The sequence below is a fragment of the Pseudochaenichthys georgianus genome, chromosome 16 (assembly GCF_902827115.2).
Source record: "Pseudochaenichthys georgianus chromosome 16, fPseGeo1.2, whole genome shotgun sequence".
Classification (NCBI taxonomy): Eukaryota; Metazoa; Chordata; class Actinopteri; order Perciformes; family Channichthyidae; genus Pseudochaenichthys; species Pseudochaenichthys georgianus.
Genome location: NC_047518.2, coordinates 29078151 through 29144448, shown reverse-complemented (window position 1 = coordinate 29144448; position 66298 = coordinate 29078151). Strand labels below are relative to the sequence as shown.

The 66298-nt window shown below is 43.5% G+C and overlaps 3 protein-coding genes and 1 long non-coding RNA gene across 10 annotated transcripts; all 4 read left to right on the top strand.

Annotated features, from left to right (window-relative positions):
- Positions 1-6070: 6070 nt before the first annotated feature.
- ca14 (carbonic anhydrase XIV) lies at positions 6071-17873 on the top strand. Of its 4 annotated transcripts, none has more exons than XM_034101705.2 (13): positions 6071-6512; positions 6813-6836; positions 10252-10431; positions 10681-10826; positions 12008-12103; positions 12192-12258; positions 12426-12583; positions 13308-13434; positions 14410-14433; positions 14514-14598; positions 14684-14717; positions 16209-16262; positions 17025-17114. In XM_034101705.2, the coding sequence occupies exons 1-12, from the start codon at positions 6275-6277 to the stop codon at positions 16218-16220; spliced, it is 1191 nt and encodes a 396-aa protein (XP_033957596.1). In that variant the 5' UTR covers positions 6071-6274; the 3' UTR covers positions 16221-16262; positions 17025-17114. The 4 variants fall into 4 exon arrangements, with proteins under 4 accessions (XP_033957596.1, XP_033957595.1, XP_033957594.1 ...); XM_034101701.2 differs by having other exon boundaries at positions 6080-6512; positions 14684-14725; positions 17025-17873; XM_034101704.2 differs by lacking the exon at positions 16209-16262 and having other exon boundaries at positions 6076-6512; positions 14684-14725; positions 17025-17873.
- A 7559-nt stretch (positions 17874-25432) lies between these two features.
- LOC139435497 (uncharacterized) lies at positions 25433-27308 on the top strand. Of its 2 annotated transcripts, XR_011644742.1 has the most exons (4): positions 25433-25628; positions 26517-26623; positions 27004-27064; positions 27177-27308. It is a non-coding gene; the product is annotated as an uncharacterized lncRNA (long non-coding RNA). The 2 variants fall into 2 exon arrangements; XR_011644741.1 differs by lacking the exon at positions 25433-25628 and having other exon boundaries at positions 26324-26623.
- A 4215-nt stretch (positions 27309-31523) lies between these two features.
- On the top strand, positions 31524-48372 carry LOC117460933 (uncharacterized). 3 transcript variants are annotated; one of them, XM_071205895.1, is made up of 11 exons: positions 31524-34376; positions 34942-35073; positions 35178-35317; positions 35630-35720; positions 35948-36113; positions 36198-36306; positions 36833-36911; positions 37017-37158; positions 37264-37390; positions 37754-37924; positions 47242-48372. In XM_071205895.1, the coding sequence occupies exons 1-11, from the start codon at positions 34323-34325 to the stop codon at positions 47252-47254; spliced, it is 1224 nt and encodes a 407-aa protein (XP_071061996.1). In that variant the 5' UTR covers positions 31524-34322; the 3' UTR covers positions 47255-48372. The 3 variants fall into 3 exon arrangements, with proteins under 3 accessions (XP_071061996.1, XP_071061995.1, XP_033958455.2); XM_071205894.1 differs by lacking the exon at positions 47242-48372 and having other exon boundaries at positions 31524-31629; positions 34266-34376; positions 37754-38194; XM_034102564.2 differs by lacking the exon at positions 47242-48372 and having other exon boundaries at positions 37754-38194.
- Positions 48373-56016: 7644 nt separating this feature from the next.
- crabp2a (cellular retinoic acid binding protein 2, a) lies at positions 56017-62770 on the top strand. The gene is made up of 4 exons (XM_034102820.2): positions 56017-56395; positions 60189-60367; positions 60910-61026; positions 62098-62770. The coding sequence occupies exons 1-4, from the start codon at positions 56314-56316 to the stop codon at positions 62146-62148; spliced, it is 429 nt and encodes a 142-aa protein (XP_033958711.1). The 5' UTR covers positions 56017-56313; the 3' UTR covers positions 62149-62770.
- The last annotated feature ends 3528 nt before the right edge of the window (positions 62771-66298 follow it).

Genomic DNA, 66298 nt, shown 5'->3' with positions numbered 1-66298 from the left:
AGCATGCCAATTTTGTCACACAAATGTGCCTTTTTATTTCATACAGTTCCATTTGGATTGAGACAGGGAAATAATCCAAACCTCATGCGTGGCGTTTCACCGTCAAGGGGGCGATATAGCCATCTGTATGTCAAATATGTCTTATATGTCTTAAATGACATGATGAATTGGAAATGGGGGACCCTGATGTAAACAAGACGAAAGTCTTTCTCTGGTCTGCATCCCCTTGACAATTGTATTTTTTGAGCTGTACTGTACCCAATATACAAGCTGTTAATAAACTTTTCAATCAATCAATCAATATGTAATTACATTTCAAATACTGATTTGAGCCCCACCACTGTATGAGTTAGCCCTACCATAGATTACCCAACAAAAAATACTCAGGAGCTGATACGTCAATTAATTGCTTATCATGACAGGCACACAATAAAACAGTGGAAACAAACATGTGTTTGACTTTCATTAGTGAATGACACTGTGTGCCCTTTTATAGTCTGAGTCCAATATTGTGCATTTATATATATATATTATATACATATCCTACATATATGCTAAGGTCCCGCTACTGACACGATAGCAGTCATTTCGTGCGCATGTGTGTAATTAAACCCATGATATCGAAATCTCAATCCAGCCAGGTACCCAGAGTTGGCAACCTTGCCCATGCCCCAAATAATATTTGTATTGCAGATCTACATGAATCACACAAACGACCTAGTTTGGATTCAAAAGGTGACAAGTTTGCATACCTGCTTGTCATCCATTTCATTACAGAGCTGGGAAAATGGTGTATTGATTAGATTCTGATCCGTGCAAGTCCTATTTTAACTGACTTTAGTTTCTAATATTAATGATAATTTGATTTCATCCCATAAATAATTATTTAAATTAACTCAACATTTCACATGATGGATTAGTGTTCCACATTTCCCCACTAATTTTTTTATGATTGAGCCACTGGTAAAGAGAGACATTGATGATCCTGTGTTCCGTTTGTTGTCTATGGCTTCGGACGGCTTCACTAAAAGTCACCCAGCTCTGCCCTACTACAGACCGGCTGAGTGCAGTCACAGAGATGCTATGGCTGCGCTACATGACATTAATGGTCTGGTCCGAGAATGGACACCATTCCCTGCTCACAGAGAGAATGACATTCCTCAAACTGAACTTTACAGCCGTTGATACTGTCTCACGTGGGTCTGCTCCCCCCCACCGAGCCATGAACTGAAAGCTTGACGTCTGCTCTGAACACTTGGAAGCCTCCCTGTCACACCAGCTCCAAACCCTTGGGTCAGTCAGATGAGTCAAACGGCTTCACTTGGGCACAGGGGTCAGAAATATGACTCTCGTTACCACAGAGTGGGTTTGTTTGTTTTTTAAGGCTATCCATACTGCTATGCAGAGGATGCCTGCAGGTTGGCAAGCTGTGAAAAGCCCCTACCATTTTTAGTATAGGCCTGTTGTCAGGGGCCTGTTACTGTCTACTACATATATTCACATTATATAGACCATGAGGCTGCACGGAGCTTAGGCTAAAATACAACCATTCTGTTCTGCTCTAAAGATTCAATTTATAGATTCTATATCAAAATAGTTTGTTCTTATTGTTTCCAATGATAACGTCACCTTAAGTGGAGGAATGCAAACCTGTTTTCAAATGTAAGGTTTTGAATTTGTTTGACATTTCTCAGTAAAGACACCCTCAGACGCCCACTATCATTCATGCTCCTTCAGTGGTGACTCAGATGTTTAGGGGGTTGAAGCTGTTCCTCCCAAATCAGAGATGCTTTGTTTTTTTGTTTTGTTTTTTCAACAAAGGTGTGCATTTCCTGCATAATATATGGTTCTCACAATTGTTTTGTTAGTTGCGCACAGCTGATACTGAGTTTTCTCGACTGATGGATTATGACCTCTACCATGCTTACATGGACTTCTATGTTTTATTTCATATCTAACTGAAGTAAGAGACAATAGAGAGAGCTGTGGACGAGAGAATAGAGAGAGAGAATAGAGAGAGATGTGGAAGAAAGAATAGAGAGATGAGGATAAGAGAGAGAATAGAAAGAGAGAATAGAGAGAGAGAATAGAGAGAGATGTGGAAGAAAGAATAGAGAGATGAGGATAAGAGAGAGAATAGAAAGAGAGAATAGAGAGAGAGAATAGAGAGAGATGTGGAAGAAAGAATAGAGAGATGAGGATAAGAGAGAGAATAGAAAGAGAGAATAGAGAGAGAGAATAGAGAGAGATGTGGAGGAGAGAATAGAGAGATGAGGATAAGGAAAGAGAGAAGAGTTATTTGCAAGTTGCGTGCTGATACTGAGTTTTCTCGATTAATAGCTTATAGACGATACCATGTTTAAATAGACTCCTACGTTGTTATTACATTATGTGACATATGTAAGAAAAGGGAGGGGAGAGTCAATTATATTTGAGTAATTGATCTCATATTGAAACATTCATTTCTCAAACCTATGTTTATGGAAGAGGAAATGTACTTCTGATAAACTAATCTTTTATCAAACGGTAAATGGTGAATTAATATAATATTTAGAATAATTGAGAACGGGTTATATCCACAGGGACTAGCTCACATTTAACTTAAAATAACATTTCTCTGCTTTGGACTGATGAGTATATGATTCTTGCATGTTAAATGACTAACACAAACCTTACATGTATGCATGTGCATGTGTCAGGAAGGCTCCCAAATAATTCTGAGGGGCCTATCCTATTTTTGTAATTGAATGATAATGTGCTAATCCATTACTTTGAGTTGTCTGCACCCAGGAAAACATCTCTATGAAGTGTTAACCCAATCACTAGGACAGCTCTGAAGGTCAAGGGTCAGAGAGAGAGGGTCACACCCTCTGGCTGCAGAGAGCACCCCCAGCCACGGGCAAGGAGGCACGAGGTCGTTCGAGATGAGAGGATTCTAATCTTCAACTTTCTGATGGGATGGGATGCTTCTTCATCTTACTGCTCGGGGGGGGCCAAACAGACAACTCTGCAGGACGAGCGATGGCTTCAGAGGCTCCATGGTTCTTGGAAGGGCAGATTTCTTCCTAACCTCTCCCATCACGGGGGGTGGCATCTGGATGTGCCACTTGGAATAGGCTCTGCTCTCAAGCAGATAGCAGAAGGAATGCAGGCAGATGAGCCTCTGTTTCACTGGGAGATCATAAAGTGCTCACTGAATGAGCCACAAAAAGCAGAGCAATTGGGGGGTTTGAAATATGGTGCTCTGGGGAAGAAGAGTTTTGAGCCAATCAGCACTCAGTGCTAATCTACAGTATCGGGATGCCTTCACACACCAGACATTCTGTGTCATAAAGAGAGGAGGAGAACGAGTCAGGAGGACATGTTCTTCGAGCTCTTGTACAAAGATAACATTTGAATTGAATGACCAGATGATTACAGATGTACAATTAATGATTGTTTTTATATTTCCGATGAACAGATATGTGTTACATAGTGGTGACAAATATATTTTGTCAGATCAGATTACACTTTCACACTAAACAAATAAATTAATTGTCAGATCAGATTACACTTTCACACTAAACAAAATAAATTAATTGATATTTTCAGATTGATAATGTATTGAACAATAAGATATTTCTAATATTATAACAGACAATGTTACTATCCTTAATCATTAACAGGTAAAATGTACAACGAGGAAACCAGATTACCAGGTTCCCAATCCAGGTGCTACTGCATGCTACATTTAGATAGAAAAACAAATGTTCTATCCACTCCACTTAAATACTCAGCAGGTGATGTAGATTTTTCAAAAAGGCCTTAAATCACTCCTTTTAAACGAACTAAAACTAATTCTGCAGCAAGTTTAATGTTAGACTACGCACATGAACACAATATTAGCAACTGTTTGCTGTGCCAAAATATGCCAGAATCTATGCATTCTCCCATGTTTAGCCCAATTCCTTTCACGAAAGCTGGTTTAGTGAGCTGAACATAGCATCCAGAATTAGCGAGGAGGCTGAGGATTGGTACAACTTTTCCCCACAGACTCTGAGCAATCTTAACAGTACGAGGGCCTAGTCTCTCTCATTGTTGATACAGTAAATACAATTACCTGCCTGACGGTTTCAAACGAATAGATATTTTGACTTTTCTTTCCTCAGGTTGTTGAAATAAAATGCCTAACTTTTCCTTTTCAGATGTTAAACAAATGTATTTGAATAAAATGTATGTAGTAAAGTGCCTTACTCTTGAATAAGTGTATTGAAGTAAACGAAAAGTAATGCTAAAGATTGAGGACACTGTACCTTTACAGATTACAGATTGATCGATTCATCACTGTGAATTTATACCTTAACTGTGCATTTTTAACTCAATCCCTATTGATTCTGATTTTATACCTCAATTGGATTTCTTATAATCCTACATTCTAATTGTGTTTTAATAAGTAATTACCTTAAAGTAAATCTTTAAAGATGTAAGCTGAATTTGAATTTGTGTTTGATGAATGAGATTAACTGAGGGATAAATGATAAAAGATCTTGTTTTTGAAACATATATTTTACTATTATATTTTTGTATTGCACATGTGTTATTATTGTGCTTTTTGACAAAAGAAATCAAACACTGAAGAAAGATGATTTTTCTATTATGGTTGTCTGTATCAACCATTGTGATTGGCTGTTCCAATCTTATTCTGCTTTTGATGTGATTAATGTAATGAGGAATCCACCCAACTCTGAGGACGTTTTATTTGATTCAAGTAGTGACTGAAAATATTCTTAGACTAATGTTAATTGGTTATCAATGAATTGATAAAAGCGTGGATCTGTGAGGGAAATATTTTGTTGTGTGTTTGTACCAAAAAGCATTTTGTGTTTCACATAGGTCTGCCATAACTTAGAGCAGGGGGTTAAAGGTTTAAAGGGTTAAAGGTTCCGCTTTCCTGTTGGGGGACTGTGACTAACTGCCAGAGGACTTTAACAGACTGTCTTTGTCTCTGAATCCATGTGTTTTGTGATTATCGATCAGAAGACGCGCGAAATAGAGGCTCCTCCTTGATTATCTGTGTAGATTTGCGCTGTGTTTCTGTGTAATCTTCAGTGTTGGCTGGGGAATCACATGATGAAGTCGTGTGAGAACCCTGCCAATGCTCCCGGCCGTGGCTCTCAATAAACTCAGGTGTTTGATATAAAGCGGACTCCAGCCTCCATTCCTTCCATCAACATTGCTGAAAAGAAAATCTCTCTCACAATACAGACAGGTAATAATCAACATAATCACAAGGACACAATATGGCTCTGCTAAAAACATTCACTCTTACACGCACCAAAGTTATATTTATCTAATATTTAACTCCCTCCACCCCCGCATACAATCCCGTTTAGAAGCCCCTCTTCTCTAATTCAACAACGTTGGACGAAATGACATTAAGAGAACGGAATTTACAATTGAAAGGCTGTTCAACGTGTGTTGCTAACTTGTTCGGTATCCTAGCTTAATCTGTTATCTGTGAACGTTCCATAAATCTACTAATTTAGGGATAATCCACTGACATCCTTTAATACACATGTTAATTTGAATCAGATGTACTGATAATATCCGCAATATCAATCTTTAAACTTCTTCTTACCTTTAAAAGTCCGTCACGAACGGTGTATTATGCTGCAACTCTATAGCTCTGCTAGCCTTGGCGCTAACTTCCGGGGAACGATTGAGAGGCTCCACGATCCGCCATTGTTGTAAAAAAATGGTCCATTGGAGTGAACGGAGATGACGTAACTCTCAGTCTATATGGCGCTGGTTGTTGTGTTATTTAAGTTTGCTCAATCTTTGTTTTTTGTTGTTTAGAAATATGTCAATTGTCCCTTTTAGAATGTCTTTGTATAAAAGGTAATACTTTTTTTTAAATGCTCTGATGATGCAAATGTATGTTCATAAAACCCAATTAAAAAACACCTAGCAAGAATTCAGAAACATGTTTTGCCCGACGAACGCCTTCTCACACATTCCTCTCCTGTCATCCATGCAATTTCTGCCTCATATGACCTCCATCCCCATCTTTTGTACCCCATTTTGCAGTAGCCTCTTTTTCCCAGCACTATATTCTCTCCCTCTCTCTGTCCAGTTCCCCTCAGTTTCCCAGCAGCTCACAGTGAATTAGATCTCACCCACTGCTCCCTCTTTGTGTCCATGATTTCTCTCCATGTTCGTCCCTTCAAACCTTTCTGCCCATCTCTCTCTTGCTGAGAACTGATCTGATGCCTCATGTGTTAGAGTGGAGCCAGCAATGCAACATCCAATCTCTCGCTGTTTAGCAGAGCTGTGGACGGTGGGATCACTGGACCTAGGTTTCCCCCCCTACCCTCTCTTTTTCTCTCCCTCTCTCTCCCTCTCACTTGCTCCTCATCTCCCTGTTCACTTTCATTCATTTCTGTGTATGGGCAAGAAGGGCAACATGGACTCTTTGGGTCTTTGTATCCTTCTTATGCTTCTGTGTTTCCAGTGGACGACGGCCCCGGCTGCTGGTAAGCTGGTTAGAAAGTTTTGTTTTGATTTTGTGGATTTGTTTGGGTGTTACGATGTGAGTACTAGTCGTTGGACTTGAGTTCTTGAGCACTTTGATTGAACTGTAATGATGTTAGGAGCAGCAGTAGATCAGAAGTGATGAAAGTCTCACATATTATAGAGTGATTTGAAACATATAATATTTGTTGTGATGCTTTAACATGTTCTTTGTTGAAAATCTATTTTGAATCACAGTGAACTTTAAATGGCTGAAAGATAAACGCTTTTTTGACGTTTTTTCTCTTTTTGTTCTTTTTCAGAGGAAATTACCTGGACCTACACTGGTGAGTTCAAGCTTATTTGTAGCACTCGTGCAAAGGAACTTCAAAGGTGCAGCAGAGAGCGATACAAAAATAAATAGACTGTGGAAGATGATCTGGGTACATTTGACATATCTCAGATATAATTAATCATTTAGGACTGGACTATTAAGAGCAGAGCAGGAGCAAAATCCAAACGTCATGGATAGTATTTTATACGATTTCTGTGTCTCCTAATTCAGGATGATTTGCGGTAATGTAGTCTGCTAATAACAAAGACTTGCACACGTTCACTTAAACATAAGTGCTGCTATCCAATGAGTAAGGAGTCTTTGCAAACATTAAAATGTGCATCAAATCTTCTGTAAGTTGGGTAGGATTTGTGTTTTCCCCCTCATATCTCCCAACCCATGCCCCTCTGTTTTCCTCTACTTCTCTCTCTGTCTGTATTAGTTACAGTTCAACAAGCTGGCATGAGAAAATCAGCCACAGAGAGATGATGAAGGGGAGGAGGGAGATAGAGAGGAAGAAAGCGAGGAAAAGGCAGGGTGTGAGAAAGGCGGAGGGAGGCAGGTGCACGAGGATGAGGGTGTTGCACAGAGAGAGGGAGATGGGACGGGATGAAGCTAAAGCATAGCAAATCGTGGCCTTGTATTGTTGCAGGGCACAATAACCTATGTGTTTATTGTGTTGTGGAAACACACTGGCTGCCTATGCCGTGGACAATGACATTGTGGGGATGAATGGGGCACACAGACCGTCACTCTCTGCATGTATTCAGGGGAGCAACACCGGCGTACAGTATACAGAATACACAGCAAACTGTGACTGGTGCACACTGGTATCTATACATAGTAGGCCATTTAGGCTTTATAATGATCAATATAAAAGGCACGTTTGTTGTGCAGAAAGGTGGTGAAATCGTAGACTGGTAGTGGACATGTTTAGTGACATGTGTCTTGGTTCAGATGGTTTGTTTTCGTCAAGAATCTTCAATATAAAAGTCCCTGGGATTCAATGTGAATGAGTGAGGGTGTTCGTGTTTAAGGCGTGTTGTGTGATGCAGCATTGCATGATGGGGCCGTAGCTGCGCTGTCAGCTGATGTGGAAATTCAGTTTTGTTAGGCACAAAACATTTTGTCACACGAAAGAGCACAATTACACCGTTTCTTTCCACGAGAGACGGACAGTTATGTAAAGTAATCAAAGGAGAGTCAGTCTCACATTCCATCATTTCCTCATCATGTGTGTGTGTGTGCGTGTGCGTGTGCGTGTGTGTGTGTGTGTGTGTGTGTGTGTGTGTGTGTGTGTGTGTGTGTGTGACCTCCAGTTACCATGGAGACCCCATGGTGACCTGTGGCAGGGCCGCGGGACTCACTCTTGTAGTCGGGGGTCGGGGCTTTGCTGTGGAGAGCAGTGAGGGGCAGGGGGGAGAGGCGAGATTAGAGGGGCAAGGTGGGGGGAGAGCAGTGGGGAGGAGATGTGGTATGTGTTCATATTGCTCATGTAAAGTCCCTTCCTCACATTGTGTGTGTGCAAACAATGAGCCATGGCTTTCAAACACTGTATAGTCCATATGCATTGTGGGGTCAAATCCATGCCTGTTATGAACTCTAAACTATGCAAAATCTGCGATCACTAATATATGTTTTGAGATGTATCTCAAAACATATATTAGTGATCGCAGATTTTGCACACCACTGAAATGTTTTTGTGTCGTCTGTTTTCTAAAGCATTCCTCTCCTTGCCATTGAAATTCACCTTCTTTGATTCATATGTCACTCTTTTTCTTTCAGACTCTTTTTTAAACCTTCTTTTATCATGCAATTGGGGAGACTAGTTCCTCTTTTTATTCCGTGAATAAAAGGACCTGAATATCTTCTCTCCCTCATTCACCCCCTATAACACTTCTCTGCAATTAAATTAATATTAATCTTCACCACGCCAATTGGTGCACGATAATTAATACAGCATATTTTGCTATATAAGTAGACAGAAGTATGCAGTATACACTAGTACATTAGACATTAGTGTTATATAGCAGAGGACCTTATATGCTGTTGATTCTTAACCATTCAATCTGTATATTGATTCATATTTTGAATCTTGACATTTTGTTGTGCCGTCTACTTTCAACATTTAAAATGTTTTACTTTGATTTTCAGCAGACTTTTAAGATGGTTGAGAACCAAAATAATTCATATTTGTTTGTGTTTATACATGAAATTGGAAAAATACATTTTTAAAAGGTCAACATTAATTAGAAATCTTAAAAATGTGGGATTTAATTTGCAGTACATCATTTGGAGATTTTTTTAAATAAATGTAAAATTAAACAAATATTCAATGAAAGAAGGAACCTTATTAAAATAATATAATATATTAGTAATACACAATAATAACATATTAAAAAGGAAATACATTTTCTGACTTCAATGTCATTTTACTCAATAAAAGATTGAATTATTTTTTTATTCAAAATATCTTTTGATTTACCTTTGCAACTTTAACATGTCGTCATTTAGCTAAACAACATTTTAGAATCATATTTTTCATGCACTTATTTAAGGCTCAAATATAATTCAGTATTGATTGATAGCGTATTTTTAAATGTATTATCAGATGAACCTCAGTTAGTTTATGAAGTGCCACGACCATCTGCTTTTCTTGGTAGCCGTTCATACGTATTAGTTTCTTTGTTCAAAGGGTGGTTCACCTGCATTTTAATTGTATTTCATTTGTTAGCTGTGGAGAGGAAGGATTGAGACAGAGGTTATACACACACACACACACACACACACACACACACACACACACACACACACACACACACACACACACACACACACACACACACACACAAGCAGGAGTGTGTCAGGGTAAGAATCCGTACAATTCCTATCCTGACACAGGGGTTACGATTTAATGCGTGGAGATATATCGTGATTCAAACACACCACTATAGGCCACCAGTTTTTCAATCCGAGCCAATCTTGCTTGTAATCTATTATTAATAGTGTTTTTGAGAATCAAAATAGCATTAGAACAAATTATAATGCGATAATCAAGTGTATTGATTTAGTGTTACACTCCTAATAATGAAAGCAGCGTCCCCAATTTATTATTTAAAAAATCAGTTATAATTCTTATAGCAACAACATAAAAAGTTGCCTTGTGTATTCAGAGATAGGCTATGTTTATGGTATACTCTCGATGCCTTTTATATTGTCGGCTACTTTTGCTTTTTATTATTCTATTTTTTTAATGTTTTATATTGAACCGTATGAGGCTGTTTACCTAAGGACAACAACAATAGTGGGAGCAGGAGTAATCGTCTCGTCTAATTAGGGACTGATCAATGGAGGCTTTTCACTGAAGGACAGTGAGCCAGCAGGCTGTGTGATTTGATGACCTCACTGCCTCTTCTGTCTCTTCAAAGGCTTGGTGGGTCAGACCGAGTGGTCGGAGTACTTCCCAGACTGCGCTAGTAATGCACAGTCCCCCGTTGAAGTGGTGACCACACAGACGAAATATGATCCCAGTTTGTTACCTCTGACCCCTCTGGGCTACAGCCAGCACGGCAACAAGCCCTTCGCTATGTACAACAATGGACACACAGGTAACTATGGCAGCCATCTCCTAACATCACCCTCTCAGAATTATCCCAGCAGCCTCCATCTGTTTATACTGCACCATCGCCCATGGCAACATGGCAGCAAACATTTCACTCCCAATATGTAAATTCACGACTAAATCTAACATTTAAGATTTGTTTTAATAAATAATCCTCCATGCACTTTCCCATCATACACCTAGTTCTCCTGTACAGTTATCGTTCCTCTGACAGCTCTTGTTTTCTCTCCACCAGCGGTCATTGAGCTGCCAGAGTGGATGGGGCTGGGGGGGCTGCCCTGGCTCTACACAGCCGTGCAGATGCACCTCCACTGGGGCAGCGGCGGCCCGAGTCACGGGGGCGGGGAACACACCGTCAACGGGATGAGCGCAGATGCAGAGGTGCGTTCAAACACAGTTTACTGTCAACAGTTAAATCCAGTTAGATTAAAGGGGGGTCATGGTCAAGTAGTGAGGCAATTCTAGTTTTCTAAGGATGAATTGAGAGTCTTGTAATTAAATTGAAGAGATTTTACTGCAATGGCCAGGAAAAATAAAGAAGGTTAAATTATCAATTGACACACGGTAATGATTCTCACTGATCAAAAGACAAGTACAGTCAGAGAGACAAAGGGGAGGGTTATGATTCCAATTGCAACTTGCTAACCTTTGGAGATAAGTGTATAATTACAACATTTCAATCGAATCACAAAGATTTCATTGCAGATAAAAAGTGGATTACACTGCAGATTTGTAATAGTGCGTGATTATATTTTGTCAGGACACACACATCTATATATGAGGGTGGGTGTAACTGTCTATAGGAAGCTTTCATTGTTTTCACTGAAATGTCAGTGAGTCGTATTGTATTTCTTCTAGCAAAAATGACAACATTTCCCTCGTTGTAGCTTTTTTGTTTGTTTTTTATATATGACTGTAAAGGGTCTGCAGGGCTTGGCCTGGTGCACGCCATTAGTTCACCATTCAAATAAAAGCAATCCATTGATCGTGAGAATATTCAAATCAAAATGATGCGTTCATTAGGAACAAACAGTCTCTCTACAGACAGGGTGGAATTAAATTAGAACTATTTTCTGTTGGTTTGTGTCTTTAAACCTGAGAAACGCGGAGAAAGAGTATAATAGTGAGGAAAGTAAAGCCCCTCTGCACCTCGGTTCCTCTCCGTCTATCACTCTCAAGGTTTTCCAACACAAAGCTTTCTTCAGGGGTGAGTGGCTGGAGAGGAACAGGCGTGGGGGAATTTAAGCAGATTAAAAAGACCAAAACCATGCAGACTCAGGGAAAATGACCAACAAAATGAAAGAGATAAATAGTATTAGTTAAAAAAAAGAAGAAATGGAACCTCTCATGCATAAGTAGTATATTTACCTAATGAGACAATTAAGCTTGGACTCAGTGTCCTCGTCCCTTTTTTGTTTTTGGAATGGGTTTAAAAGAAAACAGTTTGCACGCAACCTTGCCTTTTTGTGTCTTCTATTAACTCAGAGCTGTACCCAGAATACACCAGGACATCTTTCTCTTTCTCATGAGTGTGAATAAAAGCAGTCTATTCCCCTCCGCAGCTCCATGTGGTGCACTACAACTCTGAGCTCTACCCAAACATGTCTAAAGCGATGACGCAGAGCGACGGCCTGGCTGTTTTAGGGATTCTCATTGTGGTAATAAAACCGATGCAAATAAACAGTAGCATTAGTAGTATTTTGTGAAATGTAAAAACACATTTAAGCCTGAGTTTTGGTTTCCTAGACAGGTGAGGAGACAAACCTGGCATTTAACAACATCCTCAACTACCTGGGTCGCATCAGACACGCTGGTAGGTCTATTTGAAATGTATTAAAACATGTATTGTTTTTATTTACATGTGTTTTTAGGAAAAACATGAAATGTAACCAATTTTTTGGGCCATTGATTTTATATTTGGCTTTGGCAGTAGTGTCTATATGACCCCACAAACTCTCTCTTCCTCTCACCCATTGGCAGATCAGAAGGTGTTCATCCCAGCCTTTGACGTGCAGACCCTCCTCCCTGAGGATCTTGGGAGATACTTTCGCTACAACGGCTCCCTAACAACACCGCCATGCCACCAGAGTGTGACCTGGACTCTGTTCAATGAGAGGATTCAAATCTCTCCGGCACAGGTAAAGCTGAGACACAGAGACTCATCTAAAGCATACAGAATCCTTCTGTAGTCAAACAAGCCTCAACTCAGTGTTCACCTTCATGCAGGCACTGATTGCACTGTTGATAATGTATCCTCTCTAACATAAACTGATCCAACATGCAGGAAAACATTTTCTAATGCCTGAATAGAAGATAAACCCTTTTTTGTATTGGCTGAACAAAAACTCTCTGCCCAACCAATATATATAGAAGTTTTATCATTAACATATTTGTTTGTTTATTGCATCTGATTATTGGCCTTATACAATTATATGTTGCGAGTTATTATGCTGCATTATCAAATCCCCATAGAACATTTAATAACAATAAAAAACAAACGTGTTTTCTCATCGACTAATTGCATCATTTAGTTGAAATACTGCACATAAATCTGCATTGTTGTGGATGATGGTGAAAAGAAACTGAAAATAGTCTTCTTCTATTCCTTACATTGATTAAATTGGTGGATTTGCTGCAATACTTGATACCAAGATGATTTAGTCCAGTCATTTTACATTTTCTTTTTTATACATATACGTTATAAATAAACTCTGCTCATTTGAGGAACATCCCAATAAGTTAAATTATTTGTATGTCCCTCTATTGCCAAGATAACATTATGATATTACTGGAAAGTGGTGAAAGTAATCAATCTACTCAGTTACGTACGTTTTCATCCCTCTCCTCTTCACCTCTCCACAGCTGCTGAAGCTGGAGACGATACTTTACTCGAGTAAAGCTGAGGATCCAGACAGGATGCTGCTGCAGGACAACTACCGCACGACACAGCCGCTCAACCACAGGGTCGTCTTCGCCTCCTTCTCTGCAGGTCAGACAGACAGAGCATGTAGGAGAAGATAATTCATCATTATGTTGACTGCAGACATACAGAACACATACTCTGTTGGGAATCAGACAATTGCTGAACTGTTTTCCCTCTCCAAGAGTACATACTTATACTATTTATACTATACTATAATTATAATTTGAGATTGCATAAATGTGCAGTTGCAAAATGTCAAAGCCAATCTGCTATAAACTCATGTGCTTTGGTCTAACAGCCTTTCTAAATCGGTGGATTATAATGCAGCATGCTGCTTTTAATGCAAACCCCAATAACAAGCCAGCGGGAGGCCGGGTGGACCAAAGCTAGCAATTAGCACAATCCATGCAGAGAGGGAAAAGTGGAATGTGGAGAGAAATGTGGGAATATTAGGGATTACCGGTGACTGTGTGCGAGTGAAAGAGACTTTGGACGGCAGGACTAGAAAGAGAGAGGGACAGGACTAAAGGAGAAAGGGGTGGAAACTATTTATTTGTGTTTATCTGTTTTATTGTGTTGCACTGTTGGAGGAGCCTGTGACCTAATATTTTCATCGTCATAACTGCACTGTAGCTATGCACGTATGACAAATAAAAGCCTTGAAACTTGAAAGCGAGGGGCAGCAGTGTTTTTGCTAGCTGATTAGAGAAAAGGATTTGTAAAAACTAAACAGTGACTCCATTGTTGTCACGGGAGTCTAACTGAGAAAAAAAGGGAGTGAAAAGAGACACAGAGAAGTGAAAGAGGGAGAAAGAGTGGTAAGCAAAGACAAAGGAGAAAGAATTTGTGTAAAGTGCTCATTGTGGTGAGTGACTGAACTGGAAGGTCTGTGATATCAGCACGGCTGTTAAAGGCAACACAACTGAATAAGAATAAGATTGTCATGCAGACTAACCAGCTGAGATAAACCAATATATAAATGTGTACGGACTAAAACTCTACTGTGATCTAATGATGTGTCCAATCTTTTATCTGTTGTAGAATCAGGGAGGGAGCTCACTTCTGGTAAGACTACACCTGATTATGATGTTTTAATGATAAAATCAATACTTCAAATAATACTTCAACTTGTATTCCCTGTGCAGGTGAAGTCACAGCTATAGTGATAGGAGTGATGTGTGGCTGTGTCGGTCTGGCAGTGATCATCCGCTTCATCGTAAAGACGATACGGTAAGTCATTTCTGTCTTTCTGGACACCACTCGGCCATCTTAGTATCCCATCTCTTCTTACTCTACATCTCCTATCTCTTGGCAGATTTTTTACCCTCCTCCACCGTGAATCAGTTGTGGTAAACAGGTGGTTTACCTGCTCTTAATACTGACAAGGAAGCACAACTTGCACTGACACTGTGACAAATTCTTCTTGTGCTTGAAAGATATCCTTAAGCGCTGATCTTAGATCAATACCATGATAAACAATGGGTTATTAAAGAAAACTAGATATAAATGTAGCCTTTTAAAATCCTTACAACATTTGATTTTAGGGGAAATTAAAGACTTATGCGTAACACATGATATAAATGATAGTCTGATGGGCTTGGCTGATATTGGCTCATCAAATATTGACTAAAATTGAAATATGTAAAAAGAAATGCAAAAAGACATTTACAAAAGCATGCAGAAACTGTGCATATTATATCCACCTGCCAATCTTCTATTTGTTTGGTCACAGTTCCTTAATAACTCATTCTAAATATTAATTTAACAAGATAATTATTCTCTTATTAAGTATCCCCTTTTGATATCAATTGATTTTTATATGAAACTTTGGGTCGGGTAACCTCTTCAAGAATCAACAGGAACCAGTGAGTAAACCCAGTCACTTGATGAGTCCTGATTCAAAACACCACCAGCTTTCGGTCAAATAACAATATAAGCATTGGTGTCGAAACAGCGTTGGTTGGCCTGTATAGAAAAAGTCAGTAAATCCTCTTTGTAAGGGTCACTAAAAAGTTAAAAGCAACCCTAAAATCAGCGCTAAGGATAATCTGATTCCCTGACCTCTGCTGCAATAACATGGCTGTTTTCCAGAATGTTCTTTCATAACCACCACTCATTAATGAAAGCATGGTGGGTCCCATCGTCAGTGATTTAACCTTTCCACTCTTTGATCAGGGTTCACAAAGCTCCCATATATGTGCTATTTCAGTTTTGAGTCTTTCACAACAAAATAACACATATTTTTTTCTTACTTCATTCATCAGTCTAGATTGTTTTGGTGTGAGGTTTCAAGTATTGGACATTTTGGCCGTGGAGATATCTGCCTTTTTTTTAGATTATATTCGAACAAGATGGCCCTTAGATTGCATCGCTCAGGGCGCAAAAAATTACATTTGAAAAAAACTTAACAGCAATGTCTCTGGGTTACTCCAAATAATCATTTAAATATGATATAGCAAATTTGATATAGCAAATATTTTCTTTCTGCAGATATCTCAAACAAATCACACCAAAACGATCTAGATGATAGATAGCACTGAAGAACATGTAAGATGAAAAATGTACAGAAATTAATTATTATTTGAACTGAAGATATAGTAAGACTTCTGATCAGAGATTGGATCTTTAAATGCTTACAGTGAAATTATCATACCCTTCTTTATCTCGGAGTCCCCTGGATTCTACGACTGAACCATCGGCTTTCATAATGTCCATCAACCGTGTGCATTTACTTTAAACTTCTATAGAGGAGGGTGTTTTGCACACTGTCTCTTTGAAATGTTAAACCCAAGATGTTCTCTGTGTTTGGTCATGTGATTCTGTCTTTTGATCTGTGACAGCTCTACCTCTAGCTGGGACGTCCTTCCCAGTAGCCGGCCTGCTCCCACGTCAAGGTCAACGCTCAAAATTATAACTTTTGACCTTAAAACCATAACTTCTAAAAGTTAGATTCCAGCTTTAATCATCCATTCATAGTGGCTTATTCTCTAGACTTTAACCCCTCTCATTAGAGTTTCAGTGCACAAAGATATTCCGCAGTCTTTAAGGAAAATATTATTTTATATATTTATATTGTAAACTTTCGGGGAAGTTCAAGGGCACACAGTGTTGTCTGTGTTTTAGATCAGTCAATACTAAGAAGAGGAATCCTATAGTCCTGCAGTTTTAGGTGTAAGAGTTTTGTCAGCTGGCTAAGGATGCAGTGCACCTTTAGCTGAACATCCTGGATGTTCACCGGATTCTGACGTTCTGGTTCTTTGCAGCTTGAAACGTGTCAACAAAAATACTTTTTATTTAAATAAGTCTCCAGGAGACGTTGACACCGTGACTCATTCGAGATGTAGACCCATCCAGCATACATCCACATGAATGCATTTCTTCCCTCTTTGTGTATCATAACATGACTGATCTGAACTTAAGTATCCATTCAACTATCCTATAACATATCTCAATCTTGGAGGACTAAAAACAACTCATAATGGACTTCAATTCAACATAATTTAAGACTCTGCTTGTGGTTCTAAGCTTGAGCGCCAAACTCATTTCATCCTTCTGGTTATCTTTTAACAAATGGGGACCTCTGCTGGACAACAGAACAAACTACACTGATGGCATTTAAGCGGCAGTGGAAATTACTCTTCCCTTTCATGTTTCAGGATGAAGGAGCCAGAGGAGGAGAAAAAACAAGACATGGCTCTGAACTCGACCTGTGAAGCAGGAAAGAAAGAAGAACCCTCACCTTCTCCACAGACGGATCCATAGCTCCACTTCAGGACTTCAGGCCAGATACACGCACAACATACTTTCATCTTCCCTCTTGCCAATGTTGTTATCACTGATCCATGTTTGTTCTGGGGACAGAAAGCAGAATCAGTCACGAAAGGCAATAGGGAAACCTTTATATAGTAAACTGGACACAGGACTAATCACCTGCTGCCCTGATCACTTTTTTCCCCATCTAAATTTAGTGATGTTGGCAGTTTTGGTATCAGACTTTTTTTCCGTTTGCATGTAAATACAGTTTGCTAGCTCTCGGGAGTCTGTTTGCTCTTGCAATGTCTGGGATGCATGATTGGTTCATGTATATACTGTAATATATATTTTGTTTTGTTGTGTTTGTTTCACGTTTGGCCGTTATTTCATTTGTCCTGCCTTGAAACACAAGCACACTGCACTGAAAGACATGTAGTAGACTTATTGAATATTTACCTGTGCTATCATACCCTATATTATTGTTTTATTTTGCCCCTGGACTTGACACTATCAAAAGGTATGATGAAGGTTTTAAGGGATTTTTAAAGTGCGTTTTTAAGTATAAGATAATGTTGTCCAAACATTACGTCTCTGAACTCAACTGAGGGCATTATATTGAAAATGAATAAGTTATATTTATGTGTTGAGTCTATTAGAAAGTGTTTTTTTGAGCCATTTATTATCTTTTTTTCTTCTCTTTTGTGTATATAACTGGTCAACGTGGGCACCTCATTAAAATACTTGAACGGGAACCACACCTGCTTTGGTTTTGTCATTACGTGTGTTGTTATGATCATATTTTCAAACAGTAATATTACATTGGTGAAATATTGTACAGGAAGTCTACAATGCAATCTTAAAGAAAGACAGTAATACAAAAATAACCCCATAAGTACTTGCCTTACCAACATTGTTTAGAGAACCCCAATTTGTGAACCTATTAAACAAACTATAAATTGGCATTATACTTTATGTTCCTGCCTTCTTGCTGTTCATGGCAGCAAGAATGTCTTAAGAACTTTTTCTAAATAGCTGTCTATTTAGACAGACAGAAATGTGTCATTGGTTGTGCAAATATGATTCATAAAAACACATCACCCAGATAGGAAGCATTAAAAGTTAAAACACTTTTACATAAAAACACAGTACACCATAGGAGCCACATTAAAGCAGCAGTAGGTACTGGATGGTGAGGTCTGGGTCAATGTTAAATTAAAGTGGCTTTTTCACTTATTAAGATACTTAATAGCGACAAACAAGAATCATTTCCTTGAAAGAAGCTCTTCAAATTTGGGAACACATAAAAGCACAAGTGCGCATATACTTGAATCCTGTAAGATGTCGTTTTGACCAGGTAAAATAATAATAGAGAAACAATTTGACAGTAATGTAGATAAAGCCCCTTTTACAGGATTCACACAGCTGGCCTGTCGTGCCAGGAAACACAAAACGTATGCCACTAAATCTATTCTTTGAGGATTTCGGCAAGCTGTGATTACACAAATACTCCTGTACATACATAGGTATATCGGTCTCCATTCTTGTTCTCATTTTCTTATCTTTTTACTCAGTTCCCTGTGGTCTCCCTCCCTCTTTAAACCATACCATGTTTTCTGCTCTAATCAAACAATGATGGTTTTGGTGGGTCAGCATGCCCACACTTTTGTCTGTGAATGTGTGTGTTACACTGTTTGTTTGTTTGTTTGTTTGTTTGTTTGTTTGTTTGTTTGTTTGTTTGTTGTGTTGTGTTATCAGGGGCCTATACTGCGAACCTGGTTCAACCTAACCTGGATATGTTTGAGTTAGCCGGTTGGCTTAATCCAAAACATACGCGCTCTCGCTAAACTGTACTACGACGCTGGTTATCAAGTGGATCGCTCAAGCCAACCGTGTCCTATCTAGTGAGGTGCGCGTTCACATGAAAGGGGTGGTATTTGGATCATTCGACCAATCACAAACATGGAGAAGCGCACTGACAGCGCAGCGTCATACTTCCTGAATGAAAAGTGAACTTTAATACTAGTCAAAAATGAAGAAGTTAAACTTTAAACATCCATGACTTAAACACTTTATCCAGGATAAAAGCCACAGAGCTGCACCTGCAAGGTGAATACAGCTGGTAAAAGAAAAAGTGTTTGAATGCGTACATTAACAGGTTTATGATATCACTGCCCCGTCTAAAACACGATCTGACTTCAATTACATTTGTCTCGAGTGTTTCGTCAACTTATGTGTTGCTTAAAATAATACTTCTGCATACAGTATGTGACACTGTGAGTGTTGCACGGCCAGATACGGCTCAGCTGACTCAGATAAGGAGATATATGATGAAGATGATTATGAAGTGATATGCCGCGGACTGTACTTAATGTCAGCGGCGTAGCTGTGGGTGGGCCCGGGTGGGCCTGGGCCCACCCACATGCACGTCTGGCCCACCCACAGCCAATCAGCGCTTCATAGCGCAGAGCCGGGAAGCCCAGAAGGAAGTGCCACAAACTGCAGTTCATCTAGTGGCCGACAGGGGATGGATGCAAAAAGGAGCAATTCCCATAGACCCCCATGTTAAAATGCCCAACTTTACAGCAGAAATAAACATGTTTCTAGCCTGGATCCAATAAAACGTATTCTGGATATAGTTAGATTCCACCTTCATGACAATGGAATAGGGAGTGCATTTTTTTACCGTGAGTTTTTATAGTAAGTAAAGTAACTTTTGCCGTGAGTGAATGAAAGTATTATTTCATCTTGAGGTCTGCAGTTTAGCTTGTACACATTTGCTGAATATGAAAACACTCAGTGTGTGCCCATTGTGCGACTGTCAAGGATAAACAACCTGTGCCCCCGATATATGTTGTATGTATTATTGCTACACAAACATTACATTGCAGTTTAAGTGTCGCCAACTCCGTTTAAGAGATCTCGCCCCCGTCTGTGTGAGAGGGGGCGGGGCAGTTTACACACACGCAGCTGCTACAACATGCAGCAACACACACACACGGAGGAGATGGCGGAGAGAACGCGCTCCGAGGTGTGGTTAAACTATAGCCGTGTCGATGTGGACAATACTCGTTATCAAAAGTGGAATAAGAGTTTAGCATGTAAGGGCGGTAACACGAGCAATTTGTCTAAACATTTATCAAAAGTGCTCCACATCCAGACGGAGGAATGCACCGGGTTCCACTGTCTCTCCAGCAGCTCTGTAGCCCCATCCACGAGGAACGTTTCCACGTCAGGTGTTCTGTTTGCTAGCAGCAACACACCGAGTTAACTACATTATACAAACATGGGTTAATGATTAGAGGAAACTGAGTTATTTATTTTGTTAAAGTTTCAGCTATTCTGTTTACAGTTCTGTCATCACATTATTTAATATGATTTGTTAAAACATTGTTGTTTCTTTTGATGTGAAATATTATGTATTTAATTTAAATAAAAAGCAATGTTAGTTTTGTTCACAATTTGTTTAGTTAGTTTACCTTCTTTTTTTCTCCAAAAGAACCGATAAAAGTAATGTTAAAGGACCGGATCGATAAGACATAGACATACTTTATTGTCATTTCAACAAGACACAGAGTGTACTATTAAAACGAAATTTCGTTGTACTGGCTTACAGGAACAGGACAATATAAAAACTTGCTAAAATTGTACATATAAATAAATAATAGTGACGTGGTGCTGATACAATTAAAGATAAAGTGTGCATTTAAAATATAAAGACTTACTATACATATAAATAAAATAGACATACTATATAACAAATATGTGCCCTTTACACAGCGTAATGTAATATTTATGTTACTGGTCTGCTTGCTGTTCAGCAGTCTGATGGCTTGGGGAAAAAGGTATTGCAGAATCTGGCTGTTCTGCTCTTAATGCTGCAGAACCTCTTGCCGGAGGGCAGCAGGGAGAACAGAGCATAGTGAGGGTGAGTGGGGTCTTTAAAATGTTCTGGGCTTTTGTCAGGCAGCGTTTCTGAGCGGTGTCTCTGATGGGAGGGAGAGAAACTCCGATGATCTTCTCTGCTGTCCTGACCACTCTCTGCAGAGACTTCCAGTCTTTGGCGTTGCAGTCTCTCGACCAGATGGAGATGGTCAGCACGCTCTCTGTGGTTCCTCTGTAGAACGTGGTGAGGATGGGAGGGGGGAGCTGTGCAGGAAGTGTAGGCGCTGCTGTGCCTTCTTAAATAGTGATGTAGTGTGAGTGGACCAGGTCAGACTGCTTGTGATATGCACCCCCAGGAACTTGGTGCTGGCTGTAGTCTTCACTTGCTGTGCCGTTGATGTGGAGTGGTGGGTGCTTTTTGTTCCTGAAGTCGACAATGATCTCTTTTGTTTTATCGACATTCAGGATCAGGTTGTTGGTGTTACACCAGTCTGTCAGATGTTTCCCCTCCTCCCTGTAGGCCTGTTCGTTGTTGGCCCTGATGAGTCCCACCACTGTTGTATCGTCCGCGTACTTTATGATGTGGTTGGTACTGAACCTGGAGCATAAGCGTAAGCGCTATCGATAAAAGTAGTAGTACTGTTAAAGCCTTAACGATACCCATCCCTATGTGGATGTCAGTTTTACACACATTCTGAGGCCGCCGTGCCTATGCTTTTTGTTTTCACTGCTAATTTATGCTTAATTTCTATTGGTGCATTAAAAAATCATTACAATCATTAATGAAGTTTCAGCTCAGACCCCACACTTAATGTCTCCCCCTGGCCCACCTACATTTCTCCAGGCCCACCCACACAATAATTCCTGGCTACGCCACTGCTTAATGTACTCTGATCCGGTTACTTAGCCTATGTTGTGGCAGATATTTAAGTAAGCTTTCTTAACGCTAATGTTATAATAGTCAGATTGCTCTGAAGATGGAGGTGATATTCTATTAATGTTCACGTTCACACAGTCGGTGATTTTTGCCGGCCGTCTTTCCTGCGACGGCAGTTTTTCTGTATTTCCTTTCTCCTGTAATATGACTTGAGCGCTTTAAACTCCGCACACTGAGCTCTGATTGGTCAGCAGGCGGTGCTTTCACTGAGTTGAGCTCTTAGCCTGCAACCTAACCTGGGGGGTATACTGCGAAGCAGGATTTTCGCTTAGCCGGCTAAATTCAGGGAAAACTCCGGCTTTCCGGTCCTACGAAGCTGGTTCTCTTTTTAGCAGGCTAGATCTCCATGGTAATATATGCTAAGCAGCTAACCTGGTCGGGACCAGGTTAGGTTGCAGGCTAAGAGCTCAACTCAGTGAAAGCACCGCCTGCTGACCAATCAGAGCTCAGTTTAAAGCGATCAAGTCATATTACAGGAGAAAGGAAATACAGAAAAACTGCCGTCGCAGGAAAGACGGCCGGTGTTGCAGTATAACGTGAGTCATGACAACTGGCGACATTCTATTATTTTCGTCATAGGAATCCGGGGCGTGTACATTGAGGACCCATTGTTGACTTACCATGTCGATCGCCTCGTTTGTCGTTTACGTTCATCTTTTGCTATATCTGCCTTCCTACGATCACTTTGATGCACATTCAGTACTCGTATGTGAGGTTGTGGGTGAGAGGTGGATATCGTGACGCTTACAGGGAGGTATCGAACATTACAAAGTAGGTGACTGTGTGGATGCCTGTTCAAAATATTGCAAACTTGAATAAATCATTTAAATTATATATTTGTGTCCGACTTTCATTTGTACATCGTTCTTAATGTGATGTATAGTAGCTCTGATAGCTGTCCATACCTTCAGACAGCCTAAAAGTAAAACACAAGTCGTTTATTCACAGCCCGAACGCTCATCGAGATGACTGGATCCTCATGACAGGTTGTGATCAGCTCCGATTAAATTGTGATATCAATGCTGTAGCTATTCTCCAGGGAGCACGTTTTTTTATGAAATACCTGTATCCCTCTCATCACAACAAGACTCTACACTGTGCAGGAAAAACAATTACATACATGAAAATAACCTTGATGAATGGGTAATAAGTTGTATTTATTTCCTGACCAACATTTAGCTGGAAGACTGGGATACACCCTGGATTGGTTACCTCTACATCACTGGGTGAACACTCTCTATAACAGATATTATAAATGTTTACTTTAATTCACCAAACTTGCATGTCTTTGCACTTGGGAGGACACTGGAGCAGTTGAAGAAACTTCTGAGCATGGACTCTGAACAGAAAGGAAAACAGCTAAGATCTAAAACTGTACATTGCTTGCTTAATGAAATGTAAACAACGTCATTACTGCTTACTCTGGATGAGTGATGTAAAATGTTTGTCAATATTCTAACATGTCTTTTTTCTGTTTATTTTAAGATCGAGTGCACTGGGTGCGCTATGTGGTACCACACATACTGTGTTGGGGAGCCCTCTGTCAATGCAGATTTCTTTTGTAAAGGCTGCACTTCTTAGACACACACACACACACACACACACACACACACACACACACACACACACACACACACACACACACACACACACACACACACACACACACACACACACACACACACACACTTTATTATTTCTGTTGGCAAAATCCTGAATGTCCTCTTCCACATGAGAGTAACATGATAACAAAGGTATCCCAGCTGTAGCTGTGAACATGACAGGATGTGTGATGACCTGGAAGAGCATCAGGACTGTTTGAGGCATATGATAGCTATGTGATGAACATGATGACTCAGCCTCTGTGGAGAGAGACATATGACAAGCATGCTCATTTCTGACGTGGAGCTAGTCTGAAGTACACATTGAATACTGCTTTCTATTCCTCCATCTTGTGACTGTGTGACTGCCTCTCTTGGATATCAGCATGTGAAGGACACTGCTCAGGAACTAGTCTCTGTATGTGATGACTCCTTCCCTCAGGAGGGGATCACAGATACATGGATCCTGATGTTGAAGCTCAAGTCGGGGACCAGTGAGATTGTTCTAACAATTTCCAATAAATGTTATTCTGAAACATAACTATCACTGTTGTCTTTCCTTCTATAAATGAAGCCAAAAATATGTCAAGCTGCGCTTAGCCCTCCAAAAGTGCATGCAACTTAGACAGTTAAGCATTTTATATCAGTGGGTCCTCATGGTGCAACACGGAAGGCAGACAGAATTGCAGACACAGGTGTCACATGAACTTTAAATGTTCTGGAAAGTTCCTTATACAGCTTTAGCCTTTTTGATCTCATGAAGTCCCTAAGTGACACACACTGAACAGTCTGGTGGGTTATGGTCCTTGTCATTTGCTTTTGTGTTCCCATAACAACATGTCCAAGATGTCCATGTGCCAGGCTAACACATGTGACAGAACTAGCTACATTGGAAAGGTCTTTTGTTGCTAAAGTTAACATTCAAGCCATTTAAGAATAAAATGCTTACATGACATGTAATTTGTTAAACATTAAGCTGTCTTGGGCTCTTTTCTGATTCTGATTACATATAACCTGTTGTAGAAACATTTATTGATGAAATTGATATGAAACTAATGGCATAAATATTGCTGTGACACTGATGTCACATCGGGACATTAACCCTAAACATTCACAGTAAACCCGGAGTGACATATATGCACAATTACAAATATGATTATGATCTGCTCAGTTAATTTAGCTGATTCAATTATATTTAGTTAACATATTCTTTATTATTCAATTCAAAGTATGTTCAAACACATGTAAACCAAAAAATCATCCTCATTAATGAAGTTATAAATAAGAGTTACTTTACCATTAAAGCCCAATGTGACATATATGTCACATTTCAGATATTTCACACTGGGGGGGTTACTTGTCATAAATGTGTTCTCGTGGTCTATTTAGTCTAAATGACGTTCCCCTTAATTTTCCCAAAAGTAGAAATGGGTCCGGGTTCTTATGGGTTAAACGTATAGGCTTAAAGGCATAATATAACTACTGTATTATATGTATTCAACGTGTGCCCCGCTGGACTTACGTTTCTGTGGTTGACCGTTACTGTGACATATCAGTATAGCCACGGAAGATAGTTTGTTTGTTTCATTCCCATGCATCAAGGTTATTTTCATGTATGTAATTGTTTTTCCTGCACAGTGTAGAGTCTTGTTGTGATGAGAGGGATACAGGTATTTCATAAAAAAAACGTGCTCCCTGGAGAATAGCTACAGCATTGATATCACAATTTAATCGGAGCTGATCACAACTTGTCATGAGTGATCCAGTCATCTCGATGTGTTTTACTTTTAGGCTGTCTGAAGGTATGGACAGCTATCAGAGCTACTATACATCACATTAAGAACGATGTACAAATGAAAGTCGGACACAAATATATAATTTAAATGATTTATTCAAGTTTGCAATATTTTGAACAGGCATCCACACAGTCACCTACTTTGTAATGTTCGATACCTCCCTGTAAGCGTCACGATATCCACCTCTCACCCACAACCTCACATACGAGTACTGAATGTCCATCAAAGTGATCTTAGGAAGGCAGATATAGCAAAAGATGAACGTAAACGACAAACGAGGCGATCGACATGGTAAGTCAACAATGGGTCCTCAATGTACACGCCCCGGATTCCTATGACGAAAATAATAGAATATCGCCAGTTGTCATGACTCACGTTATACTGCAACACCGGCAAAAATCACCGACTGTGTGAACGTGAACATTAATAGAATATCACCTCCCATCTTCAGAGCAATCTGACTATTATAACATTAGCGTTAAGAAAGCTTACTTAAATATCGGCCACAACATAAGTAACCGGATCAGAGTACATTAAGTACAGTCCGCGGCATATCACTTCATAATGTATCATATATCTCCTTATCTGAGTCAGCTGAGCCGTATCTGGCCGTGCAGCACTCACAGTGTCACATACTGTATGCAGAAGTATTATTTTAAGCAACACATAAGTTGACGAAACACTCGAGACAAATGTAATTGAAGTCAGATCGTGTTTTAGACGGGGCAGTGATATCATAAACCTGTTAATGTACGCATTCAAACACTTTTACCAGCTGTATTCACCTTGCAGGTGCAGCTATGTGGCTTTTATCCTGGATAAAGTGTTTAAGTCATGGATGTTTAAAGTTTAACTTCTTCATTTTTGACTAGTATTAAAGTTCACTTTTCATTCAGGAAGTATGACGCTGCGCTGTCAGTGCGCTTCTCCATGTTTGTGATTGGTCGAATGCTCCAAATACCACCCCTTTCATGTGAACGCGCACCTCACTAGATAGGACACGGTTGGCTTGAGCGATCCACTTGATAACCAGCGTCGTAGTAGAGTTTAGCGAGAGCGCGTATGTTTTGGATTAAGCCAACCGGCTAACTCAAACATATCCAGGTTAGGTTGAACCAGAGCCATTTAATAGAAGAGTTACGACATCTCCATTCACTCCAATGGACCACTTTTTTACAGCAATGGCGGATCGTGTAGCCTCTCAATCGTTCCCCGGAAGTTAGCGCCAAGGCTGGCAGAGCTGTGGAGTTGCTGCATAATAGACCGTTCGTGACGGACTTTTAAAGGTAAGAAGAAGTTTAAAGATGTATATTGCGGATATTATCAGTACATCTGATTCAAATGAACATGTGTATTAAAGGATGTCAGTGGATTATCCCTAAATTAGTAGATTTAGGGAACGTTTACAGATTAAGCTAGCATACCGAAGCAAGTTAGCAACACACGTTGAACAGCCTTTTAATTGTAAATTCCGTTCTCTCTGTCATTTCGTCCAACATGTTGAATTAGAGAAGAGGGGCTTCTAAACGGGATTGTATGCGGGGGTGGAGGGAGTTAAATATTAGATAAATATAACTTTGGTGTGTGTAAGAGTGAGTGTTTTTAGCAGAGCCATATTGTGTCCTTGTGATTCTGTTGATTATTACCTGTCTGTATAATGTTGCAGCCCAGCTGATTCTGGATTGATGGCAAAGGGAGAGGGACTTAAGTGAGAGTGAAAATACAAGGTACGTTTAATACTACTGTTTTATATAAGTAAACACGTTATCTCCCCAAGGCAATAGGTGTGCTATATAGGTGTGTATAACCCTTTCTCCTGTCTGTTACTCCCTCTCTCAGCACAAGAACCAGAGGGGGGTTCAATGGAGCCTGAATACCTGCACTGAGACCCTCACCCGCACCCTGAGTCTCAACTCTGTGTTTTTCAAGCCTTTCCCTGTTTTTTTGTATTAAACAACACATTAAGCTCTCCCAATGGTGTGGTTTTCGTTTTGTGAAAAAGTGCAAATGCAGTGTTTGTATATAAATCACATATTTTGTTGCTGTTGGTCGTGAAATTGCTCCGCTCTGTGTCAGTGGGGAAAGCCGTACATTCGTACTCCTTTCTCTGAGCGATTTGAGCATCCCCAGGCAGCACAGCAAACCATGGTGGCGACTAGGAGGCAGCACAGCAAACCAGGACAACACGGAGGAAAAGGCACCGACAAACTGCATGATATGCTCTTCTATGTTTATTGAATTCCATGTATTTGCAATGGATGTTCCTAAAGCAACACATTTAACATCATCATCATATCCTGTCGGTCACCTGTCCTTTCTGAAAGCCATAAAGATGACATTAGTCATTTAGATAACTTGTGTCCTCAGTTACCAGGGGATTACTGAAACTACCATGAATTTAAGAAAATGGTAGAAATGAATCCAATCTGAATTTTAAAGCATTACTTTAGATCCCCTCCCTCTAAATATATCAATAAACATTAGAAAGTGATCCTCCTGACTACCATACAAGTTTAAGAAGATAATATTGGTTTGAAAGAATTCAAAGCTATACATAAACAGCAACAGGCTCTTTAACCAAGGCACTGATAGCCTAACATGTAAACTAGTTGTTCACACTAATCCTAATATCACTTAATATTAGCAAATTCGATTTTATTTTTGAAAACATATTGATGTAAATACATACACATATCGATTTGTTGTATAAATATTGCAAATCAAAACCTTTATTCACTAATAATTACCAAAAATCGTAGTTCTATCTCCTGTTATCAATGCATTCACATTGCCCGCCATGAACTTCCGGGGAACGATCCTCGTCTACATGAACCACGTGACGATAACCGTTTTTGGACTTCCGGTGTCGTAACTCTTCTATTAAATAGCTCTGGGTTGAACCAGGTTCGCAGTATAGGCCCCTGGTCCCGACCAGGTTAGCTGCTTAGCATATATTACCATGGAGATCTAGCCTGCTAAAAAGAGAACCAGCTTCGTAGGACCGGAAAGCCGGAGTTTTCCCTGAATTTAGCCGGCTAAGCGAAAATCCTGCTTCGCAGTATACCCCCCAGGTCACACAGAGCAGTGGCTCTTAAATGTTTTGATTTGCGACCCTTTACATTGAAACCCTTCAGAGTTATTGTACCCATGGTGAGGTCCTATAACATGCCACTGACATAGAAGTAAATCATAAGAAAAATATGCAATTTTAAAAAATGTAATTCATGACACTTGTCTACAAAAACACAATAAAAGCCACATTAATACTATTACTAGGTACTCAAGGTGTGCACTCACTTAAGTGTAATTAAAGATACTGAGGTAGCAAGCTGGCTTAGCACATAGCTGTTGCTAATTTAAAACAAACAGCAGTGCTGAGGCACTTGGCACTTGAGTTATCCAAAGATAGCTCACTGGACCTTAAAAAGTATTTATGGCTGTAACACCATCATGCCTCCCCTTGCTCTAAAGCACAGCCGTGTGGACATATTTCAGTGATGCACACACACAGTTGAGGTTCTATTTCGTATGAGGCTTCGCCCTCTAAGGCTATCGCTATTGGGTAATCCCACTGCACGTGTGCAGCACTGACAGACTTAATCCACGCCCACCTATGACGTGGGCCCCACCTCCGGCCTCACTTCCGTATAAATAGGAAGATGGCCCGTCCAACTGCTCCCATTTTTCTTCAGCACTCCGTTGCAGAAGCACTGTACAGGCACAAGCTCTTTTCAGAGCTGTTTACTAGAAAGCAAACATTTCCCCCTGGCCCCATTCTCCCTCTCCTCCGGACGGGGGAGACAGGGCGGGGCTCGGGGTTAGCCGACATATGAATTACGACCGGCTGTGGCTGGCTCGCTCCAGGGAGGAAGCGGCTTTACACAGACGATACAGGTGAGTCCTGCCGGGGATTGGAGCAAGCAAACGCGGCTCTCAATCCCCAGGTGTTGCGCAATCATTGTGTCCGTCTTCCTCTGGCCCACAGACAGCAGAGAGCGAACGCTCTCGCGGCTGCGGCCACACTCTAAAAAACAGTGGGTTATTTCATCTACCCAACCATGGGGTTATGAAATGTTTAACCCATTCTGGGTTATTAATATGGTATTGGGTTATTTTTGTGTAACCCAAGTGCTGGGTCAAAATATTTTTGTCTACCCAACCATTTGGTTATGAAATGTTTAACCCATTCTGGGTTATTAATATGGTATTGGGTTATTTTTGTGCAACCCAAGTGCTGGGTCAAAATATTTTTGTCTACCCAACCATTTGATTATGAAATGTTTAACTCATTCTGGGTTATGTATTGGGTATTGGTTTGCATGAATCGCAACAATTTCACATGTATTAGATTCATTCATGTTGAGAGAAACTGAGACAAAGGGGACTTCCAGATAGGGCTGTGGCGATACACTAATCTCACGATACGATACACGATATTCAGCCAACGATACGATATATATCACGATATTCAGCCAACGATTCGATACACTTATATCATTTTCTGAAAGATTTTAAAGGGACAGTGGGATTTTGGTGACATCTTGTGAGTGTTCCATTGACTTGGATTGAATTAATTCAACTGAAAACTGAAAGCATCAATTATACAATATATGGCTCTGACAGAGCGTCTCCAGCTTGCAAATGCTGGACAAAATGAATCAAAAGATGTGGTGAGAAAATTAGTTTCATTTATTGAAACAGTGCAAACTCTAGCTGTAAAGTGCAGTATCACAATGGACAATGGAGAATTAAAAGGTGCAGCAGGTGGCGGAACACGGGGGATTTGAATGGGACTTGTTAGAAATTAAAATCAATGTTTTGATGGCATAAAGTACCATAAACATACCGTCAGTTTAAATGCTGTTTTATACTGAAAAACCAGAAGTTGTTGTGCACAACTAGTTGTTGAGCTTTTATTCTGAAAATCCTTCATCTCCGGTTAGCATTTAGCATGTGGCTAATATACAATTTCCTATAGAGGTGAATTTAGTAGCGATATGACACGGAGTGTTGCACACCGACACCTACTGATTTCAACACTACAACTATAGACGTCGAGATATTATTATTGCTGAATATTAAATGAAGGTACAGTTTATTTGAATACGTTTGTTTACAGACGTGGGTAGCATGAGACAACATTCGGAACTACCGGAAATGATACCAGCCGTGAGGTATCACAATTATACAAACATGGGTTAATTATTGGAGGTAACGGAGTTATTTATTTTGTTAAAGTTTCAGCTACAATAAAACAACCATGGTGCTGTTTCTTTTGATGTGAAATATTATTTATATATTTTAAATAAAAAGAAATGTTAATTCTGTTTACAGTTCTGTCATTATGTAATGTCATTTGTTAATTCAGTTTTAAAGCTTAGCACTTAAGGCTGGATCCATGTCTTTTAAATTGAAGAACTCTGTTGAATTGGTTTGGATATGAAGTAATTCGTCAACTTCTGTCTGATAAGGGGACTGATAAGGTTTGGTGTAAAAAAAAAAGAAGCAGGTTCTCTGTAACTTAACTTTCACTTTCATTGGTCTCTCTCAATTTTTCACAGCAATTTGTGACTGCAAAAGTTCCTGTGGCTGCTGTCCGTAGTTGGTTAACTAATCTTGCTCTATTGTGGGTTGACCTGTTTCTAGCAGTCACAAAAGTGTATCACTCTATATAAAAATAAAGGCTTTGATATAACCATAAGTCTGCAGATAAAATACAATGCTAATAACCATAGTAAGTGGGGCTCATGTGTGCTAAATACAACAGGTAATACAAATAAATGAATAGGAGAAGCAGACATTTGTCAGTTTTAGTAGCCTCATCAGCAGTGAGGTTGAAGTCAAGCAAATGTACATTTTATGTTTTGTTTTAATTAAGCTCTTTATGTGTTTTTTGTCTCAGATCAATGGACGATTTTGTGTGTGACACATTGACACAGTGGCAGTTGACAGACCTTATTGATAGATTTAAAGGTAAGAACATGTTTTTGTTTACGTTCACAGCAAGCAGATCGTCTGTATAGCTAGGTAAAGGAATTATTTGAAATGGCATTGACTGCATTGTATTTTATGTTACTGAAAATGCATTTTTATTCCAATAGCTTCCATGTAATTAGCCTCTTATTTTTTGCTGTTCTCCATGGTTTAAATATGTCCTTGTATTTTGTTTTTTTGTCTTTCAGACGAGGGAATTGACGAGGAGAGTTTTCTTCTTTTAGACGAGGGGACCATCAGCCAATTGATTCCAAAAGCTGGCCCCAGGCTTAAGTTCCTCAAAAAATTTAGAGGACTTGTAAGTATAGTTAGATCACTGCAGATGTGAGAGGCTACACCCCTCCCCCACACACGCATATTAATTCTGAGGATTTGTTCAAATTTGTGAGCAGATGGCATATATTTGCTTTAAATGCAAAAGGCAAATTCCAGGGGATGCCAAGACTCTCTTTCAACATTTACGTGCAGTACATCATGTAAACCATTCATCAACATATTTCCAATGTAGTGAAACTGGTTGTGGTAGAACATTTTCTTTTATAAGGTCTTATAGAAGACACCTATTAAAGGAGCATGAAAACCAAAGTGATGATCCCCTTGAAGGCCCAGCCTGTTGACATACAGCTTGCTGAAAATGAGCCTGTACAGGGAGTTGAGGATGAATGGGATGAACTAGGGCAAGATGACATGACCAACCGGGTAGCCCTTTTTTTAGCTCATCTGAGGTCTAAACCTTCTTTGACATTCTCTAACTTAAACTTTATGGTTCAACACACCTCTAGTTTAATTGGTGATATTGTGGGCAAACTAGAATCAAAGACTATGTCTTTATTTCGTCATTTTGGTCTTGATCAAAGCCCAGAGGTAGAAGAGCTTGGGCTGGAGTTCTTGGAATTAGCCGAGCCTTTCAAAGGACTTGATACAGATTATAAACAGATGCAGTATTTTGCTAAATCAGGAAACTTCATTCAGCCAGTTGAGGAGACTTTCACTGGGGGGGCATGCTTTGTTCAGCAAAGAGCCTCTGCCACTGTGCGACAAGTCTCAGTTCATGATTCATATCAGCGTATTCCGCTGCAGCGCCTTCTAACCAAGCTACTTGAAATTCCTGGGGTTTTACAGGCCATGCAAGAATGGCAGCAGAGAGAGAGTGATGCTCTTCAAGATTTATTTGATGGGCAGTTTTGTAAAACGCATCCACTGTTATTAAAAGAGGTTTCGATCCCACTTATGATTTACCAAGATGATTGTGAGACAGTCAATCCGCTTGGGTCTAAGACTGGGGTTCACAAGTTAGGATTTATATATTTCACCCTAAAGAGCTTGCCACCAGACCTGCTATCAAGTTTGCAGTCACACTTCCTTTTAGCAGTGTACAAATCCGATGACGCTAAGACCTATGGCCTTGATGCAGTGCTGCGCCCTATTGTGGAAGAGATCAGGTGTCTTGAGAGGGATGGCATCACTGTTGATACCCCCAACTTTCAAGGTGTTGTAAGGTTTACAGTGGTCCAGGTAGTGGGAGACAATTTGGGCGTGAATGCCATGCTTGGCTATATTGAAAGCTTCTCTGGAAATTATATGTGTCGGTTTTGCAGAATACATAAGGATGCCCGGAGGTCTCAGACGCTGGCAGATCCTGCACTATTGCGTGATGTCAATAGTCATGAGGCAGATTTGCGTACAGCCGACCGCTCCCAGACAGGCCTGAATAGAGACAGTGTCTTGAATGACTTGTCTTTCTATCATGTAACCGACAACATAGCACCTGACATCATGCATGATATACTGGAAGGCGTAGGGCCATATGAAGTCAAGCTTGTGTTAACTTCGCTGATTGAGCAGAAACATCTAACACTTGACAAACTAAACTACAGAATCACAAGCTTTGACTACGGCTTTTGTGATAAGGGTAACAAACCTTCTGTAATTAGTAAGGATGATCTAAAAAAGGTTAAAGGCGCCATGCATCAATCAGCAGCTCAAATGTGGTGCCTACTTAGGTTGCTGCCGACAATGATAGGTGACCTGGTCCCCATGCATTGCAAGGAATGGAAACTTCTCCTACTGTTACTGTTATGTATGGAGTTCATCTTCTCTCCTTCTCTTACTGTTGAAGCAACACTGTACTTAGCTAAAATCCTTGAAGAGCATCACTCTCTCTTCCTGGAGCTCTATCCTCTTCACTATTTGCTGCCAAAACACCACTTCATGCTCCATTACCCAAGAGCCATTCAAACGCTCGGACCCTTGACTCAGTTTTGGGCTATGAGATTCGAAGCGAAACACAACGGGTTAGCCATGTAACATGCAATTTCCGAAACATTTGCAAAACCATGGCCTTTCGCCATCAGATAGCGCAGTGCTATAATTTGCTGTGTGGAACTGTGTTGAGCCACAATACAGAAGTTGGTCCAGGGCACACTACCTTTCTGGCCAACATTGAGGGAGTTAAAGACATCGAAAGTGGTCTAACAGGCATTCCCCTTTTCAGTGAATTGTATGAACCAGCTTCGGTTACCTTTAAGGGAACTGCATATCGAGCAGGCATGACTGTATTCCTGTCTTATGACCCAGATGGAGAGCCCCAATTTGGTCTCATAAAGTCCATTTTAGTACTAGACCAAACATCACACACACCAACAATAAAACTTGTTGTACAGAAGTGGGAAACACAATGGTTTGATAGGCATTTCTTTGCATACAGTGTGATTCCCACTCAAGTTTTGGCAGCTGTTGATGTGAGAGAGCTGCTTGATCACCATCCCCTACATGCAGTGAAGTCATTCAGCGAGACTGATGACAGTTTATACATTTCACTGCGCTATAGACTTTTTTAGAAAATCAGTTTACTGCCACCAGTACAGTAGTATGACACTTTGTAAATAGCATTTTGACTCGACAAGTCCATTTTTTCCTGCCATATTTGTTTAGTGGTTAGCTATAAATGCTGCTTAAAAGGTGCCTTTGGACTACAGGGATGATCATGCGATGGAGTACTGGGATGTTTCTGTAAATACTGGGATGGATGTGATAAATTGTACAGTAAGTATTTTTTGTTTAATCTGTCTACATATCGTTGCTGTTGGGCAGAAACCTTGTGTCTCCATATTTAAACTATGTTTTTTATATTTCTAAATGTACTAATTCGTCATAGTGTTGTACAAATAGATCTACAAGCTCCCAACGTCAAGAGCTTGTCGATTGGCTATTTCACAATTTTAAAATGTTAAAAATTATAAACGGAACAATTTTGGACATACACGGTTTCCACCCGACGGCGACGGGTAGTCACTGTCAGTTAAGAAGTTACATGTTTGTTTTATATCTTTTTCAATTTGCCGTAGATCTGCATGGTCCAAACTTGTCGCATTTTTCATTCACTCGGGTGAAGGGTTTCTGAGTGGTTTTGTGTCTCTTAGGGGTCAATATAAACCATACTTTACACAGGTCTCTGAATTTATCAAAACTTTGGCGTGGTGCATATCTTTCACACAATGCATACTGTGTGCAGTCTGCTGGTGTGGTACACTGATTTACATTACTGATGCTCATCCGGCAATTCTAGGTGGCTGTCACTGTTTGTTACATTAACCTGGGTTCTGTTTAGATTGAACCTGCTGTGCCACCTACAAGTCCTGATGTCCAACCAACTGCCACAACTCCACCCTCCATGGAGGACCAAACGGCACCTGTCGTACCAGCGATGATACCTCAAACACTACATATAATTCCACAATTTGTAAGCTCCACTTTTTAAGACTTGGGTTTCACTTTTTTCTTTAATCAACACTAAAGAGTAATAAACGATATCTGTGATGTTGTCCCTTCTTGCAATTTTCTCAGGATATCCGCCAGATTCTCACAGGCTCAACTGAAGGCAAGCTGATCCTGGGGAGCCTTGATGAGGATGTGATCATCCCTTCGCAAAGAAAGTGCCTTGTCCGTATTTTGGTATCTCACCTCATGGAGAAGTTTGGAGAGAGGTAATTAAAAATAGTGGGGTTTTTTCTTGTTTTTGCTGAATGTTATGTTGGTTTGAAAAAGGTATATGAATCTTCTTTCAGGGGAAAAGATAAGACGGGACACTACTTTCAAGTCTCACATTTACCTAGACCACCAACATAAACATGCACAACACATGTACCAAAACACACGTTCAGTAGTGTTTTTAATTTATTAGGATGCCTATTAGCTGCAGAATATGCTACAGCCATTATACTGGGGTGCAACACATGTTTTAGAAATACTTAAGATCTAATTTGACTGCTGGTAATTTAGTTTTTCTGTGTTTGCAGTCCTACCAGTGAGACAAAAAAGGCCTTGGCTGCAGCTTTGATTCATGGGTTTCCCTCCTTGAAGGACGAGTCGGACACAAGCAGTGGCTTCGTAAGTAATTAACATTTTATTGAGGAATTGATGCTAAAACAGTCAGTTGAACACAATATAACTCATCTCCCAGCACCAGAGTACTGGACTTCTGTGCTGTTTGATGCCCGGTGTTGTCAGACAGACATACAGACAAACCCTGTTCTAGATGGCTCAGCCACATGTTGTCGCCACGCTATCAAAATGTGCCTCATCTCTATTCACCAAAGACTTTCATTTCTTGACAGGGATACTGGTTCACCCCAGGACGGAACCACCGCCCAGCCACTGGATTCCTCGAAGAGAGGCTTCGGAACGTCAGAAAGAGGATGAGAAAACCGGCCAGGTCACGGAGCACGCAGCAGACACCACCACAAAGTAGTGAAGCTGGCACTCGTAGGACATTCATACCAGGTAATCGTTGGAACTGAATAATTTGTTTAAGTAATACAGACACATAATTTGAGATTGTTAATATCCTTATGTGTACTTTTATAGAATGTACCATATCGGAAGAAAGAGCCATACAGTGTAAAGAATGGCTGAAACACAATTCGCAGCCCCTCAACCAGGTGGAGCAATACATGCAGGATACAGCAGTGTACAGGTCAGTAGGAATGCACTGAGGACACTAGCTGCAGCACTCATTCAATGTCATTTTGCCTATGCATGCACCTCATCATGGTACTGTTGCACCTCAAGTCATTCAAATCTGAACTACAGACTTCTCAAAACAAACTACTACTAGACACCTATGACCTAACCCCTGCTCATTATGATGCTATAGTGGGATGGCTCAGGGGAGGACAGAGTACAGCAACTTGCAATGGGCCTGGTTTTCAAGGGACCAGTGCCATGTACCTGTCAAAAATAAAAGGGCACAACACCAGTGGGAGCTCCATTACTCTCCCCCCCCCCCCCCCCCCATAATCGACACAAACATGGGGATGAATGCATTTTACTATTATGCTACCAAAATGTGGAACACCCTACCACCAGCCATCAAGAAAGTGCAACTCCTTACCCTCCAAAACTGCCATACAAGAGCACCTGTCTGCAACTGCCCTCGGGGCTTTTTGTGTTATCCTTTTAACATTCTTGTACTGCTGTACTTTCTGCAAACTATCAAACAGGGCCAAGTCTTTAAGGGAAAACGGGTGGGACATTCAGGGGATCCGCCAAGAGTTCCCACATCTATTCACTCCAGGCATGGTAAGTTAGGAAGGAGTATATGTTTACATATGATGTGGATGCATTGTTTATAACAATCTTTTATCAGTATGTCAGCTGCCACATTGAATTTTCTTTTTCATTTAGATTGCACAGGACTTTCAGATCCTACATAGAGAGGCTGCGCCTAAGCTCTTCGAAACCTGGCTCCCTTTGTTTAAAGACAAGATCCTGCACCTGGCGAGACGGGAAGGGAAACTTATCTCGTCGCTTGATGGATTAACACCCGGTAATACATTGTTATATTGTACAGTAGACTTTATTTTGCTACTAAATGACCAATTCACAGATTGCCATGCCACATATTGATACCTATAAAATTGTCTTCCTACAGATTGTTTGGGGGAACTTGCTCTGAGCCAGTTACCAACACTGCTTCCACCAACTGTCTACAGGGTTGGCCGAAAAGTGTTCCGGTACACTATCGAGGGTCTAAGTTGGCCTTCATCGATCATAAGCCTGTAAGTCCCTCTGCATATCTAAAGGGAAATGTTATTCTTTTAATCACTTGAACCCAGCATCCATATTCTTGGGGGGGTGGCTGGGACATTATCCAAAAATGGCAGCTAGATCGGCTATTTTTGGCGAAGAGATTTGGTGAAGATGGAAAACAGTGGTCTAAAGTACAGAGCCAACCAGGTCCAGTTTAAGTGGTTAAGAATGTGCCTGACTGCCTGTTATTCCTTGGCTCAAGAATAATTCAGAACATTGTTTCTGAATATGCATTTTATCAGCCACTGCCAAATCTTGCTTACTCTTTGCTTTTGCACAATCTTTTACTTTGTTTAATTTATCTTGTCTTTTGTTCTTTATTTCTTTCTCAGGTTGGAACAAACTTGGTGGAGTACCTCCATGAGGCGAAGGTGTCAAGACCTTACCCATATGTCCTGTCCCTGGGAAACGATATTTGGCACACCTCTCAGGCGTTCGTTATTCTTGATGGGGAGGCGTTGGAACAAAACACATTGCTTCAGGCAGTCGATGTCTGTTTCAAGGTATTCTATATCTTTGACATCGACTACACAAAGCAGTGTGAAGCTGTATGGAAATTCTTCCAAAATGCAGTGTACGAAATCAAGGGAGGAGAGGAGTCAAAACCTGCTACGTCCTTGCGTGCAGCAATACTTGCTTGCAAGTAGACTTGTGGTCTTGATCCTTTTCTTTTCTTCTGCTGGTCCTCCTGTTCTATTCTCTCTCTTCTTCTGCTTGGCTCAGAATAGGGTTCTATCTGGTTAAATCAAATATTGCAGGATTTTTGAAGTGTGTGTGTGATGTTCAAAATACTACCTAATGCTCAAAGTATTTTATGAGCAAGTTGTGTGCTGAGTTAAAAGAGCTAAATGGTGGAAGCATAAATTGTTAAAATGTTTATTTGCACATCTTAGTTTCCTGTCGTTCGGATCACCTAAAGGAGCAGTACATTTTTGTGATCATGTTGGAGGATTTTCTTTGTAACGTTTACATGGCCAGTATATGAACCAGTAATTTCTGAAAAAACGTATGTTGCTATTAGTGGTTCTCAAACCAGAAGCAAAGATTTTGAGATTTAGAAAGGGCAGATCTACAAGCTCATAGCGTGGCACAAAGTGCTATGAGCTTGTAGATCTGGATGCTGTTATGATGTGTTTATTCTAATGTGTGTTATGTACAGTACAGCCTGTAAACAACACACAGAACACAGCCTGTGTTTACAGGCTGTACTGTACATGCATAAATGTTAAGTTTTGTTTAAAGAAAGTTTTGCCCTTTATTGTGAACTGAATCTTTTGCCCTTTATTGTGAACTGAATCTTTTGCACTTTATTGAACTGTCAATTGTTATAACAATAAAATGAATATTTTTCTAAGATTCCAACATTGTTTAAAAGCGTTTATTGCATATTATATTATTTGCATGACCAAATATAGGATGTATTTTAAAAGGGTTTGTAATTTAAATGTTTAAGAGACATGGGTATTGCATTAAAAACATGACGATAATAACTTGTAGAATTAACCCATCGCAGCTATTATGACCCAGCATTTGGGTGTAATATTTAACCCAATCTATGGTAGAATTAACCCAGGGCTGTAATTAATTTAACCCAGCATTTGGATTAAATGTATAACCCATCTGCTGGGTTAAAATACACAACCCATTTCGTTGGGTCAAATTAACTACTGCTGGGTTGGTCCAATATTGATCCTGGCGTTGGGTTAAAAAACGACCCAAATGGGGTTGATTTTAACCCAGCATTTTTTAGTGTGCAGGGATGATTGGCCAAGCCCTTGATTATTGGATCCGAGTGGCGGGCAGCAGTCAGGCGACTCCTTCCCCTCCCTTCACGGATCACTATGTGGTTCCCCCGGCCCCATCCTCCCTCTCCTCCGGACGGGGGAGACAGGGCGGGGCCCGGTGTCAGCCCGGCAGCCGAGCCTGTGGGTTCGGCCGCCGGGCGGGGCCCGGTGTCAGCCCGGCAGCCGCGCCTGTGGGTGCGGAGGCCGCGCGAGGCCTGGTTTCAGCCGTGCAGCCCAGCCTGTAGGTTCGCCTGTCGGGCGGGGCCCGGTGTCAGCTCGGCAGCCGAGCCTGTGGGTTCGGCCGCCGGGCGGGGCCCGGTGTCAGCCCGGCAGCCGAGCCTGTGGGTTCGGCCGCCGGGCGGGGCCCGGTGTCAGCCCGGCAGCCGAGCCTGTGGGTTCGGATGCCGGGCGGGGCCCGGTGTCAGCCCGGCAGCCGAGCCTGTGGGTTCGGCCGCCGGGCGGGGCCCGGTGTCAGCCCGGCAGCCGAGCCTGTGGGTTCGGCCGCCGGGCGGGGCCCGGTGTCAGCCCGGCAGCCGAGCCTGTGGGTTCGGCCGCCGGGCGGGGCCCGGTGTCAGCCCGGCAGCCGAGCCTGTGGGTTCGGCCGCCGGGCGGGGCCCGGTGTCAGCCCGGCAGCCGAGCCTGTGGGTTCGGCCGCCGGGCGGGGCCCGGTGTCAGCCCGGCAGCCGAGCCTGTGGGTTCGGCCGCCGGGCGGGGCCCGGTGTCAGCCCGGCAGCCGAGCCTGTGGGTTCGGCCGCCGGGCGGGGCCCGGTGTCAGCCCGGCAGCCGAGCCTGTGGGTTTGGCCGCCGGGCGGGGCCCGGTGTCAGCCCGGCAGCTGAGCCTGTGGGTTCGGCCGCCGGGCGGGGCCCGGTGTCAGCCCGGCAGCCGAGCCTGTGGGTTCGGCCGCCGGGCGGGGCCCGGTGTCAGCCCGGCAGCCGAGCCTGTGGGTTCGGCCGCCGGGCGGGGCCCGGTGTCAGCCCGGCAGCCGAGCCTGTGGGTTCGGCCGCCGGGCGGGGCCCGGTGTCAGCCCGGCAGCCGAGCCTGTGGGTTCGGCCGCCGGGCGGGGCCCGGTGTCAGCCCGGCGGCCGAGCCTGTGGGTTCGGCCGCCGGGCGGGGCCCGGTGTCAGCCCGGCAGCCGAGCCTGTGGGTTCGGCCGCCGGGCGGGGCCCGGTGTCAGCCCGGCGGCCGGGCCGGTGGGGTCGGCCGCCGGGCGGGGCGCGGTGTCAGCCGGGCGGCCGAGCCTGTGGGTTCGGCAGCCGGGCGGGGCCCGGTGTCAGCCCGGCAGCCGAGCCTGTGGGTTCGGCCGCCGGGCGGGGCCCGGTGTCAGCCCGGCAGCCGAGCCTGTGGTTCGGCCGCCGGGCGGGGCCCGGTGTCAGCCCGGCAGCCGAGCCTGTGGGTTCGGCCGCCGGGCGGGGCCCGGTGTCAGCCCGGCAGCCGAGCCTGTGGGTTCGGCCGCCGGGCGGGGCCCGGTGTCAGCCCGGCAGCCGAGCCTGTGGGTTCGGCCGCCGGGCGGGGCCCGGTGTCAGCCCGGCAGCCGAGCCTGTGGGTTCGGCCGCCGGGCGGGGCCCGGTGTCAGCCCGGCAGCCGAGCCTGTGGGTTCGGCCGCCGGGCGGGGCCCGGTGTCAGCCCGGCAGCCGAGCCTGTGGGTTCGGCCGCCGGGCGGGGCCCAGTGTCAGCCCGGCAGCCGAGCCTGTGGGTTCGGCCGCCGGGCGGGGCCCGGTGTCAGCCCGGCAGCCGAGCCTGTGGGTTCGGCCGCCGGGCGGGGCCCGGTGTCAGCCCGGCAGCCGAGCCTGTGGGTTCGGCCGCCGGGCGGGGCCCGGTGTCAGCCCGGCAGCCGAGCCTGTGGGTTCGGCCGCCGGGCGGGGCCCGGTGTCAGCCCGGCAGCCGAGCCTGTGGGTTCGGCCGCCGGGCGGGGCCCGGTGTCAGCCCGGCAGCCGAGCCTGTGGGTTCGGCCGCCGGGCGGGGCCCGGTGTCAGCCCGGCAGCCGAGCCTGTGGGTTCGGCCGCCGGGCGGGGCCCGGTGTCAGCCCGGCAGCCGAGCCTGTGGGTTCGGCCGCCGGGCGGGGCCCGGTGTCAGCCCGGCAGCCGAGCCTGTGGGTTCGGCCGCCGGGCGGGGCCCGGTGTCAGCCCGGCAGCCGAGCCTGTGGGTTCGGCCGCCGGGCGGGGCCCGGTGTCAGCCCGGCAGCCGAGCCTGTGGGTTCGGCCGCCGGGCGGGGCCCGGTGTCAGCCCGGCAGCCGAGCCTGTGGGTTCGGCCGCCGGGCGGGGCCCGGTGTCGGCCCGGCAGCCGAGCCTGTGGGTTCGGCCGCCGGGCGGGGCCCGGTGTCAGCCCGGCAGCCGAGCCTGTGGGTTCGGCCGCCGGGCGGGGCCCGGTGTCAGCCCGGCAGCCGAGCCTGTGGGTTCGGCCGCCGGGCGGGGCCCGGTGTCAGCCCGGCAGCCGAGCCTGTGGGTTCGGCCGTATAGGTGGTATTCTCCAGGAACTCCCGGAGATCATCGGAAAGGCAGCCGCCTAAGGAGATCTCCTCCGGATGACATAAGCGGTTGCCTCATAGCCTGTCGGTTATTAGGCAACAGGGCTCGCGGCACAAACCGGCTGTCTTTAAAACCTGGCGGTTGATTAGACGGCACGGACTTGTTTCCTATGTCACAGATAGGCCTCCACACACCTTTCATTCCTCAAGCGGGTTTGAGCGTGAACGCGCCTCAATGTCCGGTTTACGAGCCTTCTCCTAAACGGCGACATGATGAGAGCCGCTGTGCAATACAGCGTGTGGAGGTGCAAGAGCCGGCTGTAACCTGTCAGTCAGCAGGCAGCAGGGCTCGTGGCGCAAGCCAGCTGTATTTAACTAGGCGGTTATTAGACAGCAAGGCTTGACGTTTAAACCTGATGCTCCTAACCTGTCGGCTATAGGCAGCACGTTTTTTTTCCTCTGTCCCAGATGTGCCTACTACACACGGTCGTAATGAGCCCAGGGCTGTTATTACGCACTGTGTGAATAGCACTGCACACACCTCCGCTCATTCCCTCAGCGGGTTTGAGCGTGAACGCGCCTCAATGTCCAGTTTACGAGCCTTCTCCTAAACAGAGACAGGATGAGAGCCGGTGTGAGATGCAGCGTGTGGAGGGCCCCTCGCAGCTTTTCGGTCCGGGCCCCTCTTGGGTTGCTTCACGGGCAACGGCGGCGAGGGCTCTGACGTGGCTCGTCACCATGACAACCACAGCACATCCAGAGCATGTCGCGCGCTCTCAGAATATTACTCAGAATGGCGACGTGTGTGTTCGATGGACAGATGAATAATAATAAGCAGCAAGGCCCACCGGGTAAGCCGGCTGCCCCTAACCTGTCGGCTATGGGCAGCATGGCTCGCTGCATAAATAGGCTGTCTTTAAAACCTATTGGTTTTTAGGCAGCTCAGTTTTTCTCCTCTGTCCCAAACCTACCTCCTACACACGGTAATGAGCCCACGAGTGCCATTATTACAGTGAGGACAGCACTGCACACAGCTCCGCTCATCCCTTAGGGGTGTTGAGCGTGAACGCACCTCGGTGTCCAGTTTAACACTGTAAGCAATTACTGTTATTTTTCAGCTGATTTTCGGCACTAATCTACTGGCAGCCCCCTATAACCAGAATGTTTCTGTGAATTATTAAATTGTGTACAGTAATAACTGAAATTGTTCAACAGTATGAATACTGTATACTTTCAGTGTATTGCTGGCGACTGCTGCTGGTATTTTACTGTTAATGAGAGAGGCTGTAAAATCATTTCACAGTATGAGTACTGTGGTATGGCAGTGAAGTGCAGGCGTCTGTGAAGAGACTGCCGGCGCTTTACTGTTTGACAGGAAAATGTGTTACAGTGGACATAATGAGAGCCTGTGTGAGGTGCAGCGTCTGGAGGGCTCTGGCGTGGCTCGTCACCATGACAACCACAGCACATCCAGAGCAGGTTGGCGCGCTGAGTGGCGGCGCGTGTGTTCAATGGACAGATGGAATATAATATGCAGCAAGGCTCCCCGGTTAAGCCGGCTGCCAATAGCCTATTGGTTACTTGGCAGCATGGCTCGCTGCCTAAGCCGGCTGGGTTTTTTAACTTATCGGTTAATAAAACAGCAGGGCTTACTATTCAATCCGTCTACCTTTAAACTTTTTGGGTTTAGGCAGCACGGATTTTTCCTCTGTCTCAGACACCTCCTACCCACGGTCGTAATAAGCCCACGGAGGGCCATTATTACACCTCGGGTGGACAGCACTGCACACACCTCCGCTCATCCCTTAGTGATGTTGAGCGTGAATGCGCAGTTTACGAGTCTTCTCCTAAACGGCGACATAATGAGAGCCTGTGTGAAATGCAGCGTGTGGAGGTCTCTGGCGTGGTTTGCCACCAACCACAGCACATCCAGAGAATGTACACCTGGCGCTATCAGAGTACTGGATGGTACTCAGGGTGGCGGCGCGTGTGTCTGATGGACAGATGGATGAGCAGGCGGATGGGCAGAGAGTAGTCTCTGCAGTTCGCCTCTCCCCCCCGCAGTTCTACGGGATACAGGAAGTCCTGTCATCCCGGGAACAGTGTCGCGCGCTCCGTGCAGAGCGGCAGGAACTCTGGTTAAAAGGAAGCTTTTTTCCAGGGTTCCTCATGGGGAAGAAAATCAGGGTTTTTACTCCCGGTATTTTCTGGTCCCGAAGGAGACGGGGCGGGGGGAATGAGACCCATCCTCGATCTGTCAGTGTCCAACAAGGGAATGGCCTTTTCCCATGCTGACGATCAAACAGGTGCTGGAGTGTTCACCAGGGAGGTGCACATCCATAGTCCTGAAGGATGCAGTCCTCCACGTAACCATCATCCCGAAACACAGAATTTCCTGTGTTTCTCATTCCTGGCTCCACGGCACTTTTTCAAAGTGGGTGGAGCCGGTGGGAGCAGCTACTCAGAATGGGGATGAGTGTTATTTTACCTGGACGACCGGCTGTGGCTGGCTCGCTCCAGGAAGGGAGGAAGCGGCTTACAGACGATACAGCTCGTATCTCATCTGTCAAACCTGGGTTTCATTATCAACTGGAAGAAGAGCTGTCCTCGTCCCTCCCAGGTTATCTTTTTAACTGGGAGTGGAATTGAACTCAGCCCGCATGAGAGCGCGACTCTCACAGCGGAGAGGAGAGAAAGTGACAGCTCTCCTCCGGCGCGTCACACCCCGCGGGGCGGTGACGGCCCTCTCTGTGATGCAGCTGTTAGACATATCAGCTGGTCACATGGTGATCCCCCTGGGTCTCCTTCATAGTGAGGAGACTCCAGGTGGTTTATTCGCCTGTGCATCGACCCCGTGCGTCAGAGGAGACGCATGGTGTACATTCCTCCTTCCGTGGTTTTGGATTTGACCTACTGGAAAAATCTCCACGTCCTGTCAGTGGGGGTGCCCCTGAGCAGAGTGACGTCACACACCGCAGTGTTCACAGACGCATCTCTCGCAGGCTGAGGAACGTGCATGTCGCAGGCAGTGGGGGGACAGTGGCCGGGTCACATGTCTCTCCATATAACGTGCTGGAATTACTCTCCGTATGGAAAGTGCTCCAGCACTTCGTCCCGTGGCTGTACAATCAACATTGATTCAAACAGACAACAAAGCAGCGGCGGCCTACATAAATCGCCAGGGAGGTGTTCGATCAGCGCAGCTGCTGAACACACATCCCACACAGCCAAATGGACAGCATTCCGTGGGGTGTGTAGGGAGAAGCCTGGACCCCGTTGGCCCCCCTGCCTCGTGCTGGCGTTCCTCCAGCTGTTGCTGGACAGGAATTGGCTTATAGCACGGTAAAAACATATGCTGCTGCCATTCCATCTTGCCACGTAGGTTTGGTGTCAGCACGGTGTTTAGTCACCCTCTGACAAAACGTTTTCTACGGGGAGCACAGAGACTCAGACATGTGTCACACGCTTTAGCGCCTCAATGGGTTTTTGGCTTAGTATTACGCGCACTGAGTAAAGTTCCATTGAACCTTTAGATCAGGTTCCCCTGAAGTTCTTGTTGTGAGGGAAATATTTTGTTGTGTGTTTGTACCAAAAAGCATTTTGTGTTTCACATAGGTCTGCCATAACTTAGAGCAGGGGGTTAAAGGTTAAAGGGTTAAAGGTTCCGCTTTCCTGTTGGGGGACTGTGACTAACTGCCAGAGGACTTTAACAGACTGTCTTTGTCTCTGAATCCAGGTTCTTGTGATTATCGATCAGAAGACGCGCGAAATAGAGGCTCCTCCTTGATTATCTGTGTAGATTTGCGCTGTGTTTCTGTGTAATCTTCAGTGTTGGCTGGGGAATCACATGATGAAGTCGTGTGAGAACCCTGCCAATGCTCCCGGCCGTGGCTCTCAATAAACTCAGGTGTTTGATATAAAGCGGACTCCAGCCTCCATTCCTTCCATCAACATTGCTGAAAAGAAAATCTCTCTCACACTTGTCAGCCAAAGTAGCTCTGCTCCTGGCTCTCACATCAGCTAAAGGGTGAGTGATATGTCTGCTCTCTCTGTGGCTCCGTCATGTCTCCAGATCCAAGGAGATGGCAGTTCAGCTGTTTTGCGCCTTAAACCGGCTTTTATGCCAAAGGTGATCACAAGCTCTTTTAAATCGAGAGGGATCACTTTGGATGGTTTCTTCCCTCCTCCTCACACATCAGAGGAAGAAGCCACATCTCATCTCCTCTGTCCCGTACGTGCGCTGTCATGTTATATTGCACGCACAGCCACGTTGCGCAAGTCTCAGCGCCTGTTTGTGCATTACAGAGAGCACTCAATAGGGCAGCCTCTATCTGCACAGCGGCTGTCACACTGGTTGTGTGAGGCTGTGTCACAGGTGCATGTCTACTCTGGGGTGGATCCCCCAGAAAACATCAAAGCGCACAGCACCAGAGGAATTTCAACCTCTATGACGTTGCATGGAGGAATGACAGTGGGAGACATTTGCAATGCTGCATCTTGGTCTTCCCCCTGTTCTTTTATTCGTTTTTATTTGAGGGATGTCTCCCATTCCTCTCTTACACATTCAGTACTGCTGTTCTGTCAGATTGAGTAATGTCAGGGACTAAACGGCGTGCCCTCTCTCCTGCCTATCGGCATTCAGAGAGCTGCCCCTTTTGCCCCTCTTTTATAGGTTTAACAAGTGGGATCTGTTTATACTCTACTTTTTTTTAAACGACGGGTATTCACCTTCATTCCCTTAAAGAGAATATTCATTTGGAATAATGCTATATTTCCAGGGACTGTGATGCTCCTTTCTTTTTCGCATGGGTTATTAATTGAGTAGATGGGTTTTTGTGCTTCTGGTTACGGACGGACCAGTGGGGCGTGGACTACATCCTGCTTCGCCCTTAACCCAATAGCGATAGCCTTAGAGGGCGAAGCCTCATACGAAATAGAACTGAGGTTACGTACTGTAACCCAGCTTCTATGAGTATAGGCGCAGCCCTCTAAGGTTCGGGCCCCACTGGCTCCGCGAATGGCTGAAGAAAAGCTGTTTGTGTGGGAGCAGTTGGACGGGCCATCTTCCTATTTATACGGAAGTGAGGCCGGAGGTGGGGCCCACGTCATAGGTGGGCGTGGATTAAGTCTGTCAGTGCTGCACACGTGCAGTAGGATTACCCAATAGCGATAGCCTTAGAGGGCTGCGCCTATACTCATAGAAGCTGGGTTACAGTACGTAACCTCAGCTCCTCCCTATCAGACAGGAAGAGAAATGAGGAATCGAAACTGAACAACAGAAGAAAGGTCTTATATCAGGAGCTTCAAAATCACTGCTAACAGACACATCCACTGCTGCCAAAACAAGGTAGGGAAGTGATCATCCAGCAGCTGTTGTCTATATCCTATCCTGCTTTGATGTTTGAAAACTCCCAGACAGCTGCTGTACACACATTGTTTACTTTACTACGTGTCCTATCACTTATGTAGTAGAACAGAAACAGTAAGAGGTAAAGGATTACTTAGGGGTGTTCGAGGTGAAAAGCAGTTTTTCTTACAGTTTTGACTTTGTAGTATTTGTTTCCCTCTAGGACTGCTGGGTAATGGCTGCCCTCAGGGTTTTCCCCCTTCTCTCCGTCTGTCTCCTGCTGGTTCATCAAGCCTTTGCCATAAACGATGCTCCCTGCCAGCTCTCCAAAGGGAACTACGCCTTCAACAACTTCAAGAAGCGCCACATTCCCTCTGGTACTCCTACTACTCTGGACCAGAACCAATGGATGAATTTCATCAAGAATAACGGCGACTGTTCCAGACCCACACAGTCCTTCCTGCACCCGAGCGACCTGGACAGGGTGATGGCTGTGTGCACATCCAAGGGGGGAGCCACGTACAAGGAGAACATGTGCATCAGCCGGCAGAGTTTCAGCTTTGTCACCGTGAGGAGCGAACCGGGAACGTGCGGCATCAGGAGCGTCATAGAGGAAACCAAACATCTGATCCTGGCCTGTAATGAGCTGAGCAATCAGTGCCTGCCGGTCCACTTTGAAGGAAACCCTGGAGATTTAAAACCAAGTAACAACGCCAAAGGCTGCCAGGACCCACGGACTGGTGATGCTCCCAGCTTCAAACTGACATGGCTCTGCTTATTATCCGTTCTTCTGGTTATCATTTACAACTGCCGAAATTAACTTGAGAAACTAGATAGGACAATAGGTCTCCTGGACACATTTGAGAACATTTGATTTGGAAAGTATTTGGCTTTAAAACAGTATTTTATATGAATCTCTAAATTACCAAAATATCAACCATATTTTTATAATCATTTCATTCTTTTAAATGTATTTTTGTACCACTATTATATGCTTGTGCCTATCTGTAAGTTTGTATCTCTGACGGATAATGAGGAGTTGGTGTTCTAAAGGCATTTCATTTTATTCCCAGCTATAGTATTATGTAGAAGAGCATGAATAAAATTGCTGTACAAAAGGGATTTCATTGTATTTAATGCACTGACGGTATCTGTAACAGTTAGAAAATGTACCCTGACCACAAAGCATGTTATGTACCAATACATTTCAAAATAGACAAAAAAGAAGAACAAGAGAAAACTATAAAATGTCTGACTTAAATAAATGTAAGACTGAACTTGTGAAAGTTTCCAAATATTTCCATACACATGTTGTACCAAAACTTGCATGATTAAAATACAAACTCAATCCAAACCACTTTTTTGTATTTGTGAAGTGTCAAAGTTTCCAGAACAAAACTATGAATAGGGCTGGGAGTCAGTGACTCACTCACATGTGCAAACAGTGGGTGTCCGGATAACCAAGAAACAACCCTGCAGAAACAAGTAAAGTCGAGTCAGTTGCGCTCAGTGCTCTGATAGGAATGATCAATACCAATACAAAACTGATATCATGACTAGAATATTGACCTTTACTCATTGCACCCAAAGATAGGGCCCAGCTCTACAGTGCAACTTTCAAGATAAAGACATTAATTTCACAAGTTGGCTACACCGTAACAGCGTGTGCTAATATTCAAACAGATCTCAAGTTGTAACGTATTGTTATTATATATCTTATGCAGTAATAAAGTAAATAGAGACCATCAGACCATTTCTCACACACTAATAATCAGCCTCCACATGCGCAGACTGCAGACACACAGATGATGGCAGTATTGCTCAGAAAGAGGTCAAAGAAAACGAGTCAAGGTTTTTCAACCACTTTAACTGTAAACTGTGTTTAGATTCATGTTGGTGAGGTTGTTGTTTTCCTCATATCAGTGTTTGCATCCAATCAATTTGAAATACCCAATGTTTCAGCATACAAATAAACCACTTATGTCTCAGATGTTTTTTTCATATTCATCTCTTTTACACGCAGATTCTTGAATGTACCCATGCTAGAGGTCCACATGGACTTATCCCTTTATTCTTTAAACCTGACATCTAATTTTAAATGTAAACTCTTACAACACTGTATTAACCTCTTAGTGCCATAGGGGGAAAGTATGCCTGGCTCTCCTATTGTCTGCACATTGTTATTGTATTCTTAGTAATTAGTGCATTTTTTGTTAGTTGATTTGGTTAGAAGAGAATTATTAAGAGAGCCACCATGTAATCACAAGAGACTTTAAAACTATATTTGGTTTAAGGGCCCCTCTACAAGATTAGGTCGTCATACAGGTGTGGCTTTAACAACTTAACATTTTTGCTTTTGTTAATTAAATGGTAGTTAGTATCCTCTTTGTTATTGTTATTTGTTAGCTTAGTTTACTGGTAGGTTAATGAGACTGAAGTATGAGAACGCCCTCTGCTGGACTACAAACAGTCTACTTCAGACAGCCGGTTGCTCTTAAACACTTTGTAACTAAAACTTCAAACAGCTCGTTAAAGTTGAATATTCCCCTGTTCAAACAAACGTTAGAAATACTAATAAAAAGTGACAGGGTTGGTGTGCAGTATTAAAAAAACTCACAAACTAATTGCCACGCAGTAACCTTTGCACTAAATGCTCTGCGGCCCCCCTGACAGTTACCTGCTAAACCTGACCCTGGACTTTTTTCACTAAACTCTATGGTAACTTCAACCTATCTTTATTTCTTAAACCCCTAAAAAAAGACCTGGAAAAACTGGAGGTCTTCCCTCAGCAGGTCAAACATGTCATTTCTAAGGAGATGAATCTGCCTGTCTTTGCTTTTAAAGCTGATCATATTCTCAGTACCAAGAAGAAACAACTCCAGAAGAAGGTAATCATTAAAGTGTGTCTCATTTAAGAAGATGACAGATGGAACTTTAGTAATGCATCTTAGTGAGGAGGTAAAGATTGAAGTTAAATTGTGATTTGGTGCATTGACTGCACGTGTCTGAGCTGGTAATAAAGCTCTCAGAGGGTCCTTTGGAGAGAAATGCAGCCCTGATGTTGTAAAACTTTCCATTCTTCCACAGCGCATCATTATACAACCTTTCCTTCTATAATTGTATACCTCGTGATTCTGGTGCAACGAGAGTGAATGTTCGTTTATAATTTAGTTTTCCAACTTTTTTTTCTCATCCTTTCATTTTCTCACAGGCTGTTGGCAAACGTCATATGATCATGAGGAGATCACAGGACGCACCTAAACTTGACGGTATTTTTTTTGTTTCCTGCCCCGAGGCACCAGGGTATGATATTTCTGCTGAGTGCTATTGAAGAAATAATAAAACACATCAATATGTCACCATTCCCAATTCTGGAGACTCTAGGGACGCACACTGGTCCCGTACAGTGAAAGTATGAATTATTTAACTATAGAGTCATCGACACAAACGCATCCACATAAAGTCAAATGCACACATTTACACATATACACACACGCTGACACACAATCATGGCTGTGGAAAAAGCAACAGCGAACAACAAGCGTTCACTCGGGTCAGAGAGGAAAGGCAACGGGAGAATAAAAGAATGAGTGCAGAGTGAGAGGCGGTGTGAGGGTGGGGGATGGGGGGGCTGAGCGGTAGGATGGAAGAAGAAGGAGGGGTAAGATAAAAAAAACAGGGCTGCACTTTAATTGAACTTTTTAGTTGGTTAAAAAAACAAACAGCACAGGGGCAAAAAATAGGGCGAAAAGCAGTGAAAGTATGGGAAACAGCACTTTTCTTTTTCTCGGCTTTCCCTCATTGCATCTATCCTCTCGTCCACTGTAGCTCACTGTACTTCACACGACCATCCCCATAAACATCTTGATCTACTTCACTTCCTTTCTTTACATATTTGACCTCCCTCCTTTAAACCCTTCTGTTGTCCCCTATCTTCCTGTTGAACTTAGAGTAATGCAGCATCATTGAGTCCATACAATGCTGTTTTACAGGGCTGTTGTCACGTAGCACCTCAGAGGGGCCCTTGGCTCGTTAAACTGTAGGTGGCAGTGGCAGAGTGGAACACTGCAGAAACAGAAGAGAAGTCTGGACCACGACTTTGAGCTAACTTAAAATAACTTAAAGAAAAATAAACGTTGTTTTTAATTTCGATTCAACACGTCTTCAGCTTTTCTCCTTCTTAATCTAACCGCTCTCAACTCTCGCTCTCCCTCCATCCAGACCAACTCATAACAAATGAGCGTGATAATTAGAACCACAAAGACTGGAGGGGGAGGAAAAAGTAAGGGCGGGGGGGGTGAAGGACAAAAGGAATAGAGTGTGAGTAATACAGGCGTCTGGGTGCAACTGCCCAGGCATCTGGAGGTCTAGTCGCATGTACACAAGAAGACTCAGCTTGAATTATGCACAGACGCACACACACACAAACACACACTGAATCCAAAATCCCCTCTGATGCTATCAATAAAAAAGTTCCAGTTTAAAGTGACGAGATGCGTGTGTGGGCAGGATTATAAGAAATGCATTACACTTTCTGTTAGATTCCTGTAAGAGTGAGAATAAATGAATTACAAATGTCTGGTTGAGAAAGACTTCAATACAAACATGCATGCATGCACACACATATTCATATAGACGAAGCTGCATTCAAAGCATATTTCACACACAGATGGCCCAAGATAATTGCGCCAAAAATCTTTTTATTTTTGTCCAGCTGTGATTCCACACATAATTCTGCACATGTACACTTTCAATCTCCATTCTCCGTTCCTCTTTTCTTATCTTTTTCCCTCATTCTGTAAACGCTACAATCTCCTCTGCTCTAATCAAACCCACATGGTTTTGGTGGGTCAGCACGGCAGCAGCTTACAGTGCTTCACACTTTTGGCCGTGAATGTGTGTGTTACACTGTGGCTGTTTGTTGAGGACACAGTCCTTTAAAAAGAAACCCTGTGTATCCTGCTGTATAAGGTGGGAGTGATTACTGCGTGTCAGACTGTGATATAAGACAACAGAGGTGGCAGAACTGTGCAGTATTTCATAAGAAAAGGGCACAGATTAAAGAAAAGGACACCACTTTGCGTCGCAGAACAGTTTTTTCCCCTTTCCTGCCCAGTTAATCTTCCCTCAACCCTTCATATTTATCGCAGGACCCCAAGGGGAGGTCCTAACCCGCCACTGACACAGCAGTAAATCATAAGAGAAAGATACTGTAAATCGGGGGCACTTTTGTCCGCATGCATGTGCACATCTTGTGCAGTGGCTTCCTCTGGGGGTTGAGGCCACTGATAATGACTTCCAGGAGTCAGCGACGAGGAAGGCCAGGGTCAAGTTCACATCTGGGATTACCAGGGTTACCGGGGTTACTGGTGAGCAGTTTTTACTGGGGGTCATCTGGATGATAAAGTGGAGAATGCTACTGAAGAGTGACTTTACTACGGGCTGATCACACACACTTTCACAGGCACACACTTTAACTTGTGCAGACAAGGAGCTCCTTTTCGAAAATGAATGTTATAAGGACCACATCTACTATGGACGGCACCGTATTAAAACATACAGAAAATGTTGCATGGAGTTTAATATGGTGCATGTATAGTTTCCCATTCCACACCCAGATAAACTTGGGGACAATACATGTTCTGTAGACAGTCCAACCGGTTCAGATATGTGTCATTTGAATAGGGAGAGGAAATAGGAAACAATAAGCAGCACAGGAGGAAGTGAGAGTGGAGATATTGTAGAGTTCACGCTGAGGAGAGCGCTGATACAAGGTTCAGCCTGATTCAAATGAGACAGACCCCCCAAAAGGAAAACAGAGAGTAAAATACAGACTATTATGGTTTCGACTGCTGCAACTGTGTCTCAATGTCAGATTTAGTGTTTTGAAAATGATCAATTTAGGACAGAACAGGAAATTAAAACATTGAATGCATGGATATAGAAAAAATGAAAAAATAAGTATTGATAACTCTCATTGTAGATACATCTGTGATAATATAAAGGTAAAGCTAAAACTATGTCAAACTGACACAGCAGCTAAGCTCCCCAAAGGAGATGCTGGAAACAGTAAATGTTAGGAATTGTTGCTCAATTAAGGACTGAAGTTATTCATGTATTATCTAAAAAGTTGCTTCTGTACTTTCAGAGGTACAACATATAACTTAGGTATCAGGATTTTCCAAAAGCAAAACAGACAGTTTTGTATTAAAGCTGCAGTTTATTTCTTCACTCTGCCATGAACTCAGGCTGCTAAGAGACAAATGTTATTATAAACAAGTCACAATACTCTTTGTTTGGCTTGCATGTAATAAAGCATGTGAATCTCTGCGTTGGCGGTTGAGTATATCAGTTACAAACAAGGGTATGAGAGAGAAACACAGAGAGATGAAGACAACAAAAGGACTAACAGTATACGGGTGAATAATGGTTGGAAGGGAACTTAAGGAAATGAAGATGAGTGAAATAAAGTTGGCACCAGAGGAGCAAACCAATACCTCTACACCTCGAAAGACAGAGGAGTCTCTCTTTACATATCTGCTTCATTCTCTCAGTGTCTCAAGCTCTCCATCACTGTCACTTTCTGTTTGCCTTTGATCTCCAAGCTCTCTCGCTCTCTTTGCTGACTCACTCTCCCTATCCTGTTCCCCAACAATGAGATAAAAAATGACCTGCACTCTAGTCTCTAACGCTTCCCCCCTTTTCTTTCTTCCATCCTCTCCCTTTCTGTTTTCCCCTTCTTCTTCTCTTCAGCGTGTTTGAGGAATGTGTCAGAGCGGCACAAAGGAACAAAAGCTTGACAGGAGGAGGAGGAAGAAAATGAGGAGGGTGGGGGGGGGGTTGCGTGAGGTAAAGGAGAGGCAGAAAGGAAAAGGGGGAATGGAGGGAAGGAATGAGTGCAGAGAGAAAGGTTGATATGAGCAGAGCACGGTTGAGTGCATCTGAATGCTGAGCGGTGCTTTGTCATCACGTGCTGACATGCAGCATCACACACATTTCAGAGCTCTTTATCAAGCCCCCTCTGGACAGCACGCACACAAGATGGGTGAGGCTGTCGCTGGGCTGCACGGCTGCCTGTTGGATTCAGTGGCCTTTGATGCATTTCTTGTTGTGTCATGCTAATATGCTAATAGCCTGCAGCGAGGCTGAAGATGAATTTTCCCAACACCGGACAGCTCTCCATTGTAACCTTTGTGTTTGCATCAGTCACTTTCAAACTGGGCATGATCAACTCTCCTTCATCTGAACAGGCCATGTTGCAGAGACCACCGTAGCAGTAGAGAGGCAGCCTGATGCTGCTTTACATTCATATATAAAATGTGTAGTGGATGTGAACCAATCAGGCCTTTAAATTGTACTTTTCTACTTTCTACTGTTTTATTTCATTATTGCATGAGCAAACATGCAAGTCAGCTGTCATGGTGAACAAAGATAGTGAAATGGAGGTGGAAGAGGAAATTACAGTTGGCTGTCCATGCCTCACGGTTATTGGAACTTGCTGTGATTGTGGCATGGTGTGTAGCCAATGACGTGTATGTGTGTAGGTGTGCGCGTGTGTGTGCGTGTGTGTGTCTGATAACGGAAACAATGTGAGTGAGCTTTGTTCACATCAAACAGAGCAGCTGACCCGATGCAAGGCTCTGGATTTGAACGCATGTGCGTAAAAGCGCGTATTGCGTTACCAAGATTCAATCTGAGCCAGTGATTCGCCTTTGTTAGTCAGTGAGTCTGTTATAAGTCTGGCATGGAGCCGGTGTATTAGCGTGGTCCGGGGTGTGTGCGTGAAGTCTATGGCCTGTTGGGGGGGCTTCCTCCAAGATGCCCGGTTTACCTCGCGCTAATACGCCGTGCAGTGTAGCGGATGGGATCATCCATCAAAAGTCAATAGTTAACGTCGGCTTTGTCCCGTTGCCATCCATCATCAGCGCGTGCGCGTGCGCCGACATACACTGTGTGTGTGTGTGTGTGTGTGTGTGTGTGTGTGTGTGTGTGTGTGTGTGTGTGTGTGTGTGTGTGTGTGTGTGTGTGTGTGTGTGTGTGTGTGTGTGTGTGTGTGTGTGTGTGTGCTCTTTATAGGACTCCCTCCAACCACGCGGGCCCCTGACCCTGCCCCACAGGCTCGTCTGACGCGCGGTTCCAAATGCCCCGGCGTCTCCTCCTCCTTTCCCCTTTCTTCCGTCCGAGCAGCGGGGGGGCGAAAAGCCCTGAGGATACCCCGCCGACATGCGCCAATCCCACCTATTATTTTAATCTCTGCCTCTCTCTCCACTTTGCCTCCCTCCCGCGTTCGGAGTGATTTTTCCTCTGACGCAGGCCCAGTTAAATGGATAGCCCACCGGTCGAGGCCAGAAGCTGTATCCCATTACCACCGCTTTTATTTTTATGACTCACCGCCGTGGCTCACAGGAGGCTGCGGGGGTGGACTTGGCCTCTTTTCTCACAGACACGCACGCACACACACACACACACACACACACACACACACACACACACACACACACACACACACACACACACACACACACACACACACACACACACACACACACACACACACACACACACACACACACACACACACACACACACTCTGCCACCCTTCAGTCTGCCAGTTGACTGGTTCTTCCTTTGCACCGCCCTGCCAAGACGACATGTTCTGTCAACAGACTGGTCTGGCTTCCCTGTATAATGAAACCGCATTGAAGTCACTAATTTAACCGACATATGAGCCTACTGGCTGCCTCATAAGCCAAAACACCTCATACACCTCGACATTGTGATATAACATTATATCAAGGGGTTTCTCCAGAGCTCACAGGACCATCAGGGCGCGGTGGCTTTCAAGCTAGGCGCGTGGATCAGATGGGTCTATCAATTCTGTCTCTGTGGACAGCCCTGAAGTGCACATGTTGCATTCAGGGGCGTGGTCAGGTTGAGGCATTGAGGACTTTTGCCGGTATTCTGTTGGCCTTCGGGGCGGGTTCGTGTTTTAGGGGCGTGTACATCCCTACACAAGTAGCTCTCCGTGCAATTATATTAAGCGCAGCCACTTATACAGTGCACCGGCACATAGGTAAGAGTCTAGACCAGAGCCCTAACAGTCCACTCATCTCGGGAAGAGGGCAGCAGAAACTGACGCGCAGAGCCAACACCTACGGTGCGCACACACACCCAGACGAGACTCAGAAGGGACAGTTGGAGCATTTTGGAAGCAAGACGCGCAGGACATCAGCGCACCGAGCACACTTGGACCTGACAGTACACCTATTAATCCCCAAAATACCTGCAGCATAAAATGGAGCGAAAAATCCCTGATTTCGCCGGCACCTGGGAGATGAAGACTTCTGAAAACTTCGAGGAACTGTTAAAAAAGTTGGGTAAGTGACTCAAGTTATTATTTCAAAGAAAAACCCCTGGCCGAATGTGGCAGTTTGAATTTTTGCGCAAGAGTGGCTTTAATTTCTGTGCGTAATGACACAGATAAGATGTGTCAGCTCAAACTGCAGCTTTCTCAGCACATTTATAGGTCAAATCTTCCTCTTTGCCCGCGCACCAGGATCACCCTCTGTACCGCATGGGTAGGGGGTCTTTGTCATTCTGCAGAACCCAAAACTGAGTGCTTGGCCTCCAGCCAGCATCACCCCTCGTCCTCTCCTCTCCCCCTTTGGCCTCCCCTGCTAACACAATAGAGACAAACGGCAGCACATCTGTCTGTAAAACAGCCTCGGATTTTGTGTGTGTGCGTGTGTGTGTGTGCGTGCGTGCGTGCGTGCGTGTGTGTGTGTGTGTGTGTGTGTGTTTTGTTTGTATTTATTTATAAAAGGACCAAAAACATTAATCTCAGCAAAGAGAAGAGATGCAATATGCCAGATTATAGCTAATAGCTCATTTCCATCTGTGGTCATCAGGCAGGTTCATAACAATCAATAAACAAATAATAACATTGCATGATCTCTATCAGTCAAACAATTTTAAAACCTGATTTAAGTACAGCTCAATAAATTAATACATACACTTGAAATACACTTACATGATCTCGGTCACTCAAATAATTATAAAGCCTGATTGAAATACAGGTTACGAACATAATACTTAGTACACTTCAAATACACTTAAATAAAAAGATCTAAGATATAGTATGACAATAACAGTTCAAATAAAAAAAAAACTCAGATTACAGTGTAATTAATGTTGTGTGTTTCTTAAAGAGGACCGTTATTTCATGACACAGTGCTGGACAGTCGCATCATTATCTGATGTGACAGAAGGGGAACAAAAGACAAACACTTGCTGCTGAGTTTCTCACTGTTTTGTAACTTCACTGGTGCATATGGAGTCTGCACAGGCCGCGTGTGTGTGACTCTGCGCGTGCATGTCAGCGTCAGAGCCGTCTGTCGTTAGTAGCCAATTCCCATGAAATGACTTGCCAGCACACACCTGGAATTCATATAATCACGTAGGCGCACACGGCGAGATGAGTTTATGAGATGACTACACCAAACAACAGGGCCTTTCTCTCTCTCTCTCTCTCTCTCTCTCTCTCTCTCTCTCTCTCTCTCTCTCTCTCTCTCTCTCTCTCTCTCTCTCTCTCTCTCTCTCTCTCTCTCTCTCTCTCTCTCTCTCTCTCTCTCTCTCTCTCTCTCTCTCTCTCTCTCTCTCTCTCTCTCTCTCTCTCTCTCTCTCTCTCACACACACACACACACACACACACACACACACACACACACACACACACACACACACACACACACACACACACACACACACACAACTGCATATGAAGGTTATTAAAATAGCTGGCAAGTTGCGCTATTGTTCTGAATGTAGACACATTACCACATGGGTGGGAGCTCAAATTCCAACTTCCCTGTTAGATTGACACACCAATTAGCATTTAATATGTCTCAAACTGTCTGTTTATCTCCCTCTATTTATGTTTCTCTGTGTCTCAGCCTGTGTGTTGGTGAGTCAGGCGGAAAGTAAGGTTCTATGACAAATGTAAAAGTGGCAGATATTGCACCGTGTGTAATGAGAGGGCATTTGTGCATGCTTTTGCACAAGTAGGCGTAGACGAGGGTATAGAGATGTAAGAAAAGTATTCATTGAGGAGGATCTGCAACATCATTTAGGTTAAACTCCACCAAGTGCCACTGTTGAACCCAATACTCTTTCTCACACACAAACATGTATCACAGCATGTGTTCCTATACTTTCCCTCTGACTAACTGAGAGGAATGGCCCCTCTGCTTCATCGGGGAGCAAAGCGCAGCTGGAGGCAGCCTGTCAGCACCCAGCACCCTCCATCCTCTCTCCCTTTCCTCACTCCTGCCCCCCTCCCCTCCAGTGTCCCAAATGCTTCCTCTGCCCTCTGCTCTTTGACCTCCAACCCTGACCGTCTGTCTATCCGTGTGTGTGTGTGTGTGTGTGTGTGTGTGTGTGTGTGTGTGTGTGTGTGTGTGTGTGTGTGTGTGTGTGTGTGTGTGTGTGTGTGTGTGTGTGTGTGTGTGTGTGTGTGTGTGTGTGTGTGTGTGTGTGTGTGTGTGTGTGTGTGTGTGTGTGTGTGTGTCCTCATGTGGCCAGGTTTGTGTAAATATAAAAAGTCTGTTTAGGTCATTTTTTACTTCTAAAACTGGCAGTGTCTTGAGAAACTTCAAACCGGTCTGCAGTCCGGCACTGACTCCTCTCTTCAGTCTGAGCCACCATGAAGAGTTCAGTCCACTCGCCGGTTGTTTGCCTGAAGTAATCCACACTTTTAGGAAGGAGACATTTTTGTTCTCAAGAGGCTCTGGAGCTATAATGCTGGTTGAACCCCACTATCAGTTTACTGACCTTTAGATGACCTTTATTTTTTTGTATACTCATTCTTTGATTGTGTGGGGTTCTCATTAATTATATATAACTATGCAACTGATGTCCGCTAAATGTACCAGTAGACTGAGTCTCTTTGTGTCTGGGAATTTAACGTAGCTATTTACTAACTGGGTTAATTTAAGATGCATCATATTTAAAGTAAAAAATGTACCCTTAAAATGTTAAGTATTATTACAATACAATACAAAGTACAGCAGAATGTGAGCTTAAGCACAGTACTTGAGTGCATATACTTAGTATCCACACTTGACTGCAAATCTGTGAAACTACTACTACTACATGAAAATCAAACACACGTTTATAAGACACTGATATGTGTTCAACATGCGGCCCGATGCAAGAGGTGATAATGAGTCCATCACAATGAAAAAATAGTTCTGCACGCGATGACACTGCACATAAATACTGTGTTGTGTCTGCTGTACATACAGTGCATACAGTGTGCAGCCTGGACTAATGCTCGCTGAATGACTGTGCATTTCAGAGTGTGTATATATTTACCCATGGTGACAGGTGGGAATGTGTGAGAGGTGAGAAGTGCGAAACCCAACTCAACGGCAGATACACGCAGGACGACGTACACACACTTCCCCTCACACTTGGGCTGAGATCTTCACACACCACCCACAGACCACTGCCCCTCGTCTGTCTGACTTCCCCCTCCCATCTGCCTTCCCTCTTTCCCTCTGCTCCTGGTTCCCTCTCTTTTCCCACGCTGTATGTGAGCATACGTGTGCTATATAATTGAAAAATGGAGAACAGTGCAGATTAAATTACAGGCAGTACAAATAATCATATTAGCCCATGTGTTTGAGTGTGTGTGTGTGTGTGTGTGTGTGTGTGTGTGTGTGTGTGTGTGTGTGTGTGTGTGTGTGTGTGTGTGTGTGTGTGTGTGTGTGTTATTAAGTCTGGAGGGAATGCAGATGTGCCGGTCATGACCTCACACACACACACACACACACACACACACACACACACACACACACACACACACACACACACACACACACACACACATTTACACGTACATACACACACACAAACACACAAGCACACGCAGTCCCCTGTCATGGTTCAAATACAAAAGTTCCTGCATACAACGGCGAGAAGAGTTTGTGTGAGTGCAGGATTGAAAGAAATGTCTGTTTAACTTCCTGAAAGAATAATAATAAATGTAACAAATGACATTGCATGCACACACAAAAGTGACAAAGCTGCATTCATTTTGATCAAACCTTAATCTCTTTTTATATACCTGTCTAGTTTATCATTGTCATATATATGCGGGTTTTCTTTCAGGTGTGAACATGATGCTGCGTATGATTGCGGTGAAGGCAGCCTCTAAGCCCCTGGTGGAGATCACGCAGGACGGAGAGACGCTGTCCATTAAAACCTCCACCACCGTCCGCACCACCCACATTACTTTCACTGTGGGGCAGGAGTTCAATGAGATCACTGTGGACGGACGCCCCTGCACGGTACACAGCACTATTTTCTCTGCATACACACATAAGTAAATAGAATAAATATGCGTTTGGGGAGGGAGCTGTCCAGATTACATCAATCTGTTTCATTTGGCTTTTCATCATATTTGGACTGATAGCCTTTCTTTACTCCTCCCTTAAGTCTCTGAAGGCCTATCATTCTACACTTTCCTCCTTCACACACTTTACGACCCCTTTTAACTTCTTGTCATCCCTCTTTTCCCCCTTCTTGCCCCTTCCTGCCCTCCGTCCCTCCCTAATTCTCCCCGTTGCTTTCTCCGTTTTCCCAAACATAGCCTCTGTTTGTCCGTCTCCAAAGCAAACATTTGCAACCGTAACGATGAGCGCATCGCAAGTTATCACTTCGCAGTGATCACCTCGCAGTGATCACCTGCTCCACTTTTGTTGTTTCTCTCTCCATTATCTCCCTTCCCATCTGAATGGCGTCACATACATCAGTGCATTCATTCATCTATACATCCAACAATTAGCATGCATCCAACGATTTATCTCCTTCTCTCTTCATCTGTCTTCAGAGTCATCCACGCTGGGAAACCGACAGTAAGATCAGCTGTGAGCAGACTCTGCAGAAAGGAGAAGGGCCTAAAACATCCTGGACCCGAGAGATCACCAATGACGGCAAACTGATCCTGGTACAGTACACAAACTATAGTTTAGATGTAGAAGCATAAAGATTCTATAGAGATGTTGCGTTTGTGCAACTAAATCACTACAGACTATAATCTGAAGTGTTTTCTTTAGATTGTATAATTATATAATTGAGTTTAGAGAACTGAAATGCCAATGTAATTATTTTCCTGGCAGGAGATGAAAGCTTCTGTGTCGCGCTTGAAGTCATGGAAGGGAGTGTGCAAACAGTGTCTTATCTGAAAGGGCAGGGCAAACAGATAACTGGGACGTAAAGTGATTTGTGAAGTGAAGGCTGATAAAGAAACACAAAAAACGATGTTACTGAATATAATTATTTCTTTCTGACAGCTACCAAAACTCTCGTCTGTGAAAAATAAGGTGCAAATCCACAGAAAGAACTCTATTTAATAAGAAATGACCAGGCTGTCACAGGTTGACTGAAAAATAACTATCTGACGAAATTAACCGGTTAACCATTCCAACCAGAGAATGCATCCTAAAGTTCTCTCAGGAGTAAAACAGAGCTTCAAATTGAACACACTTTAAACATAACTATTTTTGAAACAATGGTTGCTTGGGTGTTTTCAAATCAGAGACTCCTGGCATGTTTTTAAAACACCAGAACTACAACTGCTCTTTAGAAGCCAGCCGTAATATAACGTGTTTTGCAAGGAGCTGCATGTTTGCTTAAAAAGATTCCTTATTGTTTGTTCGAAAGAGTTTCGCATAGTGATATATTCACCACTGGAGACATTAACAACTGGTCAATTTGGAGGTTTAAAGGTTTAAAATCAACATTTATGATAATACTTAAAGGTAAAATGACTGGATGGCCCACCTGCCTGCCTGCCTGTCAGCCTTCCATCTGTGCACAAACTTATCTCGTGCCCTCATTGGTCATGTGCGCGTTCGTGTGTGTTGGGGGAGGGGCTCTGTAAGGAAGTGGCAGATTGTTTCCGGCTGTGTATTTTCAAATTCTAGCGCACTCGAGCTGGTTTCTCCAAAATTACCTACCCCACCTTTAACTTTTAAAAACTGCCAGTATTTAACCACCCACATTCTCCTCTTTACAGACCATGGGAGCAGACAATGTGATATGCAGCAGAGTCTACGAGCGGCAATGAACAAGAGCACTTCTCACTTTTTGTCCTTCCAGCCCCCCCCCCTCTCCTGCATCACCACCACCCTTTGTTAAGGCGGCACTGGGAGATAGCAGTCTCTAGTTATTCCAGTATCTCTGTTATCTTCACTTTGTAATTCATGTGGTAACTGTATCTAGTATTTCACATATCTACACGATGGTCTTAGCTCCTGAGTTATCCCGCTGTCTTTCCAGCTCCAGCAAACATGACCAGCTGGGTTTTAAACACGAAAATATGATAGATTTGTTGATTGACAGCTCATTTATTTGGCATTGTGTGCGCGTGTCTGTCTGTGTGTGTGTGTGTGTGTGTGTGTGTGTGTGTGTGTGTGTGTGTGTGTGTGTGTGACTACATTTGTAGATGTGTAACCAATCTTTGACCTCTTACAGTTTCAGGTCAGTTTTGATGTGCCCCTTCCTCTCTTTTCCTTTAGCCCTGCTCCACAAATGTAACCTTTTCTATCTCATGATGACATTTTATATTTATTACCACACTAGGAGTCTGATCCGGTACTGCTAAAGTTTTTACTCTGTCTCTTTTTTATGAAATGTGGTCCTAGGAAACAACACTTTCTGGAAAAACAATAAAGCACGATATTAACTCAGCCTGACGTGGATTCTTGGCCCTCCTGAACTGAAAACCATTAGGGGCATAAAGCGATTAACAGGGCACATGTTTTATGGTTTGAGAGTGTAGCTGCAGAACATGTACACATTAGATAGCAACATCTTATTTTAGGCTCTCGCCAGCTGTCTGCAACTAGAATAACTTGTCTGCCCCCCCCCTCTCTGTCTCTCTCGCCCCCTCTCAGTTTTTCTGTCTTCCCATCCATCTCTCTGTCAATCATCTCTCTGCCACATGCCCTCGTTATTCCTCCCTCGCTGTGATTCAAGGCCCAACATCTTTTTCCATTTGACTTTTTTCTCTGTCAGCTCACTTTTCTATCACACATTTGGATTTGCTCATCCTGCAATTTTCCCTGGCATGTGAGGCGACATGCAGAGAGCCAGCTGAGGGACTGCCACTATTAGACTGTAACGTTTCATTTCCATTTCACAGGCCAATTGGATTTTTTGTCCATATAACTCTGGAAAAGTCTTTAAAGGCATGTTGAAGTACAGGAATAGTTTAAAATGACGCGAAAGCGACTTGATAATACTCAAATGAGAATAATCATACCACACTGGTTAGCTTAGCTTAACAGAAAGACTTGAAACAACGAGCCAGGCACATCGTGGAGGTAACAACATTGGCATAACAGCACCCATAAAGCTCACTTTTTTACGTGTTACATAGTTTTTATAGGGCAACAATGACAATACGCTGCTGTCCATCACTGTCTGAAATTTAAAATGTAAACCTTGGCTGGTCAGTAGATTTCGCAATTTATTTGTCGGAGAACTCGTTTTTCTTCCCCCTGTTTCCAGTCTTTACGATAGGCTAGGCTTACTGGCTGCTGGATCTAGCTTTTACCTATACTATGACCTTAATGTCACTTGCTATTATTCCCAAATATTTAATCTAACTGTTATTTAGTTAAACCATATGCCATGCCTGTTATTTAGTTAAACCATATGCCATGCAGTCAGTCATTTGACAGTCTGAAAAGCAGCAATGCATTATGGGTCATTTGAGTTTGTCCAGTAAGCTCATAAATTCTAAATACGTTTCAGAAATTCTTGCTAGTCTAGTAAACTGCAGACATTTCTCACGTCTAAATACCTAGCAGTCAAAAATGCACTACATACTAAACTTTACGTCATACTTGGTATGAATGGTATGGTTAGTATGCCATTCAAACACAGCCCTAGAGGTGCATTTTGGAATGTTTTGGGTTGAACAGTGAGCTACTCGTGAATCATCAAATGGTCAGTGGGCATGTCGGAAACAGGAGGAAATGCCAATTTGATTACAGGGCAAAGCAGATTGACAGCAGATGTGCTTGACAAGAAGAGAGCTGTTAAGGGACCTGGAACTGAAAAAAGGCGGTGAGAAAGATGGATGACTCCCGGTTTACACACACACAATCACACAATCACACACACACACACACACACACACACACACACACACACACACACACACACACACACACACACACACACACACACACACACACACACACAGGAATTTAGTGATGCAAAATGGCTCTTTTCTTTTACAAACTATCTCTTCTTTATTTCTCTTCTTGCCCTGCAGCTGTGTAGTTACAGTATGACCCCAATAAAGTCCCCTCCTCTGCCTGCTGCCCCAATAAAAGGGGTAAATAACTACGCCTCCCTCACTGTTTATTACCCCCTGGGGCAGTAAAAGGCAGCTGTCTGGCCTCCTTCTAAAAGGCTGGCCTGCGCCGGACCCCTGTAAAAAAAACACGCATGTACACACACACATTCACATACTAAACTAAAAACACACATTCTGGGAACTCTTCACACATACCATCAAACACTCACAGTACACACAGCTCATAAAACACCGTGGTGACTCACCCTAAAGGGGGACAACAAACTGCCTGGTGCACAAAAACATCAAAAAAAGACGTTGCCCCACAATGTCTGAAAAACAAGAACAACCTGAACTAAGGGTGACGTGATATTCCTGTACTGACAATAAACATGAAATATAGCTATCATGTTTATAATCCAGCGCCTCTTAATCAATGCTTTTGTACAATGAGGCCTACTCTTACCACCTTTCTGCACTCATATTCTGAGTGTAATTCTTTTGCCAAAAGAGAAACTCCTGGCTGCATCGTTATCCCTGCAAGTTGTTGGCTTTTCCCGAAAATGTAATGAGGAACAGAAGACAGATTGGCAACATCGGGACAGACATACCTCTCTCCTACACTCCCTGTTAGTCTAGAAATAAACAGGGACACACTAGAAAGAGTAAAAACATACCCACGCATACCAACAAAATAGAAAACACCTGTATGATGAAGGCACACGCCGACACATAACTAATGCACTTCATCCATCAGAATTAAGTGCAATTGGATACCCTTTTAGCATGTCTAACAAGGTAACCATAGCTATCTGAATAGAAACCAAACGTTAGCCTCTTTGTGAGAGAGCAGGTAGATTAGGTGCCCCGGGGCCAAGGCTCAGTCAGGCCGCTGTTAGATATATGACTTTTTGTGCAGATAGAAGTGTAGTGTGTGTACTTGTCTGCATACTTCAGAGCATGTCACAAAAGCCAAGATGGGTGATTTGTGATCTGGTTGAAGCAATTATTGCCACACAGGTCCAGTGCATTCTGTGTGAAGAAGAGGGATTCCCCGCAGGACATCATGACGGGGAAAAAAGTCGCACATCTTCGTGCAAACAGGCACACAAATTCATAGAAAGAGCCAGCATGTGACAGAGCGATGACAGGTGAGTTTCATTAAACACCCTAACATACTGTACTGTCTCTGTCCAGGATATTGATCTACACCCACACACACCTGCAAGCCTGCACAAAGTGATACACACATCTAACAGTCACACGCACAGTGGTAATGTGCACCAATGTCCTGTGGCAAATGCAAATAGACCACCCAGGAACCTGTGAGGCCTCTTGTAAAACATTGGTCAAGAATAGTACACATGTGGGCATACCTCACACGCACGCACGCACGCACACACACACACACACACACACACACACACACACACACACACACACACACACACACACACACACACACACACACACACACACACACACACACACACACACACACACACACACACACACACACACACACACACACACACTCTGCTGCTCTTACATCCTTACAGTCTCAATGTTTATGGGCAAAAGTAGAAAAAAGGAGTCATCAAAACCACACTGGCCCTCTTGAAACATACTTTTACACACATCCAAATGTAACATTTGAAATATAATCCCTTATATTATTGTAAAATTCCTATCTATTACTGTCAAAACTCACAGTAAGCGCTTGGATTCATCCAGAGTGGGGAAGGTATTCGGTAAAGGTCTTGGGAAGACGTCTCTGAATAAATGAAGAGAATATGGTTGGCACACATGACACTCAAACCTTCAAAAAGTCTTCTCTTTAATGTCTGGGCACAGAATTCTTCCCGAGGGGGAAATAAAATGAAAGAGGAGTGGAATGGAAAGAGGTGGG

Bases quoted from the DNA above. Each gene is read 5' to 3' on its own strand.
- ca14 (XM_034101701.2), top strand. From the start codon at position 6,275: ATGCAACATCCAATCTCTCGCTGTTTAGCAGAGCTGTGGACGGTGGGA. The intron at 12,104-12,191 runs GTAATAAAACCG...TTGGTTTCCTAG, and splicing joins TTTTAGGGATTCTCATTGTG to ACAGGTGAGGAGACAAACCT. The intron at 13,435-14,409 runs GTCAGACAGACA...TATCTGTTGTAG, and splicing joins CTTCGCCTCCTTCTCTGCAG to AATCAGGGAGGGAGCTCACT.
- LOC117460933 (XM_071205894.1), top strand. From the start codon at position 34,323: ATGGAGTACTGGGATGTTTCTGTAAATACTGGGATGGATGTGATAAAT. The intron at 34,377-34,941 runs GTAAGTATTTTT...GGTTCTGTTTAG, and splicing joins TGGATGTGATAAATTGTACA to ATTGAACCTGCTGTGCCACC. The intron at 36,912-37,016 runs GTAAGTTAGGAA...TTTTTCATTTAG, and splicing joins ATCTATTCACTCCAGGCATG to ATTGCACAGGACTTTCAGAT.
- crabp2a (XM_034102820.2), top strand. From the start codon at position 56,314: ATGGAGCGAAAAATCCCTGATTTCGCCGGCACCTGGGAGATGAAGACT. The intron at 56,396-60,188 runs GTAAGTGACTCA...GTTTTCTTTCAG, and splicing joins GGAACTGTTAAAAAAGTTGG to GTGTGAACATGATGCTGCGT. The intron at 61,027-62,097 runs GTACAGTACACA...TCCTCTTTACAG, and splicing joins ATGACGGCAAACTGATCCTG to ACCATGGGAGCAGACAATGT.